At 41.6% G+C, this 72,089-nt stretch overlaps 5 long non-coding RNA genes across 22 annotated transcripts; all 5 read left to right on the forward strand.

Annotated features, from left to right (window-relative positions):
* Positions 1–8,628: 8,628 nt before the first annotated feature.
* LOC123144830 (uncharacterized) lies at positions 8,629–12,907 on the forward strand. 2 transcript variants are annotated; one of them, XR_006471963.1, is made up of 2 exons: positions 8,629–10,818; positions 10,933–12,907. It is a non-coding gene; the product is annotated as an uncharacterized lncRNA (long non-coding RNA). The 2 variants fall into 2 exon arrangements; XR_006471964.1 differs by having other exon boundaries at positions 11,312–12,907.
* An 11,228-nt stretch (positions 12,908–24,135) lies between these two features.
* LOC123144831 (uncharacterized) lies at positions 24,136–27,093 on the forward strand. Of its 3 annotated transcripts, none has more exons than XR_006471965.1 (3): positions 24,136–24,848; positions 25,014–25,577; positions 26,655–27,093. It is a non-coding gene; the product is annotated as an uncharacterized lncRNA (long non-coding RNA). The 3 variants fall into 3 exon arrangements; XR_006471966.1 differs by having other exon boundaries at positions 24,137–24,848; positions 25,396–25,577; XR_006471968.1 differs by lacking the exon at positions 24,136–24,848 and having other exon boundaries at positions 24,855–25,577.
* A 6,104-nt stretch (positions 27,094–33,197) lies between these two features.
* Positions 33,198–34,696, forward strand: LOC123141528 (uncharacterized). Its single transcript, XR_006470343.1, has 2 exons — positions 33,198–33,643; positions 34,409–34,696. It is a non-coding gene; the product is annotated as an uncharacterized lncRNA (long non-coding RNA).
* A 665-nt stretch (positions 34,697–35,361) lies between these two features.
* LOC123141529 (uncharacterized) lies at positions 35,362–40,905 on the forward strand. 2 transcript variants are annotated; one of them, XR_006470345.1, is made up of 3 exons: positions 35,362–38,028; positions 38,339–38,451; positions 39,267–40,905. It is a non-coding gene; the product is annotated as an uncharacterized lncRNA (long non-coding RNA). The 2 variants fall into 2 exon arrangements; XR_006470344.1 differs by having other exon boundaries at positions 35,364–37,513; positions 37,870–38,028; positions 38,339–40,905.
* Positions 40,906–50,722: 9,817 nt separating this feature from the next.
* LOC123144832 (uncharacterized) lies at positions 50,723–58,751 on the forward strand. Of its 14 annotated transcripts, none has more exons than XR_006471974.1 (5): positions 50,723–52,418; positions 52,632–54,169; positions 54,263–54,288; positions 54,396–54,493; positions 57,000–58,751. It is a non-coding gene; the product is annotated as an uncharacterized lncRNA (long non-coding RNA). The 14 variants fall into 14 exon arrangements; XR_006471983.1 differs by having other exon boundaries at positions 52,632–53,049; positions 53,191–53,262; positions 53,617–54,493; XR_006471981.1 differs by having other exon boundaries at positions 52,632–52,862; positions 52,957–53,049; positions 53,191–54,493.
* Positions 58,752–72,089: the final 13,338 nt, after the last annotated feature.

Raw genomic sequence — 72,089 nt, forward strand, 5'->3', positions numbered from 1 at the left:
CATGAAACAAACAATGAGCTGAGAAAGAGAAAGGAAGCACAGGAAAACGAGAGAAAGGAAGCATGGTCGGTACTGCACGCCGGATTTGTAGCCGGACACGGCAAGGACGAGACGTTGGGCTGCTCGGACACAGCGGCGAAGACAACATGTTGATGCAATCCTGCACGCCGGGCAGCAAGCTTGTGCTCTTATGCATAATTAGTTTTTTCTAGAGAATGTGCTATTGTGGATTGTGCTTCTTTTACTTAAATTTTGTAGTTAAAACAAGTACATGTCTAACCATTTGCCCATAACAAAGCAGCCCTAGCGATGAAGTCAGACAACTGTGGTTGTGCGAGCATCAACGCCAAAACTTTATTACCCCTGAAAAAGGATTCTTTGCAAGAAAAACATCTGTTCGAAAAATGATCTTTTTCAAAGAAATGTTCAAATTTCATAAAAATGTTGACTATTCTTAAAAAAGTATTCCAATTTTTCTGTTAACATTACCTTCTATTTTTAAAAAGAAAATTTTAACATTTAACATTATCATTGACGTTTATTACAATTGGATATAAAATGGTGCATAATGGCACAGGAAACAGGTTCTATTTTTTTCGCCCGGTGCAACGCACGGACATGTGTACTAGTCTTTCCCTAATAATAAAGCACGGATTGACTTTGTCGGGTTCACCGTCACAATACGCTTTCTTCTCATGTCGTAATACGCTTTTACAATTCGTGTAGACAAAATCAAAATCCAAGGTGGTACTATTCCCCGAGAGCTCTAACAGTCGAGCTTTGGATGAAACCTCGTGTACGTAATCGGGCCGGCCCATAACCAGGAAACAAGAACGTAAAAATAGCACGAAAAACAAAACCGCACATGATGGGTTCGATCTCGCGACCTCACGCTAGGTAGCAGGGACGCCAACCACATGAGCTAGCTGTTGATTATGCTCAAATTGCAGCGCCCCAGTTAAAGTAGTTTAGCGACAGGTCTATTTATTTTTCTTAAATATTTTCAACAATTCTTGGAAACAAGTGTGGATTTTTCCTTAAAATATTTAAATATGAATATGTTTTTAAAATCGTCAATAAATATCGAAAATTCGAACAAAATTTCGAAACCTGAACAAATTTTGCAATTCCAAACGTTTATTTATTTTTGATATACGTTGTATTTTTAGAAGAATATACATTGAACATTTTTTTACATAAATTTAATATTTTTACATACAAATTGAACATTTTTCTCCCATTGCAACACATGGGTCTGGTTCACCGTCACAATACGCTTCTTCCCGTGAATTTACGCTTTCAGTTTAAATTTAAAACATATACACGAGGTGGTACTAAAGATTGATTTATTATTAGGGAAAGATTGATTGCGTTAAAGATTGTTGGACCGTCGGTCGCTTTCCAAATTGGGTTGGGCCTTCCTTCTCCTATAAAAAACTTGATGCGTTAACCACCAGACCGAGTCTCCTTCTTCTATCATCGATCAATCTGCTACTTCCTCTCTACTTTGCTTCTTCCTTTCTGCATGAGACGTCCCCGATAGCACATCGATGCAGTTCCGCAGCAGATCAGGTTTCCTTCCTCATCTTTGATCTAACCTATTCTCCTTCCTCTTCCATCCAATCTTTCCACTTTTTGATCTAATCCTTCTTGCACCCGAAACCATCTCTAACACAAACTACTTCGTGCACCCATGAGGTGTCCGGACTCCGGCAGGGTCACCTTTCTCCTAATAATGAGTAATAAAAACTGGTATACCCATGGGGTTCAATCTCCTCACGTAGAGAAGATTTTATTTGTTCATAGTTTTTGTATGGGGTTCGTCCTCCTTCGGTCCTGCAGCGCCGCGTCGTCGTGCAAGCCGGCTTGTCATCAGCCTTGCAGCAGCACAGCTCACGGCAGCGCCGCCAGCTTCCTCCACGGTCCGCGGCTTGCAGCAGCTCGCAACACTGGGGAGCGACGACAACCCTCTCCTCTATTGGCCCGCTCGCAGGCGCCGCCGCCTTCTGTTTGTTTTCTCCAGTGTGGATCAAACGCAAGCAACGAGAGCCTCGGGGCAGCGAGTAGCAGCCAGAGAGGGCGTTGGTGAAGTCAGACGGCGAGTAAGCAGCCAACGCCAAAAAGGGCCGCGCTATACCTGCGCGTCGATTGCTCGGATCAGATTCAGAGGGGAGACCTGCAGGTTGCCGATGTGTGCTCAGATCGGGTATCCATAGTTCCATATGAATCAGGAAGAGGTAGCGGTTAGGAATTTGGACAGGTCTAACAATTCAGTTTTGATGGGATCAGATCGGCGGGTGGCGGCCAAGGCACCATCGTTTTTCCACCTCTGCTGCAGCGGTGTTGTTTTGATCTGTTGGCTCGCTCTCTATCCCTGGAGGCTGTTGCTAGCTTCGTACTACTGCTCCACAAAAGAGGGAGGCAGCCAGGCAAAGCGAAGAAGCTTTCTCTGAAAAAGATCATGCCGCATGCCAACAGGTGATGACAATTAATCCCTCCCTGATATGTCCAATTACACAGTCAACAAGGCGTACTGCTAATCCAATAAATCCAGTGTGATCCATGGTGACCGAAGACCAAAAGCTTCCCTTTGCAGTCTTTCAAGCAAAGAATTCCGTGAAAGTCTAGGACATATATATACCTGTGCAGTTTCTTCCATGTTGATCCGTCAGTTGTTCGGCAGCATATGCGTTGATGGATTCCAATTCTACATGCCAGATCGATTGTTCCAATTCTACGTGCGTGCACACATTGGCTGCTCTAGGCTTGATCGCTCAATTGGGATTTCCAGAAAAATAAATTAGGATTATGTACATCAGACCACATATGCTTCACCTTGCATCACCAGGGCAGCGCTACCGTTGCACTAACTACAGTCATCAGCAACGTCCATGATGCTATCCAGTGCACAAGGAGAGGAACTATGCATGTTAGAATTCTGGTTTCTATTAACCGTAGCCAAGAAACTGGATGGATGTGCCTGCATCCATATACGAGCAAATGGGGGGTCGGCAAAAAACAAAAGGGGCATATTGATCACCTGATTAACAACATTGCCAATCCTGTGCTCGAGTTTTATGGATTTCTATGCGTACATGACCATGACCAACGGGATTCAGCAGAAATACAGAAGGTGCACAGTATTAACTAATTCCAGTGTAGATTGTTGCGATTGCTCGGAACAAAAGACATAGTTTTTTTTAATCCTTAGCTGGTTGAATTTCATAAAATATCATGCACATAAAACTATACGTCACTTACCTGACCTTACAGTATAGTGTGTATTTTTCTTAAACTAGCTGCTTTTTGTAGGTCTAAATTAAATATAGAATGAGGTTGAGACAAGGATTGTTCACGGTTGGATATTGATCCAAATTAAGGCATAGAAAGATGACATATAAAGATGTAGGAAAATGACTGATGACCTTTTCTCTTTTTGTATGTATAGGTGATACCAAGTAATTGACTGAATTCATGTTGGAAGTCAACTTCTGTTAGGTAACTACATCTCAATCTTTTTGGAGCAATGAGTGTGCACAAATTGATGTAATACAATTTCATCTAGGTGGATATATTGTAGTTTTATCTACAGTTATAAGAATTTACTTACCTCTGTGGTTTTGATAAAAGATCAAGATGTGTGTATTATATGCATGGTCGACCTAGCTGGAAATTTTTCACAAATGGGTATTATATGGTTGACTTAGCTAGATTTTTTTTAACAAAATTTCTATGAAATTCATACAGGTATTGTGATTGAGTTTGCCAGTAGAATAATGTCAATCTTTATTACCCCGTTGCAACGCACGGGCATATATATATAGACAAAATCGTAATATAAACAAGGTGGTACTAATAATTACGTAAAAATCGTTCAGCGTACGTAAAAATTCCTGCGCTTGGCGTTACACTAGCTTCATGGGCCTTCAGAAGCCCAGTTGGCTCTCTGCGGTGCTATGCAACTGGACCGAGAGAACGCGAGACTACACAATATACGGAGTAGAATACATGGCTTACCATCACACCAACAACGTGTTGTGTTCGAAGTCATAGCGTCAGTATTATACTATATATATACAACTAGGAAACCACCAGTATTCACCTAAAAAAGGAAACCACCGCTATTTTCTAAAGAAAAGAAAATCGCTACTATAAAACAAATTTGATCCCTCGATCTAACCCGTTGTCGTCGAGGCGTGGTCGCCGAGGATCCTGGCGAGGTAGGCTCACGAGAGGTGCCGCTGAGGTCGAGCGACGGAGTAGAGGAAGATTTGTCCGCCCGCGGTCCCACGGCTCGAGCACGTATGCGGTATGCGTGGCTCTCGGCTGCAGGAACAACGAGGTGGTCGTCGTGCCGAGCCATGATGGGTGCTATTGGAGTATTGGTCATATCTCAGGGACGTCTGTGCCTACTCTCTCTTCTGATCCATGGAGGCGAGATCCGGCAGCAGCGTGATGCCATGTGCTTGTACTACCTCCTTCACCGGCAACAGGGGTGCAGCAGCAGCTCGATCCTTGATCCTTGCGACCCCGGTGAGGAGGGGCTGGGGCAGCTGCGGCTTGCGCGCTCTCTCTCCCCCTCAACCGCTGGCCCTGCCTCCACTTTGAAGCCCGTGAGTGGCTTCTAATATGCCCTTTGATTGATCAATACAAACTGCAAACAGAGAGATGACCCAGTGACTAATCCAGTCAGATGTTGATCAGATCGGAAGATAGATACAGGGGAAGAAAACGAGCTTGGCGGCTACAACCTGCTGCAGATGCTCTGGTTCGATGGAACTAAAAAGCTAGCGTTGCATCTTACCATGTTGTTTTCTCCATACAGTGATAAAGCTTTTAAACAATCCTTGCGTGCATACCTGATCTTTTAGCGTAATATTTATTATATGGTTCATCTCTAAGAAGGCCTGTTCTGACTTTTTGATGTCTATATCCACTATAGAGCACTAACTAAAATCACCGGAGAAAGGATTAGTGGCAGCTAAATTTGCAGCGAAATTCTAGCCTAAATCGGCACGATCTCTCGCGATCTCCCGCAATCTGTCAAATTGTGGGACGATTTCCTAGCAGCAAATGAGACGCGATCGCGGCCAAATCGCCCGTGATTTGATAACATAGTATAAAGTAGTTCGGCTTGACATTCAATATTGAGTGGTCATACATATGATTAACATCATACCATCTGGTTTTGTAAGTATTATATCTCAGGGATGCTTACAATTGTCACCATCTAGCACTACTTTTCCATGGCTGTAATCATTAGTATTATAATTCTTTTGTTTTACAGAATTATCTGTTCAATTTCTTCCCGTCACAGAGTAAGGAGGGCCATCTTTTCCAATCAGCAACTGAGCTTCTGCCCTTAACCTGTAAACATGGAAGATAAATCACTTTCGTGTCGCGAGGAATAAAGTTAATAGTCTCCAAAGGCAAATGATGCTGACATCGGATTTGAGCGATGAACCATTTGGCAGAGGTATGTCTACTCCTATGAAAAGCAGATATCACTCCATTAGTTTCCTGGCGATGATTAGATTTGTTTTGTTCCCTTCTATAGATTGGGGTCATTAATCAAGTTCACTGTGTTGTATAAGCATGGACATTAGGTAGTAAATTTAGCCAGAGTTCATTATTAGGTTTGCAAAAAGAGTATAGATGGTCATGTTCAATATTTAGTTGTACCTTTTCAAATGACTGACATGAGGTTTAGCAAAAGTAACTTTACGATCCAGATATGGACCTTTCTATAGCGGTTGTCGTGGCTTGTTATGACAGTGGAAACATATTTAGATTTCCTAGATTTATTCATTCGTCAGTTGGACGTTTTAGACTCATCCGTTCTGGTGGATCATGTTTCTATGTAGGCTTACATGTCATTCTTGACTTATCATGACACCTGACATTTGCCCTATAGCAAAGTACGGATCTTAAGGAGAATATGTGACTACACGGGTGGAGTGCTTTCTTAAAATAGAGACTTGTGTGTGTATGAGATGGGGCAGTAGGGAGTTATTAGGGGTGTTGTATTTTTTCCCTCTCCCGTTGCAACGCACGGGCATGTTTGCTAGTATATATAAAGCACGGATTAACTTTGTCGGGTTCACCGTCACAATACGCTTTCTTCCTGTGAATTTACGCTTTCAGTTTTTCACCTATATTATTTTCGCTATCCGAGGTGGTACTATTTATAAGCCTTTTCGTATGTGTAGTTAACAGTTATTTTGTTGGGCGTCGTTTTTTTAGATCTGGCCCACCGGTCCTGTGTGTGCGTGTGTTTGAATATAAAATAAAAAAACAGATAAAACAATTGGCCAACGAGGGGATTCGATCCTTGGTCTGCTGGGTGTGTGCAAACGCATCATACCGAACAGGCTAGACTCGTGAGTGTGTTAACGTTGGCGTCTGGTGGCATCTGGCCTTTCAAGAATAGAAGACCACGCGTACTCGGGCCGAAACAATGGGCCCGGGCGTGCTAGGCCGGCCGACTGCTGCGGCCGACGGTACAGACATTGGGGAGCAGGCTACTGCTTCGGAAATTAAGCAAAGAATATGGCATGAATAAGAATTGTCCTTAACGAAACAAATGAAGGGGAGAGCAATAGCTATTATGCATAATTAGGCCAGCAAGAAAGGAAATAGACATTAATTGCTAATTACATGAGAAATAAAGAAGGAAGAAGAAAGAAAAGAGAGAGAGGAAGGAAATAGACGGTAATTATGTAGAGTCGGCAAGAAAGGAAATAGATATTTTTGCATGAGAAATAAAAAAGGATGGAGAAAGGAAATAGACTGTAATTATTGTGAGCGCCATATTAATCGCATGAGTAATTAATAGGCCGGCAATTTGAATTCCTCACATGCATGATATAAGGAAACAAAGATAAATAAAATAGACACTAATTGCATGATAAATAAAGAAGAAAAGAGAAAGGAAGTAAATAGATGGCAATTACAGATTTTTTTTTGAAGGAGGTGCGGATATCAATGGCAGGCGTGTAGTGCCCCATTCATATCTTATGAATAAAACGATGTGGCGTCTTTTTCGTGCTTGATACTCACTAAATTCATGCCATTTTTTCTTTCGTTGCAATGGAGTGTGACATGTTTTCCTTACACTTATAATCCTTACTAAATTTGCGCCAAATTTATAACACATTGAACGTTATATTTGTGCATACAGTCCCCGCTAAATTTATGTCAATTGTTTCAACTGTTGTAACCCACAGGAAGAGGCTATATTTTGTGTGTGGTGGGACTCTTAAAATCAAACGGGACCTCACAGAGGAATAAATTGGTGGCTGTAAACGGGAAAACACACATGAGGAATAAATAAATAAGAAAGAGGAAACTCGACGCGACGGGCTGCCTTTTCTACCTTTGTTTGCAATGTGAGCCAAATCATCACAAAAAAAAGTGAGCTGGTGGTATACGAAAGCTAGCTAACAAAGGAGGAGTATGGCATTTGGATGGACGAGCTCCATGTAGCTTTTTAGAAAAATAAATAATCAAAAATCCTATTTTGAAGTTTCAAAACATTCTGGAAAAAATCATACATCATGGATGTGCTTTACATGTGTATAAAGTTTGACGATGACATACATTATGTTCAGAAAAACACAAAAAGACAAATTCATGCATTTTCCATACTAAACAGTATATATATTGTTCATCGTTTTCAAAATCATGATTTTATCTTTTTTGTAGTTCTCACCGTAATGCATGCCATCTTCAAAGTTTACACATATGGAGTAGACATCCGTATGAACGTGTGTGATTTAAAAAAATGAAACTTTGGAATGGGGTTTTCAAAATTTTCAAAATAAGGAGTTCCACGACACAGCCTTCAGCACTGTTCCAACATGCTCTGGTCCTGGAACTCATCTGTCTGTACAACGTCAACGACAACATGATGGTTGCCTCCGGGCCATGGCAGGCATTCTTCCTGAAGTAGGAGGACATGCATGTCCTGATTCAATGGCGACGTGTAGATGTGCTGGCCTGTCACATGAGCAGCCCCATGGTGACTGTCTTCACGAGACTTTTCTTTCTACCAAGAGCACCGGCTGCCATATGGAGGGGCGGTGAACAGATGATGTTGGAGTACTACATGTGGTGAGTTCCAGCAGCACAAACATGGTAGCCATGTCTAGCTCCGTCTCGGTGCTTCCTCTACTCATTAATTTTGCTTTGTGCATGATATCTCCCATGTTCTTTGAATTATATATGTGCTTATTCATAATTCATAATGCTTCGATTATTTCTACTATGACGAGTATTTGATATGACTAATGCAGAAAGTTCTTCTCAAACCTTAACTAATTATTTATAAAGTCAGCGTGATTAAAAAAACAAAAGATCAAGAAACCACACACATATTGGACAGAATTTGTAAGCTAGATTTTATAAAGTTATATTGTTTATTTTGCTTTTTATGCACTTAGCAAATTTCATGAACGCAATTAGCGGATCCGAATGCATGTCCAATATAAAGGGTTTTTCACCAGGATCACGTTAAGTTTTTAACCAGTTGCAATGCACGGGCATTTGTGCTAGTATATGTATATATACGGATTGACTTTGTCGGGTTCACCGTCACAATGCGCTTTCTTCTCATGTCATAATACGTTTTTACGATTTGTATGGACAAAATTGTAATATAAACGAGGTAGTACTAATAGTTCGTCCGTTCGTCCTCGTTTTAAGTGGTCAACAGAGAAAAACGTTTCGTTCTTGGGCTGGGCTTGACGTTTTCATAAGCAGCCCGGACTCACCCGTCGTTGGAATTTCTGCCCCGCACGAGAACGCGAGGGTTTCCTCCGCCGCCGCCGCTGCCGCGGCTCTATATCCCTCCACTCCACGGCGCCCGTCCTCGCTCCGCAGTCGCCAAATTCGGATGAGATCGGCAGAATCCACTCTCGGGCGATGTTTCTCTCTCTGTAAGTCGCTGCCGCGACCCATGGAAACTCCGACGAACGGAGTACATGCCGGCGGGCCGGCGGATCAGCGCCGGCCGCCTCCACCTTCACCTCCTCCTCCATGACCTACGCAGCCGGACGCCCGAGGTGATCGCGTGCTATGAGTGCGTGTTGGTGTGTGCTTAGCCTGCTGCTGCGTGCGTACCGGCTCGCGTGCGTGTGCCTGTGTGCTGATGGAAAGTATGGCTTGCTAGCCAGAACATCTTCGTGACACTGATTGTTTTGTGTGTTCTAAATTCTTGCAAAGTGAACTGACTATTTGTTATCTCTTCTCTCTAGATCAGAGAAGATGTTATTGTTTTTTCAGAAAAAGGAAATTAGTATTTGAACGCCATCCTACAACATGAGTACTAGATTTTGTATGAACAGATCATAAATAACCTGGAAGTAGCACGCTCCCTTGCTGTTGTAATTCTCAGCGTGTACTTTTGCTACTGTACTATTGCTTGACAATCTGGTCTGGATTTATGATAGGTAGTAACTATGTGATTTGTATTTATATGTTGTTAGTTTGATCCAACTGGAACTTCTTACTGTTCAAGAATGATGCTTCGTGATGTAAAGATGTTCTGTTTAAGTGGGAGCCGTGAAGGGCCTAATCTGTGCAATCTTAAGTTTCAGAAATATGGTAGTAGTCCATATAGAGTACAAGAGCTGACCAATGTGGTGGTGTGGAGCAGACTGACAATGGAAATACCCAGGCTCATGCTTTTATTCTCTGTCCAGTAGATGAAATTATCACATGATGGTTGATGCAGAGGAGTGGAAGGTGTATGGAGTTTCAATTAGATTGGGTGGCCACCGGCGTCCATGAGACTCCAGAGCAACATGGCAGACTGTTAGCACATCTGCTCACATCATTGACATTCGTCATGAGTCACCCATAGGCCCACTCAGTAACTCCATATCCTTAAATTCCAAGCCTCAGATGATTTGCATTAATATATTATCTCTAATACCTTGGCCCAAACATTGATGGTACATGCAAAATTTATAAAGCTAGATTTGTTGTGAGTGCATAGCATATTGAAATAAATTTGGATGAACTAACTTGAGTTCTTCCATCAAGTTTTATTATATCAAATCTTCAATAAAAATTTACAACAAAAACGACATGTAAATATTGACAAGCCTGATGTTGTGTGCCCGCAACACTTCTGCCGCTGATTATGATGATGAATTCTTCGCTTAAATGGAAGTTTTTCAGTGTGAACTTTTGATGAACTATCTTCATGATGATGATGCTAGATGTTATATGATTTGTTATGTTAATGAAAATCTTTTATACCTAGCTGACTACCCATTATGTTATACTCCCTCCATTCCTTTATATAAGGTGTATTTGTTTTTTCAAAAGTCAAACGAGTGCATGTTTGACCAAGCTTTTAGAAAAATATATACATATTCACAATATGAAATTTATATAATTTGATCCATCATGAAAAGTAGTTTCATGTTTTATCTATTAGGTATAGCAGATGTTATTATTTTATTCTATAATCTTGGTCAAACATTTAAATGGCTGACTTCCACGGAAATCAATACACCTTATATTCTGGAACGGACTATGATTTATTTATTTTCTCCAGTTGCAATGCACGGGCTATTACCAATAATTTTCATTATCAAATGCAGTGTTAATGAAAGGGTGTTCCTTTATCATGGTTAAAGGTTGCATGTCTTCTGATAAGTGCCTTGATATCTTTTCGGTCTCTACTTGAATGTTGCGTAATTAATTTTTTAGTGCCCAACAATCTTTGCACTGATTCTTGCAAGGGATCCTTGAGGAAGCTAAGTAAATGACTATTCTCAGTGGAGACGACACCATAGATGTTGTTTTGAAGTAAGCTCCTGCTCACCATTCTTTTGTAGTTCCTTCAGAAGAAATGATTCCATTCTTTTACTTGAGACTGCAAGAGTTGTTTTTACCCATTCATCTTAGTTTAATACAAAGTAGATGCCAGGACAAAAATATATACTTGAAACCCAATGAGGTCAATGATGTGCGAGATTCTTTGTTCAAAGGATGGCTCAAAGACCAATTACGTCAAACTAAGAAGGTTTAACCAAAATGATGCAAGTTTGAATTGCCTCTCGCTTAAACTTTCTTAATTATGCATTCATCATTTTTGAGATGTTAAGCTCTGATGATCACACTACTTGATTATCCTATTCCAGGATCCGTTGAGGAAGCCATTAAGAAATTAAGGGAGAACAATATAAAGGCCTTTGTGTTCGATCTACAGATTAACAGATTTTTACCTATAGAATTCGTGGTAGATTTTCACCTAATGTTGTTGAAAAATCTAAATCTTTACATGGTTGTTTTGATGCAGTGGTCGGCTTTTTCCTGAAGGGATTGAGATTACCAAGATTCGGATCAGATCCCTGCTTTGTCAGCGCAGGAGAACTGCTCAAGCACGTAGGCACGGCGTGCCTGACGCGGATTACACCCGAACTGCCCTCCTTTGACATAAAAGGTACCCGATTCCCTCGACAAAAATCCTGACTAAATCGCAAGTTTCCTTGCTTGAAAATTGATGCATCTGAGGTTTTCAATCTCGCCGACTTCGCTGGAGTGGCGTGCGCCCATGCTCAAGTAGAGGTACGAATTTGCAATATTAATTGTTTTTAGGTGCTTCTACATGAATCCACCATTAGTACCAACTTAGCCACCACACTTTCCCTACTGTAGCAGCCTTCAAAGCACCACTGTATGTGGGCTCTCTCAATGTCATTTCATTGGCTGAGTTGATCTCACAGGCTAACATCAATTTAGATTGCACATTTATCAGTTGGATTATATCATAGACTGAAGTTCAGACCATTATAATGTATGTTGCTTCTTTGAAAGTTAGACTTCATAAAGAAGCAATTTCATCCGACCACAGTAGCTCTGAAAAAATGCATAACGGATTTGTGGGTTCACCTTCATGGATGGTGCTTTTCTTGTGATAGTGTCATAACTGATAAATAAATAAATCTACATTGCTTCACATGCTAGATGATTTTGGTGGCCTACTGTGTGACGTATACTTGACTGGTGAGGGCTTAAAATGGGGCCTTGGTTTCAAAACTCTGTTTGTGCACAATCTATATCCTCTATTGTGAAGGAACTGGATGGAGCAAGGTCCACATGCCTTAAATTTCTTAAAGATCTCCTGCACTTGCTTAATTTACCCAGTGGAGTAAACAAAAGCTGGGTCCAGTACTACTGCATGCCTAATGCAGAACTTCTTTTATGCACAACCCCAGTGCGGGAGTGTGAATTGGTGATCCCACTACATTGGTTAACTGAGTGCAATGGTAATACCGTCTGAATTGCCTCACCCTCTTTATACTGTCTGATTTCACTTAGTCATTGTTGCATTTACCATAAGATTAACTTCTTATACTGATATGCTATTTTTTCTTCCTTAAGAAATATTGTAACGGTCATATCTTTTCTTATGTTCCATTGTTATTGATCTGTTTTTCATAATTTTAATTCTTATTTTTCAATTATTATCTCTATGTATGCCAAAAGCTGGATTCGTGACAAGTTTATTTGGGAGAATAGTTATGCCCAAATTTAATAAAGTTTTGCTGAACATACAGTATCACATAAATCCTTCTATCATCTTATTTCCAAATGTTCAATTTTATGAGAGGAATTAGCACGGCGGCCAAGTTAAGGCGTATTTCCATGCCGGTGGGCCGAGCTCGACGGCAATCCGGCACAGGCGGTGTCCACCAACAGCTCCTCTTCCAAGGACAAAGTGGGCCACGCACAACAGACCTGCATGCAGATTTTCGTTTTCATGTCATTTATTTGCTTATAATTTATACTTGGTCTTAATACTAGCTTTTTGTTTGTAATAGTTCATGGGGTGAAATTTCTTCATGACGTTGGTTCGTTTGCATAGCCAAATTATTATGATTATATTTTATTACTCTCTGTCGTCGGATAGAAATATATTACTTTAATGTCTTTGTCCTCATTTTGCTCTCTTGAACCAGAGTTTCTTCACATCATGTACCTCTTTGGTGAAGCTTTCCCTTCTTTTACTCTTACATAAGCTATGGAACTGAGCTACCTACGCATAGAAACCAAACGTTACGGCTAGGAATATTGCTGAAGAGTCATGTATATGGAGTGTTGTAGGTGCCATGGGATAGATACGTATAGTTGGTTCTCATTTTGTTTCAATCAAGTGGCATCACATAGTGTATGTCCTTGCATGCTATATAATGTTTAGTCACAACAAGTGGGGTAATGTTTTGTTCATATCTAATGTAGAAATGTAGAATCGTGCTATTTGAGAGGTATAAATAGATTGTTTTATACTCCCTCTGTTTAGAATTACTTGTCGCAGAAATGAATGTATCTAGACGTATTTTAGTTCTAGATACATCCATTTTCGAGACAAGTAATTCCGAATGGAGGGAGTAGGTGTTAAGTACATATTTAATTATTTCCTATATGTTGCAATGCAGCCCATCTGATATGATGTTTTTTAAGTTGTACGTTTTTTTTCTCCCGTTGCAACGCACGGGCATATTTACTAGGTTAAAGATAAAGTTGTTCACCCGGTTAGTTGACTAGGATCCACGTTGCATGTTTCGAACTAGCACCACAAAGAATTATATTGTTAATTAAACCATCATTTTGGTCATCAGCAAACTTATTCTTTAATTGGCATTTGTGCCACAATGAATCACATTAATTTTTTCTCCCGTTGCAACGCACGGGCCCTTTTGCTAGTCTTTCCCTAATAATAAAGCACGGATTGACTTTGTCGGGTTCACCGTCATAATACGCTTCTTCCTGTGAATTTACGCTTTCAGTTTAAATTTAAAACATATACGTGAGGTGGTACTAATTCGAGGAACCACACAGTTCTTTCGTCGGGTTCACCTTCGCGGACTCTTTATTGCGGACTTTTTATGGTTCGCCTGCGCCTGTAATGGGCTGCCTGTTAGTTGGGCATCTGCCACCGAAGAGGTATGTTGCCAGGTCCGACTCCATCTCCAGTGCAGTTGCTCAAAAAAAAAAAGACTCCATCTCCAATACTCCATCGCTATTATTCCTATTCCTATAAAAAATAGATCTCCATCGCTATTTGCTGATCTCCTTCCTTGCTACTCCATATCACGATCACGCTGCGCTGTCGGGACAGTCCCGATCTCCTTCCTATTTGATCAAGTCCTTCCTCTTTTGACCCAGAAACATCGTCTTTCGTCCAATCCTTCCTGCGCCCATCGCCTTCTCCCACACAAAGTATCGTGGAGCACGCACACGACCATGACGAGATCGGCAGGGACTCCTTTGGCCTTCCATAGGTCGATGCATAGGCACATAAAAAGGCTTCTCGACTCCCTGGATCGAAGCACCAACTCAATTCAGCGATGTGGGGTGCGCCCCGCGTCATCGTCTTTGGTGGTGTTCTACCGTGGCAGGCATGAAACCCTAAAGCTGCCAAAAGCTTTGCCGAAGACGGCAGCAACATCGGCACCGTTTTAATCGAAGTTGAAGCAATGGCGGCGCCGGGAACAAGCTGCACGGCTGCGGCGGCAGCAGCCACATCAGCGACATGAACAATCTGACGGGAGCAGGCTACCTTCATGTGGGGTGCGGGCGTGCGGCCCTGCGTCGTCGTCGTTGGTCGTGTTCTAACTGTGGCGGGCGCCGTATCATTCTTCTTGCCGCCAGTGTTGCGACGAGTCTCCTCGGTGCATGTGTTGCAGGCCGCCGTCGTGGACTTGAATAACTAGAGCTTTTGCGGAAGGAGTGGGACGTTGGCCGCTCGAGGCGGCCGTGATCAGGGTTGGCTGCTCGAGGCCGTGATCGGGGAAGACAACGAGGAGGAGGTTGCGGAGGATAGGGCGGAGGGGAAGACACCGAGAGGCCGTGATCTGTCGCAGAGATTGTGTGGCACGTCGGGTAGGCACCGTTCCTGGTGCAGCTGGAGGTTGTAACTTTGTGGCGGCGTGACCACGCGAGCCCGCGTCTAACTCTCTTCCACGTCTAATAGTGGTTGTCGTCAATACCATACTTGAGGAATAACGAGAGAAAAGGCGATCAGGTCGGTTGCAATGTCGGGCTACGATTAACTTTACGTTGGCGATTATGGTAGTGACTTGCTCGATTACTAACATGGTGTCCAAGTTCCTCCGAAGATTCCGTTACCTAGGAGGCTAGGACGGCCAAAGCGCTAGACAGATGCGGCCCAAATCATGAGCCTTAATAAACTCCTAATGCTTCTTCTAGGGCATGCAGGCAGTGTTGTATGTACTTCTGATTTATCTGGATGATGTCCTCCTACATACAACTAGAGATCAGATATGTTATTTCCTAGCATGGCCTGAAGGACGCTGCTTGCAGCAGTGGTGCCAAAAATTGCTGCCCATGTGTACTCATGAGTCTTCCTGGTACGTACTTAGTCTCACCATGTTTTGTTTGATATATGTTGGTAATTTACTCAGTTGATTTCGAAATAGTAGAGAGCGTACAGATTAGGATCATTGTCAGGCCACCTCAAGGTTGCCGGCACCAGCTACCAGTGTCCAAAAAAACTCTAGGTATCCTTGTGTGCCACTTATTAGTGTAAACAATTAATGTTTTCCAACTGGTTTTTTAAGTATTTGTGTTCTAAATTATTATTCTTACTCATGATAGGCTGACATGAAGTTCCACTTTCAGGACATGCATGCGGTCGGGTGTGCCTTAATGCATAGTTAAAACAAGAGATATATATAACATTCCCTTTCTTTTTAGAGTATTGATAGACCCTTCTTTACATTAAGTTGTCATTTGGTTTCACAAGTTTTTTTTTACACTAATTCAGTTTCATTGTTTATGTTTTCCAGAAACATGTTGCCCTGCTCCTCCCATCCATAAGTATCACTCAAGGGTATCATGTTCGTTTTTCTAATTATCGAATTAATATTGTCTAGACTCTCTCAAAACTATATTTTTCTGTCCCAGGGTTGTTATCCGTTGGTATTTGTTCCAATGATTTTTTTTACTTGAGAGCCTGTTGTAATTGTCAGTCTTGGTAGACGCTGATCAATACTGCAAGTGATTACAGTTTCTTAATCGTATTTTTCAATTTTCATGATTATTTACTTTCTTGGTATGCTTATGATTTCCTTCATGCATGCATCAAGATTATCATGGTTCCAAGTAGGAGTTGATTGAAAGGTTTCTAATACACAATATTCACTAGCAAGTTCATCGATGGAATGCCCACCTAAGCTATATAGCAGGGGGTTGAGTAATTCATGCCATATTTGCAATCCAACTCTCCCTCTCTCGACCTTAACCCGATCTGAATCACAAGTTCTCGTGCACAACATTGCTCCACCCAAAGCATCTAATATCGTCGTTTCGTCGACTTCGCCAGAACTTTGTCTGTCTATGCTCCACCCAATGTATGATGTTTATGTGCCTTCAAGTGTAGAATGACATAACCCATTCATTCATTACGTTGGCTCGGTTTATTTCTTTCTTTCTTAACTAGCGGAGTCACCCACGCATTTGTGCGGCTAGAATTTTACTCATTTGTAATTCTGGATTAGTTTCACGACATTTTCTACACACACACACACACATATATATAATTACTTTTTTCTTGCGATGCTCTTTTAAATTTGAAAAAAAATCTACTCAGTTATTTACATGAATCTGTTTTTATTTTTGCTCAAGGTCTTAAGCATATAAATACATTAAGTTGCTTGGCTTGGTGGTCGAGGCTATGTAGTGCGTTTTAATTATAAAAATGAGTTTTATGTTTTTGATAATGTCACTACAGGTTAAATCGTCATCTGACATCGGTGTTTACAACTTTAGTGCTAATTTTGGTTTACATCTTGAGACGGTTTATCCAGTATTTGTGAAAACATGATTATATAGTCCGTCTAGATTTAATATACTTTTACATATAACCTTTTATGGAAAAACCATCTTCTGGTTCAAAAAAGAAGTCCATATAAATTTGTGACTTTATCACACATGATGTAGTTTTCCCATATTTACTCTTCTCACTCGATATGCATGATGGAGAGAAATGTATTTGTTGAGATAAGATGACTTAGAGCATATGGCATGTAACGCAAAATTATGAGGTTTATACTAATCTCTTGATTTTCTTCTTCTATATTGTTCAGTCTTACCTTAATCTTCTCTTCCCTTGTCAACCATATTATAGTTGCTTTTTCTCGGTAATTGCAATAGCGATGTCAAATATGTTGATCTTTGGTTATTAGTTTCTTGTGTCACTTGCTCATCTAAGGCAATGTAACTATCGGTGTATGTTAAAAGAAAAGGTTAAAACATCTTCCCTAACACTCTTGTCATATGTTGACCTTCTGAATGATCTTCCCATTATCTTAAATGAAAATTAATTTCCTCAATTATTCTAAATTTTAAGTCACTTCTTCAGTTCATCCAAAACTTATTTATTTATTCACTTCATATTGAATTTCTGTGATTTTTTGCTAAATATGTGAATAAATTTATATTGCATTTTTTACTCACATAATAGGATGTTTTCTTATAACTCACCTAATACATGTGTTTTCTTAGTCTATGGCTTTAAGTTTTTGTTTGCTGGACGTCGTCACCTGTGTATTGTACCGGACATTGCTAAGTTGAAGGAAAATTTGATGTGTTATATAGCTATTTTGTTTTACAGGGGGTGGTTATATCCTTACAGGTGTCCGTCTGTTTATTGGTTGGCCTTTGCCAATAAAAAAAATGTACAGCTGCTAGGCTTTGCACGTATACATGCATGTTTACCATCCCAGTTCGCACCCGTAGGATTTTTGCTTCCTGACACTCCCCATACACGTGATACATGTCCTAGAGAATGACTCCGAGTAGTTATTTTCCTGTCAGATGAGGCTTGTACGTTGGACCTCCGCGTGTATTGTAGCGTGTATTTTTTAAATCTTTTAATATGGGCCATTACAATTAAGATCATTGGAGTATAAGTATTATTTTTACATATGTGTTTTCATATATGACTGATTATGGCGAGAAGAAGTTTATATGCATAAAATAATAGTCTTGCTACATGACTGTTTGTATTTGTTTTAATTTTTATATCTCTATATTCTAGCTACCATCTTTTGATTTGTTTGCTTGACTTAGCCTTTTATTTTTATTATTTATCTTTTGTATTCTACCACCGTTTGGTTTGTTTATTTGAGACGGGCACTATACTTCTCTTTCATGGGACTGTTTGCTTCATAGGATTTTTTACTATATTTTGAAAAAATATATTTTAATGACATTTTTCTAAAAATTCACTTCTGCTACATTTCAAATGTAATTTTCTGCCTGACTCAAATCTCTTAGAAATAGTATTTTACTTTTGTTTTCGTGCATTAAAAATTAGGTATAAATTTCATCACTTGGAATATGAGTTGATAGTACGCACGGAAATTTCTGTTTTTCTATTTCAAAAATTTGTAACTACTTTTTCTGACATTATAATTTTATTAATCTTGCGAGTCAAAAAGATCATTATTATTTTGCATTACGTGTGTGTTCTGTACAAAGTAAATACTAATTAATATGTCAGTGAAACAGACTTTATAATGTGCTACACACGGCTGTGTTTCTCATCATGTACTATCAATTAATTAACTATTGAGGCCCAGTCACATCGGTTTAAAAAAACACAAAAAGTTAGGAGAAGTCGGTGCTAATACCTGAGCCTCCCAGCTGGACTCCACTACCTTGTGCTGTTGCCCCGGGACAATGTTGTATCGCTCCGGACTCCCTTTTTTAAATCTTTCCGGACTCTAGCTTGGGTTAGCCGATGACAATGGTACTTATATTTTCCTTCCAAATGGATACAACGATGCATCAACTTTTGAATCTTGGCAGTCAATTTCTATGGTTAGCGGTGACTTATTTGTCTTCCGGCGTAAAGACGTGGCAGTCTAATATGTTTTTACACACATGTTTATATGTTACGTAAAAATTTATAAATCTCAACCGTTATTTTCCTGATCTAACGATGCAAATAATATTAGCGTATGTGGATAAGCGTGATGGCTTGTTTGTCTCTTGTTTTAATTATATAATAATAGATTGCACTATCACTCTTTATGCATTCATTTTCATGTGTCTGTCTGTGCGGGATTGGGAGGGGGGGGGGGGCATGCAAATTCCGACGGTGTGCAAGGAGGGCCCGTCACCAGCGAGGAGGAGCACCAAGACAAATGAGATTACAAGTCAATGCTGGGTGGGGTTGATCACATTCATCGTGACCATGGATGATGTGGTGAAGAGAAGTGGCAAAAAGGATGAGTTTCTTGAGGCGTGCGAGGATCTGTTTCTCCCGTTGCAACGCACGGGCATATGTGCTAGGACCAATTAAAGAGGTGCATGCACTAAGAACCAAAGATAAAGCAATAGGGCTGCCAAGTTCATGTTTAAAAGTGAGGCACGCTTCAATTAATTCTTCTGACATCGAATTAAACCTTCCTCACTCCAGTCGGTGCAGATGATCTGATTTTTATTAAGAGAAACGAAAATTATCTAGATTTATCTAGATTATGGCGTGCACCTCCTTGTCATCGCCATACGGCACCGTTCGGATGTTGTTTTGATGGATAGACTAATTTTTCCCATTGCAGCGCACGGGCATATGTGCTATGTGCTAGTAAGAATAATCTCTCCCTAATAATAATAATAATAATAATAATAATAATAATAATAAAAAAGCACGGATCGACTTTGTCGGGTTCACCGTCACAATACGCTTCTTCCCGTGATTTTGCGCTTTCAGTTTAAATTTAAAACATATAACGAGGTGGTACTAAAACGGTTTCGTTCGCTTCGCTGACAATTGTTTCGAAGCGTAGTCGATGTTGGGCTGGAGCCAGGCGAGTCTGCTCGGTCAGATGGGCCAACTCTAGCCCATAGCTCGTCCGCCCCACACAAGCCATTCGGGCACGAGTAAAAAAGACGTTTCGCTAGGTCCCCTTTGCGCCGCCATGCGCGTGAGATGCTCGTCACCTGTTTCCGCGCGCCCCACCGGAGAGCACCTGCCGGCCGCCGACGACGAGGGCCACGCCGGTGATCTCCTCTCAGCCCATCTGCCTCCTCTTTCCTCTCCATTATTTTCTTCTCTCTCCGCCTCTTGTTCATTCGTGACCGCCCGAGCTCGCCCCGATCCATGGCCTCTCTTCCGCCCAGATCCAGTCCGTCACCGGTCGTCCGTGGCGCGAGCGCCGGGCCTCCTCCTCAGTCTCCTCGTTCTGCGCTGCCCCTATTGCACTGCGCACACGCGCTCCGGAGCCATGGCCACCTTTTGTCGAGCCGCGGGATCGACGCCCGACCGGCGCCGCGACCGCCCTCTTGCGCAGCTCCCGGCCGCCGTCCCCTGTGCCTCATCCCGTGTCTCCCCACCTCGCCTGTGCAGCACCGTGGCTGCACATCTCCAGCGCCATCTGCTACAGCCCTGCGGTCAACCGCCTGGACGCCATGGGCAGCGGCCATGGACCAGTTCGACAAGACCATGGTGCTTGCGGGCGGAATGCCCCTCGCCGCCGGCACTATGACAATACCCTCTGAAGATGTGGGAGTCCATGGACACTCTCGTGTGGCACCTCTGCACTGCCTTTGAGGAGCACGATGACTACCTGGAGGCCAAGCCGTTCGGTGTGACCGTCATGCCCGTACTTTCCTGCCTCCTCCCTGTCCTCCCCTCTTACTCTCAAACTCGAGCACCAACTCGACGGCAAGCACCAAGCAGCAGCTCAGCCAAAGCCCGGTACTCTTTCTGAATTTCCTTTGTACCTGCAACACATATCCGTTATGTCTGATGCTGAATTTTGGACACAGAAATACATTGAACGGACAACAAGTGCTGAACCGGTTCACGGACTAGCCTGATTGATTCAATCCCCATGTGCTTGTATCAATGCCTGCAAGGGAGCAAGCGTACTGGAGGGATGGTTGGACGGAGAGTAATTTGCTACAAAGCTTTATTATTTATGGTTATTTCCTGAATCCCTGATATAATATACAATGCATTATGTAGAAACCAAAATGATGTTCATAGAGATCCGTTCTTACCGCGTTTATGACATTCATTTCTGATTTGAGAAAATTGCTCAGAATTAGGTGAATATCATTTATGCTTGTGTCATCTCTTTCATTTTATGGTTTAGCACCAGTCGCCAGCTATGGTTACCGTGTGCGGCTTGAATCAAATGGCATGTGATTGAGCAAATGAACGAAATATAGGTGAAACATTTATGTTTTAGAAGAGATGGGTGCTACGTACTTCCATTCAAGTGTTCCCTTTAATTTTTCATAGTTTACATTGAGACACAGGAATTGCTTAAAGCATGGATTTGACTGCAGTGTTGCTGGCCGGCATCTCCACCATTCATCTTGTCATTGACAGAAACCCCATTTTGTCACTGATAGAACCCCAGGCTCTTCCACCTACAGCAAACAAATAAAAGGACTTGATTTATGGTCTTGTAAATTGGTTGTATCCACGAGTCAGGGTTGATATATGTCCTTGCATGAGCAAGTTGCCGTATCTACATGGAAGGTTACTACAGCACTACACTTATCTTGCAGACATTTTTCTTTTACTGAAAATAGTAGGTGAGTGTTAATCTTTTGCAGGTTCTGTATTTGACACTATTTTGTATGTTTAAAGGATAAACTTTTATGGCTCTTTTCACTTCAGCAAGTGAACAACTTGGATCACTTATGATATTCGTTGTGCTATACTTGTAACTGAAACATGTAGTGCAGCGCATGTTACACTATCTGCTTGTCCAGAAACTGGAACAGCCAGCCGATGTTCGGTAGTGGAGTATCCTTATATTTATGTTGATAGTTGTCGAGGATTTGTTGGGTGTCACCTAAAGGACACTTCCTATGGCCCCGTTGCAACGCAAGTGCTCTTTTGCTCTGGTTGATGGAGAAGTTGCAGTAGGCTGAAGACATCCATCAAGGCCGAGGACCAGGAGATGAAACGGTGAGTGACAGAAGGTGTCGGTGCATGATGTGGCAGCTGTGCAGTCGACCAACGAGTGTTGGTTCTCATACCTTCAGGTTACTTAGAGAAACTACACATATCTGCACAATGTACTAATCGTGCAGTGTGCTTTGATGTAGAGTGGTGTTTTCCATGTTGTTGGCATAGGAGTACTGATCAATGTGAGCTTCAGTTACAATGGCAACATATGCTCGAATGCCCATGTATCATAATTTATGGTGTACCTGACATTCGGAGCCTATGTCCAATACTTTTAGCCGTGTATTCTGATCTATGATCAAAATTTGTAATATGGGCAGATGGAGCTAATGATATATTCACTCACAAGGTAAGTAGTTGATAGAATCATGTACCTATGGGAAGATCAGGTTTTCCTTTCTAAATGATCATTTATATGTTACTAGCGTACATATCAATATTTTTATGGTTGATTAGCATATCGGCTGAGGACATGACTTTGCTGTCATCAAGGCCATGGACGGTATTGTGGTCTCCCATTTGCGAGCAATTTGACAAATTGCCCCACATTTCCTGGGACATTGCTCTAACACCACATCTTTCTTTTTATTTGATTCAGTAATACACTTTGATGATAACTGGATAGAATACCACAAACTGAGTTTTTCTCACTTTTCACGTCAAGCCCACACATCATATTTTATCATATTTTGTTGGATGATTTTGCCCTAAGTTGTTTTTACCTAGCGACCTGGACTCCTGGTTCAATCGAAACAAAAACAAGCGAGACCTACGCAGACGAAGCAGAGGAACAGAGGCGCCATCTTGCCGTGCTTCCTTCCCAGAGCACCATACCACGGCGCGCCTCCTCCCCACGCTACCACCTCGCCTGCGTGTCATCCATTTATGTGGAGGATTAGATGCCGTCCGCTCCCTTGCCATGCTGGACAAGAAGGGCGCGGCCATCCGCTGTGCCATGATCGCTCCCTCGTCGATGCCACTTCCGTGTACATATTGAGATAGCTGCTGAGGGTGGGCCTCGCTTTCAGCTCGATGAGATTGTTTTTCAAGTTTTAAATATTTTCTTGCGCTAGCGCGATTCAATGACGTGTACGGTGGTGGTCAAGTTCATCATCTTGAGACTGATAAGTGAACAGAGTAGCCATCAATGGCAAGGATCAAAAGGAGGATAAGCAACAACTCACATGGGATATGTTAAAATAAAAAATGTGGATCTAAGGTTTATTGTTTAGGGGTGTGCATTGTTTTTTTCTCCTATTGCAAACAGGAGCTCCAAGTTTACAAACGTTTCCATGATACTTGAATCAAGCTTTTTCTATATCTTCATGTCATAGGAGCCGTAATTTTTAGATCATCTACACACCTCACACAAGAAACATGAACTTGCGAAAAGCTAGAAAACATGACAACTTTTGCATGTTTTGTGTGTGTTTTCTACCCGTCGCCAAAGCACAAGGAGTCTGACTCGGAGTACCCGATGTGTGCGACACAAACTCCACAGTTTTCTATCTTATATTAGCCAAGGATGGAGGATCTTGGCACAATGCTCATAATATCATTGGATATGAATAGCGCTACACTACACAGTCCCTAAACCTAGCCAACACTGGTTTATGAAAATTTGTGTTACCTTCGTAGTGAGGCAAAGACATTGTACTAAAATGAACTTCACTATTTTCAGTATAATGCGATATTTATAGGGCTTCACTAAGCAACCCCAACAAAGGCGTAAAGAGATACTCGCAATGGGGTGGATACTTCTGTGATTTAAATTGCATACACCTTCAATACACTTACGACATCCTTTCACGTTTATGTTTTTTGTGCAACACATCTTTTCATGGCAGCGTGGAGGATTTCAAAGAGTTTGTTGATGTCATCATGTCTGGCGGTGGGTTGTGGGAGGAGGGGGGTCTTGAGACATTGGGTTAAAAATTTGTTGTTTTTTCCTCCCGTTGCAACGCACGGGCATTTGTGCTATCTTTCCCTAATAATAAAGCACGGACTGACTTTGTCGGGTTCACCGTCACAATACGCTTCTTCCCGTGAATTTACGCTTTCAGTTCGAATTTAAAACATATACCCGAGGTGGTACTAATTCGGGTGCCCGTGATATTGAAAAAACGTTTCGTTTAAGAAAAAAACCTACATCTGTATGTATTCAACCCGCGATTCATCTGTTTCATCTTATCCAGACTCCCCGTCCTCGCGGCGCTTTACCTCGCGGCGCTCCGCTCCGCCCGCCCCGCCCACCTCCTGCTACGCCCCTCGCGCCGCCGGCCGCCTCCTGCCCCGCTCCGCCCCTCACCACGCGCCGCCGGCCTTCTCCTGCCTCCCAATCCCATCTCGCGGCTTTCTTCGCCGTTCACCGCTCCCCTCCACCTACTGGTCGCGACCTCGTGGGAGGCAGAGGATGGGAGGGTGCGGCGCTGGCGTCCGACTCCAGGAGCTCGAGAGGGCCGATCTGCGCATCGGCGACCTCGCGGGAGGCATGGCGTGGCGTGTTGCACTCGAGACGAGCGGGCTCGAGTAAGGGGATTGGAGGGTGGCGCCGACGGGATCGTGGACGGGGATGGAGTGGGCGGGTGCCGGCAAGATCGAGGCCGGGGATGGAGAGGGCGGTCAGCGAGCTGGCGGCTGAGGATGGAAGAGGCGGCACTAATTTGCTGCTACCCGCACCGCACCACGTCCCTAGCTTCCTCCTCTCTGATCGAACCGAGTCCGTTTTACAAAGGGATCCGGCGACTAGAGGGGAGCTGCCACCGGTGACGCTGCCGGAGAAGCTGGCGAGGTTCCTCCAGAAGTGCGCCGAAGGAGTTCCAGAACGAGCCCCGGTATAGCGGCGACCGGTGGTACCTTCGCGGCTGGGTTCTAGATGGTGAGCTGCCTGTTGCTACTACCATATTATAGTACTGGCTGACTACGTGAGGGTTTCAGTTTATCTATAAATGGCACAAGCTGTTCATTCAGCCGGTACTATAATTTGCTGCTTCTACCAAATCACAAGATCAGTTTATCCATGCTCATGGAATTTCGTGTGTAGGGCTACGATTACAAACTCCGTTGATTATTCACGCTCTGGTCGATGCTCTGTCGGCAGCCCACTAACCAGGCAACTCTATCGTTGAGGACCGTGTGTACCGCAGGAGGATCCCTGATGCTTTGTTGCTCCTGTGACCTTCAATTTGTTGTGTGGCTGTCTACAAACGTACAGTAGCTTCATTCAAATTCTTTTTAGAAATTGCTAGACGAATTTTTTTGTAGAGCTGAGAGAAAAGATGCATAGACAATAGAATTATGTTCAGGTTTGCAATAATTCGTTCTATTTGCTTGCAAACAAATTGCACAAGCCGTTCATTTGTTGGATTAGCAAGTTATAAAAACTGATGGAAGATGCTTTGTGTATTCTTTTGTGTGTCTATCAGAACAGGCATGGTGGGAGGGCGATGCTCTGTTGACTGCTTTTCTTATAATATTACAGAGGGAGGATCGAAGTGGAGATTGGTACTTTCCCTTTCAGCGGCCAAAGAAAAGCAACACTTTTTCATGTGATTTCAGATGAAACGACCAGAGTGTGTAAAATCTGGATCGCTACAAACAGGTCAAGGTTAGTTATGTTTTTCCTTTTGATATTCTCTAGATAATGCTATCAAGCAAGATCAACTTAGGACAATATAATCTACTATTTACTTTCTTTGTGTTTCAGTACGTTCAAACTATTTACATGTGTGCAAATGGGCATATTTTGATTATGCGACTTGGTGTCTTACTTGTTCTGCCTAACTGTTGGATCCTAGCTCTTATGTTATCTACCTATAGCCAGTGCATGCCAAAAAATAAAAATAAAACCTATGGCCAGTGATATGTTTATGGCTGGATGTCTACTGCTTCTGTCAATGCCATAGTAGATTCAATCGAAACTGATATATCTGAACAACAATTGTTTCATTTCGATCATATAACATTATTTTTGCTGAAAAATCACAATGTTTTCTTCAAGTTTGTGGGTGTTTTCCCTGATCTGTTTGCAACTTGGCATGAGAGTCCGTTTATGCATGTAGTTATTTTGGTCCAGAAATCGACCATGGATGATGCTTCTTATTTTGAAGAGACTAAGTTCTTCCGAGCCTCCGATAAAATAAATAAAGAGGACTTTAATGAGATGATGCTTCTTATTTAATGTTGTTAGATCTCCTAAAATAATTTGAAGGCGTGGGGCTTGCTGGTCAAGTAGGTTGCGCCGCTCCATCAGGATGTCCTCCCCCACTGTAGTGTTAACTGATTAATCATGCACATCCATTAAAGCAAAGATTCAGAAAAATGTTTAGTTCACTAATTAATCAGTCAGTAAAGGACCAATTGTTTAATCCTACTATTTAGACACTCCATCCATCCAATCCAGTGAGTTTAAATTGATTAATCATGCACATTCTTAAATTATGAAGAGTAAAAAAAGATTTTGGTGTTGGAGGAGCAGCCAGCAAGTGTAGTTTGCAAACCAAATGCAGTTTCTATAGTGAACACTGATTTGCGACCTCAGCTCAGCCATATTGAACGGATTGATTGCTCTGTGAAATAGGAGTTAGCCCATAATAGAAATGCCACTCCAATATTGGAGGAAGTGTTGATTGAGCTGAGAAATTTACTTGACGATGAAAGGAACAATTTGCTTCAAAATTTGCAGAATAACTTCTCCAAGCTCTCAGAAGAGAAGCAATAATGTGACTCCCAGGTGCCTCTCTGAGAGAAAAGCTGGAGATGCTTTGCCAGTGGCAAAACAAAGGGAAGTAATTGCTACGGACGCCAGCCAGGTGTTCATGCTATTGGATTAATGTTTTCTGCTCTTAATAATGCTTCCGTTTTTCTTCTTTTAGAACCCTTCTTTTGTACTCTTACAAATAGCAGATGAAAGGAGAAGGATGAAGAAGTCAAGCTATTGGAGAGATCAATTGAGGAGCTCAAAAGAACTTTAGTGTTCTCAAAAGTAGCTTTATTTAGTTTGAGTGAATTTTGTGGCCTAAGTGTTGTAGCTATTCATTTTGCCACGCATTCTGAATGTTAGTACACACCCATGTTGGTACAGAACTCCTATTGTTATGCCTGTTATGACAACAACTTTCCCAGATTTTTGTGCATAAACATACATATGTGGACTAAATTCTTTTGTTACTTGCTCAGCCAATACATATGTATGCTTTTTTTTGCGGGTGAATACATATGTATGCTAATATAGTTATTGGTGTTATGATATTGGTTGAGTCAATTATACCATTTACAATATTCAAATAGGCTTTGAGTTTGGTATATGCAAAATGTTTACAAACTATTAACGTCTAAGTGATAACTAATAAAAAAATATGCATCGTGCATTCATCCATCTATGGTAACTATGCAAGCATGCATGACTAACATTTGTTTTTCAAATTTTCAATCATTTTTCTCAAGAATTGTCCTTATCTCGGATGAGATATATTGATGCATTCCTATATTTTCATATACTTCTAATCCCTGAAAACACAAGACAAATCCTAAAAGAAGTTACTTTTTGTAATTAAAATTGCTAGCAATGACCTTTTTGTTTTACGCTATTAAATATCTTATGATCTGAACATCATGCACCTGCCTGGAAACACATATTAGCATTGGCCAGTGAATTTTCACTAAGAAAAGAGAGCCTGATTTTTGGGGATATTTTTCTCCCGTTGCAACGCACGGGCCCTTTTGCTAGTATATATATATATATATATATATATATATATATATATATATATATATATATATATATATATATATATATATATATATATGAGAATGGATTTGCTATCAACAACAACTAGTGTGTGTGCTATCGGAACCGTTGATTCACATCGAGATCCGAACTTTGGTTGGATAAGGTGCCCAATTGTTGAATTATGGGAGTTCACATTTACCAAAGAGGAAAGCATGTGGGGAACTTTACGGTATTGCGGATGAAAATGGCAAGCTAGGTTCTGAAATGGCAGGCTTATTCATGGGATGGGGGTAGCTGCTTTCTAGCATCGGTCCTTGAGCATGATCTTTTTAGGAAAGCCTAATGGGTAGGTTTTGTTGCATTGCTAACTCTCAAAGGTTCCATTCATCTCAGGGTTTTCTAGTAGGTGTAACTTTCATTTTTCTGCATCACCTGCCGTTGGTTCGGAACCTTTTGCATCACCGACGGGAAAGTACTGCATTTGTTCTGGATGTCCCGGTTGCCCGGTTGGCATCATGTTTTTTATTGCATACCCAGTTAGGAACTTCAATGAATCCTTCATTCTTTTCAGTCTTGCAAGCGGTGCTAGTCAGTGTCTATTATGCATCGGAAAGGGCCATGTATGATGGAAAGTAACCAGTTCAAAATCCATCCAGCTCGCTCTAGAATTGCATACAACGATGGACATGTTAACATCAAAATTTAAAAATATATATGAAACGACCCACAACAGCACTAGCCAGAACACCAACAATGCACATGAGCTAAAGAGGAAGTTGGGTAGCAAGGTGAAGAACTCGCAGCAAATCAAAAAAAATGTAACAGCAATCTCACCTTCGAGCAACCATAAATTAACTTCAACGCATGTGGTTACCCCAATCTGCAGGTAGTTCTCCAGACAAATCTGGCCTTGTGGAAGAGGACGGGGAAAACGAAATAAAAACTACTATTCCCACAAATCCACTTCAGTTTGGCAACATGGCGCAGGAGGGTTGTTGCGTGTGTGCCTGGGAGGCGAAGGTTGCATGGTGGGAGACAAATGAGTGATTCCTCAACCATGAATTACATATTAGCAGCTGCATAATTGTCGCACGGCCCGTGATGGATGAGCTCCACCGGTGACGCCCACGACCTCCGGAGAAGGGGTGGGAGAGGGTCGAGTGGAGGTCCTCGCTGGGGAAGGGTTGGGGCGGTGGGATCTAGATCAAGATGGAGACGAGGGAGAGAGAGGGACGGGTGATGGAGAAGGACTGAACGAGGAAGAGAGAAACGGGATGGAAATAGCCCAGCCCACAACCTTAGCATAGCACCGCGGAAAATACAAACCATTAAAAAAATGCACGAACCCTACATGCGCATGGAACCGATCGAACATTGAGAACCTTTTGTGGGCTGGGACTCTTTGCTCGGCCCCAACACTGACATAGTGCAGGCACACCAGGCTATGGGCTGGGCCTCATGCCTATGCACGTGAGGAAGTGGTCCAGATTCAGCTAAAAGAGGAAATAAACTTCACACAGCCAAAATGATGAAAATGTTTAGAGGGAAAGAAAGTGGACCAGATCCCAACATGAGCATGTGGCTCAGATTGCCACCTCTAGAGAGAAACACAATAGCTTTGCTTTTCCCTATATATATATATATATATATATATATATATATATATATACCCTCGATCTTGGTTTCTGTTTCAGGTACATGCAAAGAATCGAAAAACGAAACGTACCTGGTCGCGCCAGGCTCAAATAGCAGTTTTTGGAAACTGGCACCCTCCATTGGAAAGAAAAAAAGATAAAACAGGTGTGATAATAAGGGACTCCAGATCAAAATCCCAATCAGATCGGATGTCTTGCGTTTCCATATATATACGAGACCAACAGGAGGATTCCTGAAGAACAGTTTGCACGTACGTGTTCAATGTGGCTTTGATGGACCCTGCAATGTTGGCCGGGCCAAGCATGAAGTCGCGGCAATCAGCCATAGCCTGACAAACCTCGCTGCCCGCCTCGCCGCCGAAAACCCTCGCACTAATCGCCAATCAGCGGATCGAGTTCACGGTGAATCTGAAGGAGAGGGAGGACGAGGGGCACTAGATGATCAAGCTCGAGCTTCATGCAACTGCCTAACGAGCGAATAGGACGAGCGAGGCGCCGGTGCCGACGATGGATGCCCTCGAGGCCTCGACAAAAAGCGCTGGAATCCGTTGTCTTCGTGTTGGGAGAACGAAACTGAGGTGGTTCTGGAAGGCGTGCGTGGTGGCATCAAGGCCATCGTCTTCCTGCTCTTTGTCGGGCGACACATAGCCTGTCGGCCTACTTCCCTTCACGGCTGTATCGGCCACATCGACGATAGGTTGATCTGTCTACGTCGAGTCTGAGCATCAAAGCAGAGCAAGAGAGGAGCCCCGCGGCACGCGTGCTTCCACCATCGACCGTGGTTCCAGAACCAACACTAGCCTCTGGCCAAGTGACCCGGCCTGCCCATCATGTCGATTGCCAAATCTTCCTCATGAACAAAAAGAAGGCGGCGATGTTGGCTGAAATTTTGGATCGGCCATGGCTCCTGAAGAACAGAACGGCGCATCGAGCTCTGCAAGTATGGTCCATCTTAATATCGGTACTTTAGGTGCAGCACTTCACAATGTTTTGTCGTGAAAGCTCAGTCCTGGAAAATTAAATCTTTTCATGTACATTCCTTCAGGCGGTGGATGGGGCACGCACCTCCTCGGACCAATACTTCCCCAGGTAATCCCGTGCGACGAGCACGTCTATACCCTCCAAGCAGCTACTGCCGCACCCTCTCCGGTGGAGGCGGCAAAGTCGTGGGCGTGTTCTATAGCTCAGGGCCGCACCATGGGCAACTCGATCGTCGCTCTCACGGCCACCGCCGCAGACTTTGTGGTAGGCCTGCTTATCCTCGCCGAGCATTGTAGGTCGAGATGACACACATAATGGTATGAAAAATGTGTAGGCATAATTTAACAAGTTTGCTGAAACATGTACCACTTTCTTCAGTAAAAGAATTATATGTCCTGAATAAGCTCTAATATGTCACCATGATTGTTCTCATTTGTTAAAGAACGGGGAAAAGTTTTTTCAAATAATTTACTTATTTTCAGATTTTCCTCCTCGTGCATTTCTACCAGCTGAGTGATCCTTTTCCATATGATTGTGCATAGTATGTAATTTTCCATATGATTGTGCATAGTATGTAATTTTTTTTCAGAAATATTCTTCCGAGGGATTTTATTGTGTCACGAGTAAATACAATCTCAGGTTCCCATGTACTGCCAAACTATCATTCACAAGAATTTATTATATTGTTATCAGCTATGATTTATGCTATTTTTTAACATTTCGTTAAATGTAAGACTGTATCATTATTTGTTGGTTAAATTTTCATACTATATATTTGCATATGTGCACCGTTACTTAGTTAACATGATATATGTATAGGAGAATTAGGTGGGACTACATTATTAATAATCATTATAGGTCCTAGCTCGATTTATAGGTCTTAGCTCGATTTAAAGGTTGTAATTTTGTTACTCTGATGCAAATGCACATGCCTTTTTGCTCGCTGGAAGAGCAGGAAAAGGTGAAACTTGAGACGGATCTGACACATGCGTTGATTCATATTTTACCAATGACGCTTAGTGTTTCTCTTGTCTGAGTACAAGGAGAGATCCCATTCTGCCAGCTTCAGTTGCTAATTCATCACTGTTTTGTAAATATTATTTGCAAAGCTACATTCTCTAAGAGGTAGCAACGCATGGTTGGAATCTTCCATGTTGTGGAGTTTTAAAAATCACAATGGCAATGGTTTCAATAAAAACGAGTTGAACTTCCAGTGTGTTTGATTTGCCAAAGGCCAACAAATGCTACCAATCTAGCGCCACTTCAATAAGAAACGCTAAAGTTTGTATGCCCGGTAAGCACTATTTTATTTTTTTCCCTGGTAAGCACTTTTTTGTGGTTGATTTAAGGGTCCAAAAATCAGAATTATTTAAGAATCATGAAATTTCTGTTATTGTGAATGAATTTCCTATGAATGAGTTATTGGTTTGCCATTTTAGTGTATGAACATGACTAGGATAGCGATATTTTGTCAACTCCATTATTTATAGCCATTTAATGTGTTTTTGTGTAATAATATATTAGTTGCAAGCATGTGTGATGTGAAACAGGCATGATGGGACATGTGCAGAGCGAGTGAGAGTATGAGGCACGGTGTATGAAACATGTGCGGAGAGGGACCCACGGAGGGCGGCCATCATCTCCCGCTCGAGAGATTAGTTTAAACATCCCCTTTCCCTGGCAGGGTTCAGCGACAAATATGTCGTGAGGTGGTCAAGCTCATCCCCTTGCCATTGACAATGTCTAGACGTGATGTGACTAGATGGACAACTCAGCCACGATCGGCGAAGGCCAGAAGGAGGATAGGCGGTGACACGTGTAGGACGCTTTGTTCAAATAGAGGTCATGGAATGAGAGCGGGGGATGTGTCCTAGAGTCATGCCTATTAGACTAGGGCCTACACAATTTAGTTTTTCTCCCGTTGCAACGCACGGGCATTTTTACTATATATATATATATATATATATATTTATTTATATATATTTAATAAATAAAGCACGGATCGACTTTGTCGGGTTTACCGTCACAATATGCTTTCTTTCTGTAAATTTACGCTTTCACCAATTTAAAATATATAAGCGAGGTGGTACTAATTCGGGGAACCACGTCGTGTGCATCAAACGATCCAAACAATACCCGCCCGTGCGCTTCGGCCCAGTAAATCAGGCCCACATGCCCGTTTGCAGCCCAACAAATAATGACGCAACCACCAGAGCTAGCTGTGTTTGTTGTAGAAAAGCACGGGCTCTCCCTCTCTTCCTGATCTCAGCCGCCACGAGGCGACCGACCCCGGCGACGCTCGATCCGGTGCTGCACCGGCCGCCGGTCGACGCCGGCGAGGATTTGTGCCCTCTCCCGACCCACGTCTCTCTCTCGCGAAATAGGATTGGGTGCCGCCGCCGTTTTCCTGGTTGAAGGCGGCCAGAGCGCCGCACGGGAGACCTTTGTCGAGCGAAGCCCTGGATCACGCACGGCGTTCCCGCGGAGGGACAGGGCGGCAGATTCGAGGATGGGCGCGGCAGGCGGAGCTCTGTCCTCCTTTGTCCTCTCCCATCGAGCGCTGGATCGAAGAAGCATCAGCTTACCCCACCTCCATCCCGTCTCCTCTCCTACATCGGCCACACCACGCCGCGCTCGTGGAGCGGAGTCGCAAAAGCACGACGCCGACTGCGGCGGAGTGAGGAGAGCTCGTCCGGTCGTCTTGTCCCTCCAAGGCAGGATCAGGCCCAACCTCCACGCCACCAACTCCACCCCATATCTCTTGCCTTCCAGGTTAGTTTCAGGTCCGCTTAAAAGTTTCAGGTTAGCTCATCTAAAAAGCAGTTTCAGGTTAGTCCGCATAATTTAGTTACAAGTGTTATTTGGTTGACTGTCGTTGTTACTTATCCGATCTGAATCTAAAGGTTCCATGTTTCTGACAAAACAATGGCTGATTTGCTAGCTGTAGAGCGCAAGCTAAATGATACAGGCTCTGCTGTGAAAACCAACAGGTCTCTTCTTTTACAAGCTTTTGCTACAGTTGAATTACTCAATATGTGTGTGTGTTTTATATCATCTGGTGATCAAGTTTTAATGTATCTTGATGAATGTAGACCTTTGTAACATATTTGCACCTTTGGAGTAACACATGATGTCCTTTATCAGTATGGCTGATCCTTCGCCCTTATTTCCTCTACTTGTTGATATGTGTCTGCTGGAACAAGCTGGTTCAATGGTGCCTTCAGCAAAGTCGCCGAGGCTGGTCATGTTGCCGGCTCAAGAACAACAGAAAAGTTCCAGATAGTTGTGTCAAATATATCAGCCAAAGTAAGTCAATAATAAATTTTACTTGGTAAACTAATGACCAGAAAGATAATCAGTGCCATTAAAGACATGTAGAAACACTAAAGAGCTGCATTCTGCACTTACTGTGTAGTCCAAACTGCGATGAAGCAGAACTTTATTTGCCTTATGGTCAATAGGCATGCCCAGTAAACATACCTTTGAAACATCCTCTTGCTGCTGCCAGTGCACACATGATTCTCAAGTTTGGGAGCTAACCGATCATAGTTCTAGCGTTAGGTGCTACTCTCTTCCCCTGAACATTAGCAAGCCAACATCATATTCTTGCCTGCAGATAGTAGAGCCAGTCCTGATCCCTGATTAGAATTCAATCATTTAGATAAACTCCCAATTAAGAGACAAACACCCAGCAAGGGATATAGAGTCGAGTGCTGGAACAATTGGTCCATTCAGTCATAGTTTTTTTTTCTATTCACTCTAGGACGTATATGTTTTGAGATATTTGCAGAATATATGATGTTGTGATAACAATAGTGCTGTTGCTCGCTGCTTTTTTTAGCTTTTGGCAACATAAGTGGCATTTCGAAAGGTAATTTCTTTTTTGCATAGCTCCACGAGTAAATGTGCTTTTGAAAAGTCTTTCTTTAGTGAATCTACATGCACATTTTCTCATTCTTTGCGGTATATTATTTCAAATAGTGTGGTTTATTTGCAAGCTTACTGTGTCACAACATTGTTTGCTGCTTCTCATTGTCCAATTCATCTTTTTTTTTCCTCTTGCTGTAATAGGGACCTGCTGTCGTTGCTTGAGCTTGTTGAGTTTGTTTTGGGAGCTCCTCTTCCTGGGGAAAATCTGTTGGAAACCTTGAGCAAGCATCTAATGTTGGCTGTGTCATCAAGCTTTGGCTTGTAACTGTGTATTTCTCTCCTTCTCATCTTCTTCTTTGAGGAGGTTTATTTTCAGGGAGTCTTGACAGATTTGGTAGATGATCTAAATTTTCTTTAGAATTTTAGAACCACTATCCTTTTTAGTGTCGGTGTTCAATTGATTATAGATGATAGTGACATTTTGGACCATGGTCCTGGTTCGGTGTGGTTTCATGATTGTCATACAGTACACTAAATTTTCTGAGTATTGCACAAGCCTGAGTAAATATGGGTCGAGGTAATCTAACCTTATACTACATATTCAATTAATACACGTTCTTATTGAAAAAGATATACCAAATACCATTTTGTAATGGATAGCACACTTTTAAATAATGGACATAACAATTAACGCTTTCCTTGTAGTGAAGAACAACTGTGTTTGCACATACAATTTTCACTTAATTTGAGGACATGTCCAATTTTTCTCCCGTTGCAACGCACGGGCATATGTGCTAGTCTTTCCCTAATAATATAATAATAATATAATAATAATAATAATAATAATATAATATATATATAATATATATAATAATAATATAATATTAATAATAATAATAATATAATAATTATTAATTAATAATAATAAAGCATGGATTGACTTTGTCGGGTTCACCGTTACAATACGCTTCTTCCCGTGAATTTACGCTTTCAGTTTTTTTCATCTATATTATTTTCTACTTCTGGGGTGATACTATTTTACCAGCGTGACTCGAATCGAACCATGGCTGCAGAGAACCAGCGATTGATCCATAGCGTTCAATTGGGACACATCCAATCCGATTTCCTCCATGCTTACGTTACACTTTCCAATCCGGTTTCCTCCCACGTACGTTGTATAAAATAAAGGCAAAGTGCACCTCTAGACTATTCTCCAGATCAAGCTCTACCAGGAGTCACGAGTCATCGATGCGTGTGGGTACATCCTCCTCCATGTTCCGATCAGGCCTCCCCGCCCCCGTCCTCCTCCATGCTTCGATCCGGCCTCGCCTCCCCGTCCCCGTCCTCCTTCATGCTCCGATCCGGCCTCCCCATCCCCGTCTTCCTCAATACTCCGATCCGACCTCCTCGGTCTCCTCCACACAAAGATCAGAAAGAGGTTAGCCCAGCGGAACGCCGTGTCACACAACGATGCTTGCCAAGGGCAAGGGAGATCGGGAGTCTCAGGGATCAAAAAAGGAAGACCAGGCTCCTGGTGGCGCAAGCATCCACGGTGGTGGCGACGCGATTCCTTGGCTACACGGCAGCAGCGACTTGCGCAGTTCACGTGGCGGTTGTCGCCTCCATGGAGCTTCTCGACCTCAGTCGTCACGTCACCCGCACAACAAAACCACAAGCACCAGCGACGCCGCCGGAAGAGGGGATTGGGCGGCGGCTGATTTGGGCCTCCCAGCCGGGGCTAGCAGGGAGGAGTGGCATCGATGATATTTCTCCTGTGTCGTAGCCAACGGGGGCGTCAGCGCACCCAACAGGCGGAACTATCGAGTATGGAGGCCTTGCTGGTGGACCGGCTGTGTTTCTGCACAAGTCAACAAGTTCCCGCCCTAAGGTGCCAAACTAGAGGGTTGGGGTGGACGGACATCGAGATCCGTGTGATCTTCTTCAGCTTTTCTCGAATAATAGTATGATGAAACCACTGCGAGATATCTGCTGCATAAGAGTGCATATTTCCTCCATGATTGCTGCTAGGATTGATGCCGTACTGGAGAAACATGGCAGTAGCAGCAGCCCATCATCCATCTCTGTCGATGTGGTTGACACTTTGACAGTCACAACATGGTACCCCGTCCTTCTCGATGTACAGATTTATCTCTGTTGCTATTTATGGCTGAAACTGAGGACCACGTATTAGATGCATGCAATGTATTTCTGTACCCATGGTATGTACGTACATGCACTGAGATTATCTAAAAGATAGTAACAGTGTGCCTCACATCTCTCTTTGTTAGTGTCTTCGCTTAATAATGCTTGATTGCTTTTAACAGCCGATGCACCTGCAGTAGTCTGCAGAGACACTCCATGCAGGTATTAAGCATCATTGGAAGTTTACAACAGCCTAATATATTAATCAGCCCACGTACAGACATGGCAATGTGTTGGATACAACCTCTAATCACTTTCATACTCATGGTACGTACAAACTTCTCCAATTAGTTGACCCTGTTTAGTTTTCTTCTTCCCCACCCCATGACTCTTCATTGAATTTTACTGAAAAGAAGTTCTTAATTAGAACACAACATATAATAATGAGATATGGTATTAGTTCAAGAAAATATCCTGTGATTGTAGTATCTTTCATGTGAGACATTAAGGGACAAGGAAGCTGCAGTTTTTCTTCAGTACAATTGTTAGGCAGATGTTTGTTCAAACGCTATATGAGAATGGGCTTCTTTTCGCATGCCTTGATTGGTATTTCGAGCTCCTTGTGTAATTACACGAGCTATGGAAAATTGACTGTATGCTGCTCCTTTTGGACTGTTGTAACATGATCTTTACATTCATATATAGCAAAGCTTTGGGGGTATTAAAATTAGTTGGATTAGTAGCTCTATGGCAGTTAGTTCCATCCATGTTAAAATAAGACTTTTGGTATATTAAATGCAGTTTCTATCATCCATCTAATACAGGTTGCGTCCAAGTTTGTTTTTGTATGTTAATTTTAGCATTTAAAATTCCAAACTATGCATATCATTAGTTCGCACATCAAGTTGAGCAATTCTGTGACTTTTAAGTACATATAATTAAGATTATGCAAGCCATGATTCATATTCGTATTAGAGAAAGGGGAAAATATAGAACACGTGAAAGCCATGAACAGGTATGCTGATCTCTTATAATTGTCTAAGATTGATTGTCATTCTCTACTAATAAAATTCTACCGTGTATGCCCTCATAGATTATTTCCGATGATGCGACAACAAACAATATGGGACTGCCGAATACTTGCCGGCCTGAGAAGTTGCCCAGGTATGTAGCTAATCAAAGGATTATTTGATGTTTTAGCCACCAACACGCGCACGTACACAACCAGCTACCCAAACAGGCAGGTGGATTGATTCCGGCTGGCTGCAAACAAGCAAGCAACGCACGCACACAATGTCGATCAAGATCTTGCGGAAACACATGCACGTGACGCCTGTCTCTGGCCTGAATTTTTATTACTACGTTGATCTAAGATCTACAAGGGGACTGGGATTACAAGGGTATATATAACAGCTAGGAATGCAACGATGGCATGCTGATTTCATGGTTATCTAACAGTTTAGACATTATTTATAAATACCATTGCAGTTGTCATATCGTTATCTTTATTATTAGTGCAGGCTGGAAAGATAGATGGTCGGTAATATGGTTCTTCAACATTGGCTACATAAGAAGAACTAATTGGTGCATCATATATGCCATGCATTTGGGTGATGACTGCTACAAAGCCCCTATGTTATCTTTGAGTACTAACAGAATATTTTATGTTACTTTTTAAGGTCAGTTCCTTGAATTCTCATTGTTCATCTTCTTTTTATTACTTCATCATTTTAACCTAAATACAACTTTACGTGCCAATTAAGTGGTGTATACACAATCGCACTTCATCATTTCACGTCTCTAATTTTTTCATGCTTTATACTCTTGTTTCTTAGTTTTTTTTTTCAGGCCGTAAACTGCACCCTTATTGTTTTCATGCTTTTTCTTTTATAGAAAATCACACTTCGAAAATATATATTGTCAATTTTAGGAAATGTTGCATCAAGCAGGAGTTTACTCAGTTCAATAATATATTTTCTTTTTTAATAGATATACGAGGAGACATGCAAGAGAAAATGTGTGCAAATGGTTCAATAAAATAGATATTCATAATGCATTGTGATCAGGTGAACGCCGTGGCCATTGCGAGTGCTGGAAGAAGGGTAAGTAGGCACACGGGAAGAACATATACCTCAAAATAAGGACGTGCAGTTTTTTTTTCCATTGCAACGCACGGATATGTTTGCTATGTGGTATAAAAAAGGTTGATGAAATCATCATATGGAAATGCTTGACCGTTTCCGTAAATCACACAGTACGGTCTTATCACTTTGTTTTTTTGCATTATTACCTTCTCCTGGGGTACTATATATTCAGCAATCCCACCTACCAGGTAAATGAGTGCTTTTGTTTACTTTACGTGGTTGCCTGATTAATTTAGTCGTGGTTTCTGTTAGCTATATTTTCCCACTACCGAAACAACAACTTATCTTTCAACCTACAATATACGCTACTCCTCGATTGCCTAGCTCTCCTCTTAAGAAACCCCTCTGTTCTTCTATATGATCATCCAAAAAATTGGGGTTATAATTTGGTGGAAAGATACGCATGGTGTTGATGTTCATTTCTAGAGGAAAAATAATCTCAGATTTCTAACTGAACTAAAATAATCCATCTAGGTAGAACAACTAGAGTTTATGTCCCCGTTGCTGATGTTCATTTCTAGAGGAAAAATAATCTCAGATTTCTAACTGAACTAAAATAATCCATCTAGGTAGAACAACTAGAGTTTATGTCCCTAATCTCTCCCTCTCTCCCTAATATAATAATAAAGCACGGATTGACTTTGTCGGGTTCACCGTCACAATACGCTTCTTCCCGTAAGTTTACGCTTTCAGTTTTTTTTCTTCAACATGTCTATACTTATTTTCTATATCCAAGGTGATACTAATATTTTATTTCCCTAATAATAAAGCAGCTATTGCTTCGGCCCGAACAATCGACACAAAAATCGTTCGACCGCATATGTCCGCACGTCCAGCCTGATCTGGCCCACCCAGCCCGTTGCTTCCAGCCCACCGCCTATCTGTTCGTCCATAGCATGAGTTCATGTCTGACTCCATCGAAGAACGAAGCTTGTATTACAACTCGGAAACTGATCGAAACGCTATAAATAAGTTAACCGCCCCGATTTCCTCCCTCACGTCGCACCATAATAATAAAATCGAATCAAAAGAAATCTGGGCGAAACCTCCACGGCGCCGGTCCATCCTCGACGCACCTGACCCAAGTCTCGCCGCCTGCGAGCTTCAGGAGGCCCACGCGGACTGACTGCTACTGCTGGGCGTCGTCTGCCACGGCGCCGACGAGGGATGCATCCTCGAGGTGATCAACCCGAGGCTTGCCACCGCCGAGTTCCAGAAAGGCAACACTCCTGCTGCCAAGCCTAGCGATCGTGTTCCACGACGCCGAGGGGTGATGCATCAGCAAGGCCGTCAACCCGAGGCTCGCCGCCGCCAAGTTCCAGAAGGGCAACCCTTCTGCAGCAGCGGCCATCTGAACCCAGGTTAGTGGCCGAGGGCGAAGACCATCGTGCATATCCGGATGTGCCTGCATTCATGTGGATGGCGCAGCCAGGGAACGGCAGTACGGACACACTGGCCAAGTATTGCATCCTGATGTACTTACTTACAATGTTGCATTATTTGCCCATCTGAAGTAGGGTGACCAGAAGAGTGCAAAGTATGATACTAAGCTATGCACCGGCGAGCAATTCAAAGAAGCTAATGTTAGTTTGGATGAGATGATGCAAAAGGGATTGTTCAACGTACATAACTTTGACGGAGGGGCTCATGAAGACACAGAAAAGGCATACACACTCCATGGTGGACTGCAGGAGGAAAGGGAGGGGAGCTACAGGCATATAGCTTCCATGTTAAACTTAAAACAGTGGAGGCAAGGCATAGAGATGTGCTTTGTATTGTAGAGGCACACGTTCATGTGGCCGACCCTGCTAGGGAATAACAGACACACCATGCTCGATGAATTCGACGCGGATGAGATTGACCTGCTAGAGCTGTACTGCTCTGTCTGGCCAATAGCAAAGGTACCGTTTACCTTCTCTCCTTAGGTTCAATCATTCCAGGCTTCTATCCCTTCTCAACATTTTTTGCTGTAGGACAATATGTTTGTGGAATTATTATTGCCACGGGTTCAGTCCTAAGGCATGGATTATCTATCTGAATATATGACTTCAATCAGGAATCAATTGCTAATAAAGTAAATAGGGAAATATTGTCAGTTCAAATAACTACTGACTATGCGCATTGCACCGACAATCGGTGTCTTTTTTGCGAGGGGATTATTATTGCCACGGCTTCCATTCCAAGACAAAGTAGAACCAACAATACATGTTGACCAGTTGATCAATTGGTGCTGTTACCTGACCTTTCTTTATAATTGCATCAGTTTACCATTGATTTCCGTCCATCTTATTAAAACTGCTATATATTTGTTGTTCAGTTGAGATTTTATGCAGATTTCTTTATAAGGTATGCTTTGTAAGAGTTTCTTATTTTGTATAGGTTGTGGATCATAAATTAATTAATCTATTAATTTCCACCTTCGTTTAGTGAAATACATTAATTAATAATTTACTCATACAAGAAAAATAATTTTTAATGTGGTCTTCATGCCTCGATGTTCCCATGTGTCTATTTTTTAACATGACGAAGGGGCACGAAAAAGGAGAAACGGCAAAACACATATGTGTCATTAGGAGTGCGAGAATTTGTTTCCCCCGTTGCAACGCACGGACATCTTTGCTAGTAATAATAAAGCACGGATTGAGTTTCTCGGGTTCACTGTAACAATACGCTTCTTCCTATGATTTTACGCTTTTAGTTTTTTTTTCACCTATATGTGAGGTGGTACTATTCTTGGTTTGGTTTGGCTTGGTTCCGTCCGTCTCGTCCCGTGTGTTTCTTCATACCTCGAACTAGCCTCTGGGCCTGTTCTCTCAAAATAAAATACGCCGAGCCCACGTCTCCAAAATCAATCGACAAGCGTGCGCTGACACCGATCGGAGGTGACTGCAGCCCTGCAGCAGGCAGCCGGCGCCCGTCACGGCGGCCAGGAAGCGGAGGGCTGCGATGGTTGCCTAAGCCGGCGGCCAGCGGACGTCGGTTGGTGGCAGCAGTGAGCAGCCGCCGGTCGAGTCAAAGATCTAGAAGGGTAGTAGCCTGGATTGCTTGTCGGTGCCGTGCTCCACGACCTAGGGTTGTCGAACCAAATCGAGTGTCGGGGTCGACTACAGGGTCGACATGGATCGATAGCCAGGACGCGATCCCAGACGCAGATGGGTGACCCCGGTGGCGAGAGAGAGGCAAAGTGGAGAAGAGATGTCGGGAAATAATACGGAGTAGATGAATACAAGGAGCAGAGGAATTTGCCATGGAAAGAGAGCGGGGGAGCTCTGCACGCTTCAGTTTCAGTTAGGCCCCCCCTGGGTACGCTAAGACAGCGGCGGCGGTGTGTAACAGGGGAAACGAAGGAAGCAGCGATGTGGGAGGAGAACTGCACGCCCTGGGTACGCTATTTTGTATCTTGCTTTCTTGCACATACGCTTCACCTTGCATCATCAGGGCAGCACTTCCGTTGCTCTAACTACCGTCATCGGCAATGTCCGTGAGGCTGTCCAGTTTACAAGGATGCGCACTATGCATGTCAAGATTCAGGTTTTAATTGACTGTAAGTAAGAAACTCATGGATTTGCATGCATACACAAACAAGCAAATAGGGGGTCGGCAAAAAGCAGAAGGTGCATATTGATCACCTGATTAACAACATTGTTAATTCAATGCTCGAGTTTTATTGTTGGCAAGAAACTGGATGGATTTGCGTACATGAGCAAATAGGATTCGGCAGAAATATAGAAGGTGCACGGTATTAACTAATTCGAGTGTAGATTTTTCATTATTGCTCAGAACAAAAGACATAGTTTTTTTGTTAATCCGTAGCTGCTTGAATTTCATATAAAATATCATTCACATAAAATTACACGTCACGTACCTAACCTTGCATTAGAAGTCTGTATTTCTTAAACTAGCTGCATTATATAGTTCAAAATTAAATATGAAATGAGGTTGCGACAAGGAAGGTTCATGGTTGGATGTTGATCCAAATTAAGCCTTAGAAAGATGACATATATAGATGTAGGAAAATGACTGATGGCCTTTTTTCTATATGTATAGGCGATACCATGAAATTGATTGAATTCATGTTAAAAGTCAACTTCTGTGAGGTAACTATCTTAATCAGTTTGGAGCACCGCGTGTGCACAAATTGATGTAATACAATTTCAATCAGGCAGATATATTGTAGTTTTATATACAGTTATAGGAGTATGTTTACCTCCGTGCTTTTGATTCAAGATTAAGATGTGCGTATTATATGCATTCTAGACTTAGCTTGAAAATTTAACAAATTTTCTACGAAATTCATACAGGTATTGTGACTAAGTTTGCCGACAGAATAATTTGTATCTTTATTATCCCGTTGCAACGCACGGGCATATGTAGCAAACAGTTCAAAATTAGAAACTTCTTTAGATTTAAGGAATAATCCATCTTACCCCTCCAATAAAGAAGGAATAATCCATTTTAATATGTTCCTTTTTATATGCAGGCTACAACAGAGCTCCTAGCCGAAGCTCATCCAGGAGCGACACCACTAGCTGCTCGAACAAATCAAACGAGGGTGCACCGGCCTCCAGCACGAAGCCTGCGATTTGAGGCAGTCCTTTGCACTCCACCTCATGCCCGTGCATTGTTGGTACGCGTATTTGAGCTCGAGTGTATGCGCACCTCTGCAACCCCATAACTAGAGACCGAAATCAAGGGATTTGATTGGTGAGTGATGGAAAAAAGGAGAGGAATAGCAGCAGGAATAGAAGGATTTCGGTTCCAGTAGCAAAAGTCAATCCTTAATCATCGTAGAGAGCAAGCTGGACAAGGAGGCAGGAAGCATAGAAGTTGGGGAAGAGAGATCCATGTGTTGGCGAGTGCTAGCTGGGTGTGTGACTCCTGTTTGAGAGAGAGGGAGGACCTTTGCTGGGCACTCAAAGGATGTGCTCGGATATGGTGGTCCAACTGCAAGGTAATGCTAACACATCTTGTTACTCTTTCTTCAATTTTGATAGGTTTACGACAGTTCCATTCAAGCACAAATATGTTTATGACATTAATTCAAAGTTGTAAAATACATATGTTTATAATAGTTTAATTATTCTTACATGATTTTCACATATATGTGTTGCTTTAGCCAAAAAAATGTGCAGTGAACTTGTTACATAGGACACCCTAGGTATCGCCACTGGCATCGACTAGACGACGCCCATCACTGACACACTCTTGTCTTGGTAGCATTGGCCCAGCTCATTGACACACTTTAATGGAAATATAAAGCCATGGCTTGATGTTGCTTTCAACAAGTATAATGCTCTGTGAACTAAGCATGTAGAGACTGAAATGGAATTTGTGACACTATGTAATTTTATATCTGAAGTGATTGAAGAAATGCTCCACGAATAAGGTATCCACTCATATATGTTCAACATCATGTACTTAAGCCAATGCTATTTTTAGGCTTGCTGACTTGCTTTATTCATGATCGATGAGCTTTATTACTTAGCATGTAACCTTCCCAGTTTATTTACTAATCCTCCATCTTTTTTTAGTTATGTGTACATCCTTCCATTCAAGTATGGAAACAGGCAATTCCAGCCATCAACAGTTGCCGCACCTGCCAACATTAAAGAAATTATGTAGGCCTTATGTAGTTGTTTTAGCTTTCTCTTGACATACTTTATATATGTTCATGATAAGTTGGGATGGAGGATTATCAGTGTAATATGCACTTGCCTTTGTTAAAGCAATCGGATATAGACCTGTCTGTGAGATCTTTAGAGATCATTTAAGAACATGTATGTTTAAGCCTATGAACAGAGACAAAGCCAAATATGTGCTGCAAAATGTTCCAGTTTGCAGCCAAATATATATGCAAGAACTGTTACCTACGCTTGCCCCAAACCTATTATGATAGTATGCTAGCTACTTGTACTGTGTAGATTCATGGAAGAGCTTTGTGCTGAAAATTAGGAGAAAGAGAAACATAAGCGACAGTTCAGCAAGTTTTGTAATATGAGTTGTAAACGAGAAAAGACCCGTCTCGAGAATTATGACAGAGCCTAAAGGAAGGAAAATATGAGTAGTGAAAATTTGACATTGACTAAATTCTCCATGGCCAGAAAAATTCAATTAAATCAACCCGTAGCAACGCACGGGCATATTTACTATTTACTAGTAATAATAAAGCACGAATTGACTCTGTGGGTTCACCATCACAATACGCTTCTTCCCTTGAATTTACGCTTTCAGTTTTTTCTTCAACACGTCTATATTTATTTTCTATATCCAAGGTGGTACTAATCTTTCCCTAATTTTTATACCTACTAATAAAGCACGCATTGCTCCCGTCGGGTTCACCGTCAATTTCCTAGATTATAATTTTTGAGACTTTTTTATTTATATCTGATGTGGTACTAATAAACTGCCCGTACGTTCGTTATTTTTTCCATGGGCCACCTGCACTTCAGGTCCGCTGGACTGCCACCCATTGAATAGGATCTGGGCGTCCTAACTATGGGCTGTAGTGATGGCCGAGAAAAATAATATCGAAAAAAAAGGACCGTCTCACGGGTCGAACTCCCAACGGGAGGTCTTGTAAGAGAAGACCCAACCGACCGCTCTACCCATGGATGTGATTAAAAGACCACCTCACCTCTTTAGATCACGTTCCACCAATTTATATCTGTGTATTATTCGAAATCAATGAGCCACCTCAATGAGTGGGTCCCGGAATATAAGCAGGAAGAAAAGAGAAGGAATTAAAAGGGGTAAAGACGGCTCTTATAAACTAAGCAAGAAAGGAAAGAAATTACTCCACTCATAAGGAAAGAGAAGGAATTAAAATGAGTAAATTCGGCTCTTATATAAGCAGAAAGGAAAGAAATTATTCCACTCACAAGGAAAGAGAATAATTTAAAGGGAGTAAATTCGGCTCTTATAAAGCAAGAAATGAAAGAAATATAGATTTCGATTGCAGTACGAGTAGTAGGAAGGAAAGAGAAAGAATCTCTACTGCTAATGGACGACTTGGTTGAATAGTCCCCCCACTTTCGTCTGGGTTTTTTTCGACTGGTTTTTTTCGTTCGATTTATTTTCGTCCCACCACTTTCAACCGTTTTATTTCGCTGGTTTTTTTTTCGTCTCCCATCCCACCTGCCTTTTCGCTTCACCACCCACATAAAACCATCAGATTAGTTACCATATAAAAAATAAATCGCAGTCAATCAAGCATTGATGGGATATTTCCTTGTATTGATGTGATTTTTCCTTTCTTATCATCAACCATCTCTACTACCTAAAAAATGCGTAGCTTTCCTTTTCCTGCCAACCGACCGCGTCCTGCCTCCCTTCATCCGCCCTTGTCGCTCCGCCTCCCGCACGAAAAAAAACCCTCGTTTGACCTCCCCAAACCCCGCACGATGGAAAAACCCAGCCGCCTGCTTCCCCTCCTCTCGACCGCTCCATAGATCCAGATCACGGCCCCATTCCCATCCTCCTCTCACGTCACGGCGGCCGATGGACTGCCGCCACCACCCTCCCACTCGCTCGCCGCCGCCGTCCTCCCGCTCGCTCGCCGCTGCCGTCGCCACCAATCCCGGCCATGGCGCCGTTGCTGCCATGTCGCCTCCTCCTTTCCCCGTCCACGCCTGCCCATGGCAACGGCGCCCCGCTCATGTATCGCGCGGTTAGGTTTGGTGAGGCGCGACCACGATCCAGTAGGGATCTCACCGCGTACCCGTCCTCTAGGATGGGTGTTGCCTCCGTGGCGAATGGGACCGAAGGGAAGGACTACTTCGTCGTCAAGGTCGGCGAGGCAGCGGCCGATGGGGAGCCCGGTTGTGAACACGGGAGTTCGTCCCCATGGAGGAGGCGGACGTGGAGGTCGGATGTGAAGCAACCCCACTCGCCGGTGGAGGAGGCTTGCCGTCCATGTGCTCCTTTCCTCTCCCTGTCTCCCCATTCCTTGCCTCCATTACAACAGCGAGCATGAATGTGAGCAGGGGCTGATTTTCATCAATTCATTTCTCATATTTTTAGTTGCTTTTTTGAGATTATACAAGATGCTCCCGATCTGTTTTGTCAAATTACTTGGATCGTTTTATGGAACTGGCAGCCATCGTATTTTCATCTCAAGTTATTTCTTAATCCTTGTCCCACTAGGCCACTACATGTTTGGTAATGACGTGATGTTGAGGCGGCTAGGAGAAGCTCAGCGGGCAGATCAAGGGCTATCGAGATGGATCTTGGAGCCAAGTAGCAGTTCTTCTGTTAAATTTTGGTTATTATTTTTTCTATTGTTACGATTGTGGGATGGTTGATTTTTACTCGGTGTAACGTTTGCATTTGTTTCCCCAGCTTGTTGGCGTAGATGGGTGGCACTGCGGCAACTAATCAAGAGCGGGGGCAGTGCTCAGACGTGGCTCGGGGTTGACCTCGTGCAGCTTGCACTCCGAAGTAAAGAAAAGGATGTGTGTGTGTGTGTGTGTGTTCAGGACTTCAGGTACTGCAGGCATGCAACCGATTCAGTTCTGCAGGCGTGTAACTTCTTGTTGCGCAATTTTACTTTATTTTTTAGTTTTGTCACGGTATTCTTATTATTAGCAAGGAATTTGAACCCATCTGCACACTAATTTTGGTGGACTGTTGCTGCTGTTTTGTAACAGTCTAGCTCGATATGAAGAACAAGAGATTTTCTTGTCTGGTAGATACATATAGAGGGATGAATAGTTGAATACAACCAACCTTGAAGAGAATCGATGACCTGATGTGAATGAAGCTGATAAAAATATCAGGCAAGCCAGGCGTACTTTGGAGTTTTTGTTATGCTTGTGGCTAACATTGTGTATGCCGGTGACAAATTCATTGGGGTATGTGGTCTACTTCAGCACTGAAATTGCACTGCTATTTGAGTGAGATTAAGATCTATTTTGTTTTGCCCTTTTTGTGTGTAACTCCAGCATTTTCTATTGCAGTAGCTTATTATTATTTTTCTTACTTTGCTTATCTGTAGTTCTTGATAGTAAATAAAATTCCACATATCCATTGTAGATAGGGATGTAAGGAGACCAAGATAGTGGGTGGAAGAAAAGATGAAATAGAACATAATGATGAAAAATGAGTGATTAAATGGTTAATAAAAATAAAAAAAGTTGTCTGATATGCATGACGATCCTAGATACTATAGGTATGTGTATTTGAGTTTTGTCACGGGCATTCTTATTGTTAGCAAGGAATTTGAACCCATCTGCACACTAATTTTCGCGGGCTGTTGCTGCTGTTTTGTATACAGTCTAGCTCGATATGAAGAACAAGAGATTTTCTTGTCTGGTAGATACATATAAAGGGATGAATAGTTGAATACAACCAACGTTGAAGAGAATCGATGACCTGATGTGAATGAAGCTGATAAAAATATCAGGCAAGCCAGGCGTACTTTGGAGTTTTTGTCATGCTTGTGGCTAACATTGTGTATACCGGTGACAAATTCACTGCGGTATGTGGTCTACTTCAGCATTGAAAAATAACTGCTATTTGAGTGAGATTAAGATACACAGTAAACGGAGGCGGAGGGCCTTGGCGTTCTTCCGATAGATCCGGCGGGCGTCTATCTCCGTCGTCATCAGGGAGCTGGCCGTAGATATCGGGAGGACTATGCAACCGCCTCCTACGCCGGTGGCCTCTCCCTTGCACGTTGCCTCTCGCGGCGGGCTGCTGCTGCCTCTTCTTCGGACATCCGCGTGAATGTCGCCGGCGGCGTGAGAATGAGCACCCACTGATAACCTTTAGGAGCTATGGAAAGGAGGGTTAGGAGGGCGGCGGTCCAGTGGCGCGGAACTGGCCAAGCGCGCGAAGCTCTGTGCGGTGCCGAACGGGCCCGCGCTGGCATCCGCCCTAAAGTGGCGGGTAACAGGTGATGGAGTTGAGCCCGAGCTGCCGCCCATGTCGCTCTCCGTCTCAAGAATGAAGGCATCCCAGTCGTCCTCTTTGTCAGATCTGTCGCCTCCAATACCGCTGATGCTCGACATTAGGAAGGACAGGTGGGATGGACGTGGAGTGGAGGGGAATCAATGGAGTGTGGATCGAAAGTGAAGTGGAGATAGGCTTTGTTCCGGGTGGAGATTTTAGTGGGACGGAGCGGAGTCGGTGTGGGCCAACGTGGGCTGGGCTGATGTGGTGTACACGTCTGGGTGCGCCCGGGCCTCCCTATATTTTTCCCAGATTTGGGTTGGATATGATGGATGCGGGACTGCCCAGGCATATAGGGTTGTTATGAGGCATCGGTCAGCATCGTTTTTTACCCGTTAGTGACCGAGCCATGCAACCAGGCATATAAGGGCGGTTTGGGGTGCTCGGGATGTATGTGCTCTCAGGTGGGGTGTAGTGGAGGTGGTTGGATCAACAGATGAAGAAAGAAGGCAAACATTTGGAGGAAGAACAACGGCAAGCGAGTTTTAATAAAGTTAACATTTCTGATATTGTGCGAGAATTTCTTAAGCGCATCAAATAGATCTTAATTTGTAACCTATTTTTAATTGGATCATCATTCTATATAGTATGCATTGTCAAATTGCCTTTTCGTTATCAATTTACATTGCAAGGGAAGTGGTTTAAACTCTTATCCGATTGTGATCGTGCTATCTTTTCTCTACATGTGAAATTGTACAAAATAATTGTTTACATAACTCCCGTAAAATATTTGAAAAGCCCGTGGCAACGCACGGGCATTCTACTAGTAAATATATATGAGCACTAAGGAAATGAATTAAAAGAACGATGTTGTTGCTGGATGTGCATGGGCCGAGGAGGGAGAAATTAAAATAAATGACATCAGCTGCGAGCGTGTGCACTTCATAATTTTAATAACCATTCATATTTTTCTCACATACAAAAAGGTTGGCTGGCAATGACCATTCATGTTTTTCTGTTGTTTTGAATCTGTCGGGTACATATAAATTATGCTTGGTTATGTTTATATTACGTCCAATATTATGTGTACTCATCTGATCTAAGGTTATTTTTAATAACTTGAATTTTTTTCACCAACAAATCGACGAACCGGCGGTCCAACCGGGTACAACTGCAACGGTTCGGTTGCCCGTTTGGCTCTAAAAAATATAGTTTGATGGCCATGGTAGAAGAACACGACATAAAGTGCTTTGTATCCCGAGAACGACGAGGAGAAACGAGCAAGCGGCGGCAGCACTTGGGACTTCAAGCAATAGGGAGACTAGACGGGAAAGGGAAGTGAGATGAGTTCGTGTGTGCATGTATTTTAGGGAATAAGCGTGTGTATTGTATTTTTTTTTGTGTGCATGAAGTGCTTTGTTTGGGCCAAGCCCAAATAATGAAAATAAAACGTTATCTTCTAAAGTATTCAACATCCTATAAATCCCTTTGCATTTATTATCTTTTGCAAATTCTAAAAAACTTTTGGATTAGTTATTAAACTTTTAAATTGTATACAACCATTTCACCGTCTGTATGTCCTACTCAGAACACATCCACCACTTCTCTTTCACCCGGTGATAGTGATAAGTGAAAGGAGGCGCCATAGAAGGACATGACTATGACTTCCTCAACTTTATACTACATGGTCCAAACACCAACATTCTTTTTTTAGAGCGGACACAAAGCGTGTGGTTTTTTTAAGAGAAAGACTATTTCTAATTGTTTTTTATTTCAAAAAATATGAACATTTTAAAATGTGTTCACCATTTTTATATTCAACATTTGTGAAAAATGTACCATTTTTTTAACTGTTTGCATTTAAAAAGATTCTAGAAAATAATACATCAAAATTGTTTTTAAAAATCTTGTGTTAAAAAATGTGAATCTTTAAAAAATCCCATTTTTATAAAAATGATCAAAAAATCGAAAATTTTACATTTTTAAAGTTAAATATTCATGTTCTCTTGAAAGGTAAAAAGACGATTGACAAACTATTCCATGCACAACTACTCTTTCATCACATGAAGGATGTTAAGGTGGCTTCTTCAAATCCACACTTCATACTACGAAAAGAGATAATTAGAAATAAATATAAGTAATGTTGTGAATGGCACGTAGAAAGCAGATTTTGCTATTTTTTGGCCCGTTGCAACGCACGGACATTTATACTAGTCTCCCTAATAATAAAGCACGGATTGACTTTGTCGGGTTCACCGTCACAATACGCTTTCTTCTCGTGTCAGAATACGCTTTTACAATTTATATGGACAAAATCCTAATATAAACGAGATGGTACTAATATAAATATAAACACGATTCAACGAGCCCTGTCTCACGCACGATAACTCCAGACGCCCTCCGCCACCACGCCCCCATCCCTCCAACTCCGCTGCGCACGGGAGCAGGGGGAACCTGCGACGGCGGTGGCATGATCTCCGGCAAGCGGCGGGTTCGAGCGGTGGGGCCGGGATCTGGTGGCGGCGGCGAGCTCCTGTAGATCGGCGGCCTATCCTCTCCTCTGCGTACGCACAAGGCACAATAGCACGGGGTCCTCTCCCTACACGGCACGGCACCGCCGCCACGCGCGGCCAGTCTTCCTCTCCAGCTACCCTTGAGCAGCGCCGTCGTTGCCCTGTTCTTCTTCGCCTCCTCACCCGCCCCAACTCCTCACCCCCAGCCCTCTCCACCTCGAGGCGGACGTCTCTGATTTGGATAGGAGTCGATGGCGTGTTCACGATGGAATACTGCTCCAACACGTAGCTATGGGTCCAACCCGAATATCAGATCAATCTCCCTGCCATAAGAAGAAACCCTAGAGTGGAAGCACAAGTAAATCGCATCGCAAGTTTGTAAGACGAGATTGTTGTGCGGGAACTGTCCAATCTCGCCTCCACCTACTTCGCCGGAAGACCATCTGCAATCCGACGTTGCTCTACACATCGCCGGAACTCCGAGTGCCGGTTCTCCATGAGGTATTGCATACTGAAGACACAAGGAGAATTGGAATCATGCTATTTGTTTTTCTAGAAACCTACAGTTAATGAAGCAAACATAAACTGAACCTTAGTGTGCTACTTCCTGATCTTCAGCTAATTTTTCATTGATTGATTCATTGTTGTGTTTAGTTAGTCTATCCACAAGCTAGAGGGACTAGGTTAATTAAGAACAATGTCTAAGGTAATGATTCACTATGTACAGGTTGCCACCATGTCATATTTGGTTGGCTTAGAGTGACAAGTATTTCAAGGGTAATCAAGTTGATAAGCACCAGCTTAAATTCAACCAAAAATTTTATGGCGTGATCTCAAATCTGTGAGCACACGAACCACGGAACTTCACCCAGCCATTCTGGATTTTTTAATTGAGAGACAACTAATTTCTCATTGTTTGATTCATCATGCTTACTCGCTCTGTCCTAGAGAGACTAACATTGTTCTGATTCACTTCAGTTAAATTTTCCAGTAGCTTTAGCTCTGTACATTGGCATGAAAAGGTGTTTGCCGTTTAGACGAATTAACTGTTGGATACTCCATGAAAGAGGTAGGCCCATCGCATGATTAGGAAGAATAAGGTGTATGCTATACTTGAACAGATTCCGTTAAGGAGACCATTTAGCATGGTCTGCTGGTTATAGCCTTCTGTCTTGAACTGTAGGCAGAAGTGAATTTGCTGCTTTGTGCACTCAGGAAGCTGATTTCGTGTCGTGAACTCTACAGTTGCATATATTTAGTCCCTCTACACAAGCAGGCACAAACGTCCTTTTGATTTATTTATTTTTGAATTAGGCCGCATAAGTAGGCAGCAGTTACAATCAATGGTGATGCAGATTGAAGTACAGGCAAGATTGCACCTTTAGTAACATCAGTATCAACTATCAAGTATGTTTAATCTCATTTATCCGTAAGCTTAATATGTTGTATACTTGTATGGTGATGCAGAGTTGAAGTACACTGCAATCTGCACTGGGATGTCCGTAAGCTTAATCTCATTTATCCGTAAGCTTAATATCTTACAAATATTGCATATTTTATTTCAAATAAATGCTGGATTTTTTTTCACAAAATTTGCCGCACACACGGCCTAACACGGCAAGATTGCACCTTTAGTAATCAGTACCATATAAGTATCAAGTGCAGTTTCTTTCAAAAAGAAGTATCAAGTGTAGTTAATCTCACTTCGATGCTTAATATATTGTAATGGTGATGCAGATTGAAGGAGGTCGTCCTTGTGATCACTGGAAACATGTTTGTGATTGAGGCACACAGCAAAATGGCTCACACTCACCACCATTACTCGAAGGACCATCTCCATATACGAGTTGCTTTACCTGAAAGCATATTTCTGAAGATATATATTTTTTCGTATTTGTTTTATATTTTTGGACAACTGGTTGTTTATATTGGTGGAGATCCAGTGCTTTACAGAGCCCGCATATAAAGGTAATGTGTATTGCTATTTTTCTTACTTAGTAGCATTAGAATCTCCCCATCTCTTTATACGGAGGTGATGACGAAGGAGGAAGAGTTGTGTCAGGCCCAGCTCAAGCTAGATGAAGAAGAGGAGGCCAGAAAGAGAGAATCAGCAAGGCAGAAGCCTTTTGATCTCAAGGCACGATTCTGCGGGTTGGTGAGCTACTAACAAAGACACACCTCTATTCTGAATTTCTACTTGAAAAAGATGGACCATCAGTTACGGAATATGTTCGCTGTTGACATTGGTGGTGGTGTCTTTTGGTTCAACATGAAGTTGTTTAAGTGAAAAATGCAGTGGAACATGTGGAACAAAGGACGTGGTATGGAAAGGAAAGCAAAGCAAAGCCTAAACAGTACAATGATGCAGGTTCAGATTTCATATGTTATCTTCCCTGCCTCAGGAATATGAAATGGTTGTCTTCTAGATTATGAACGTGTCTTTATTTGTCATGTATTGTCGACGCACTGTGTAGTCTGTACTAATTCTACTGAGACTGCTTGATCTCTTATCATTCACACTTCAGAATTTTCTAATTATCTTATTATTAGTAGTATCATCCTTCCAACGTACTGATTCACAAATCTTAGCTAATTAGGAAGGAACTACATGTTTATCCATTCTTTTTCAGATATGGTGCTCTTGTAGGCGAAGTAGATGCATAATTCTTTTGGAAGGAAGGGCAGGCACACTAGATAATGATGTATTATGTTTCTGGCCCAGAACAGGCAGCCCCCATCATCCACAACCTTGATTCCACAATATACCCCGCTGATATGATCTAGAGGAGCGAGGAGCTGGGCAAGGAGTCACTGCCGGTTCACATGACCAAGAAGGGGTACGCGATTTTGGGAAGAGATGCAGGAAGACTGGAAGAAGATTGACTTCAGTCGCTTCGGCATCGCCGGCAGCGCCGACGGGATCCTGCTTTATTCCGAAGAACTGATTTTATATGATTCTGAACCTAGCCGTCCAACATCATATCTGTCCAGCTATACAAGCTTGTATGCAGCCAAGTTAGTTGCTTTATTATGGACTCAACGAGGAAGAGCACTACCACTTTTTCAGAATTTGATTTTGTGAACCTTCATGTTGCACTATCACATATTGCACATGAGTTGATTCAGGTTTCCAGAGTTCAGACCACAACAATCAATCGGTCTGAAGGTGCTCCTGTTTTATATCAGATCGTGAGGAATGGGGACCCTTTTTGGATATTTGACTACTATATTTGCATGCCGGAGTTCGCCGCCGTCTGCCGTGCTGTGATTTTTGGGTATGATGCTAGATTACGTGGTTGCATAGTTCCTTCTTTTTCTTCTTCAAATTCAATATTCTTGGGTCATGGTGTGCTCATGCTGATTTGCAGCCCGGATGATAGTCCGTGGGAGGGAGGTTAGTTGATCTAGCTGTATTTAGTAGCTATTTCAATAATGTTATAGAATCTTTGCTAAACACCTTTGGTGTTGATTGTTCTTGAACTAAAGAAATTTACAATGTAGAATTGGCATAATTCACTTCCTGGATGAAAAAAGAAGTTGCGTGTCCTTTAGTCAGCAAATCAAGTTGAGCGATGCAGCACGTTGGGGAAAAGTCGCAGGTATGTCCTGCACTGCACGCATGTGAGGCGAATGGTTTTTCTTGATGCCATTGTCGTCCAGTACATGGTGTTTATCAGTACTACTCCCTCCGTAAACTAATATAAGAGCGTTTAGAATACTAAAATAGTTATCTAAACGCTCTTATATTAGTTTACAGAGGGAGTACTATTTTGTTCTTGTCTTAATTGAGTCTAATGCAAAACGATAAGCGGATGGTAAACACCTCTCTCTATATTGAAATATGTGTTGATTGATTTATACATGGTTTTTGATTTTATCATATGAATAGCTTTAAGAATTTGGCAACAAGTCCAGTGGAATCTCATTTCTTTAAGGACACCAGCGTCTAAATGCACCGTTGGTTTATTGAGTTTGTAGAGCCTATTTCTTTCAGGCGCTGCTTGAATTAGCCGGGAAAAAGTGTAGTTGGTATGTTATTTCGAATGCAATTTCAAGTAGTAGTACACAATGAATAACTTCACCAACCAAGTAATCCTGAGATAGTTTAAAACATTTGAAGCGGTCTTTCTTCTCATGGTAGGACATTAAAAGTCTATTATATTGTTTCAGGAACTGTTTCAAGGAAAAGATAAATACTTTGATGTCCAAAAGGCTTTATCAGCGAACATTAGCGTGACTTTAATGGGACAATATCCATGGTTTTGCTAATATTGATGACTTCTTTTCGGAAAATACATGTACTCTTCGTATAGGCAATTTTAAAATATTACACATCATATATCAATCTAATGTAAGATATCGAAATGTATAACAACTAGATTATGCTAAAAGTGTGACCACCATAACTGGCGGGGCAAAAAAAAGTGACAACATATAAGATTTTTTTCTCCCGTTGCAACGCACGGGCCCTTTTGCTAGTAATAATAATAATAAAGTACGGATTGACTTTGTCGGGTTCACCGTCACAATACGCTTCTTCTTATGATTTTACGCTTTCAGTTTTTAATTTAAAACATATATGCGAGATGGTACTAAAACCGTTTCGTTCGCCGTCCCTACAAAACATTTCGCTCGTACGACGCTCGGTTGGGCTTAGTCTAACGAGATAGGCAAGTGGGCTTTTTTATTGGAAGATTTATTATATGGGTTGCTACGTGACTTGGCTCGTCCGAATCAGGTGTACGCGAGGACGAGGTAAACAACCAAACCAACCCTCTGCCTCCTCCCCTACTCTCGCTGTCGCCCGCAGAACCCCACCTAAGCCCTCGCTCGCTCGCCGGAATCTAGGGCGGCCGCGGCGGCCGGGAGCAGACGCGCGCGGGAGGAGTAGTTCGGGTCCGCGCCGCAACCCTTTGCCTCGGCCACCACCGCCGTCCGCGCCGCCGCCCTTTGTCGTCGCCACCACCGCCGTCCTCGCCGCATCCACCACCATCGTCCAAACTTCTCTCGGCCGTTGCCGGGGATCCGGCCGCGCAACAAATCCATCGCAAAGGATCTCAAGGCCTGCCGCCCTGCCCGGCGCACCCATCCAGAGGCACATGTTCTCCACAGATCCATTGGATCCCTTGCCGCCTCTCATCCTCCTTTTTCATCGTGGCTTGCCCTGGATGCTAGATTCTGCAATTCCTCACCTGCAGTATGGAAGTGCATCTTCACCTGGGGCGCTAGCTGCTGATGGCCACAGATAACAGCGACGTGTACAAGGTGAGAGTATTTTGTTCACTAGACAGCAATCTACTTTGATTCTTTACCATCAAGCATCTCTTCATAATCAATTCTGCTCAATTTTGACAATCACACGACAACCCCTAGCAAGCCTTTTGTGGAAACATCGAGTACTGTTTAAGATATGTTGTCCACGGGAAACTAATTAATGTATTTGGTCGATGTACAAGGCTACGTAGTGGTTGCAGTCTTGTATTTGCAAGTGAACAATTTAGTGTTCATTGCCAACAAAAAGAAGTGAATAATATCAAGCCATAATTTTGTGTTGCTTCCCAGGCCTGGGTAGATGATGTATTGTACTCCCTCCATTCCTAAATATAAGTCTTTTTAGAAATTTTGAATGGACTACCACGTACGGATGTATATAGACATTTTAGAGCATAGATTCATTCCTTTTGCTCCGTATGTAGTCACTTGTTGAAATCTCTAGAAAGACCTATATTTAGGAACGGAGGGGGTACTTCTGCATGGAAATCTACAAATTGATTATCTGCATACTATTTGATTGTACTTCTCCAAGATCTCAGCATATACCATCTTGGTAACTTCTGAAACTTCCTGGTGGGACATAAGTTCAGGAGTATAATTTATCATTGTACAAGTGCGTACTGAACCTTAATAACAATGGGATTCTGTTATTTCTTTTTCAATTTACTTGCACTCGTAAAAATCTGGTGTATAGAGCAACACTGTTCGGTCTGCGCGGTCATATTATTCTGAATTTCAAGGAACAAAAATGATGTATATTTGGAGACGTAGGGGTTGAGGAACCTAATGTTCTTGAAAATTTTAAATATTGAAATGGTTGTTTTGATGCAGCGGAAGGCTTTTTCCTAAAGGGATTGAGATTACCAGGATTCAGATTGGATCCCTGCTGTGTCAGTGCGGAGAACTGCTCGAACACGTAGGCATGACATGACCGATGCTGATTACGCCCGAACTGCCCTCCTTTGACATAAAAGATTCTCGAGCCCCTCGACTGAAATCCCGACTAAACGCAAGTTTCCCTTCTTGAAATTACTGCGTCTGAAGCTTCCAATCTCGCCAACTTCGCTGGAGAATCGTGCGCCCGTGCTCGAGCAGAGGTACAATTTTCAGTACTGTTTTTAGGGGCTTCTACATGAATCCCATGCATGGCTTTGTGGCATGCAAGACTTTCTTGCTAGACAAGCAAGAAAACAGAGCCATCACGCTTGCCCTACCGTAGCAGCCTTCAAAGCACCACATAACGTGGGCTCTCTCAATGTCAGTTCATTAGCTGAGCTGATTTCACATGTTAACATCATGTAATCTTTTTTCTACATTGCACATTTATCAGTTGGATTACATCGTAGACTGCAGTTCAGATCATTATCATGTAGGTTGCTCCTTTGAAAGTTAGACTTCATAAAGAAGCAATTTGATCCGACCACAATACCTCTGAATAGATGCATCATGGATTTGTGGGTTCACCATCTTGGAAGGTGCAATTCTGGTGATGGTGTCATAATTGATAAATATGTACGTTGCTTCATATGTTGGATAGTTTTGGCGGCCTTCTGTGTGAGGTAGACTTGACTGATGAGGGCTTGAAAAGGGGCCTTGGTTGTCTGTCAACTGAAAACTCTGTTTGTGCACAACCTATATCCTCTATGAGAAGGAACTGGATGGAGCAAGTTCTACATGCCTCAAATTGCTTAAATATATGCTAAGCTCACTTGATTTACCCAGCGGAATAAACAAAAACTGGGTCCAGAACTACTGCATGCGTAATGCAACACTTCTTTTATGTACTACCTCAATGCGGGAGTGTTAATTGTTGATCCCACTAAGTCTGCATTTGTTAAAACATGGTGTTTTGGTAGGAGATGACTGTCAACTCAGTGCAATGGTTAGAGCAAAGTAAGGTATTGCCTCACCCTCTTTATACTGTCTGATTTCACTTACTCATTGGTGCATTTACTAAAAGATAAACTTCTGATACTAAAATGCTTTTTTTTTCTTGAGAAAAATTGTAATGGCCATATCTTTCCTTTATGTTCCATTGTTATTTATCTGTTTTTGATAATCTTAATTCTTACTTTCCATTGTTTATCTCTAGGTATGCAAAGAAGTTGGATTTGCGACAAGTTTATTTGGGAGATTGGTTATGCTCCAATTTAATATACATTTGCTGAACATACAGTATCACATGAATCCTTCTTCAGGTTATTTCCAAATGTCCAGTTTTATGAGAGGAAGATTAGCATGGCGGCCAAGTTGAAGGTGCACTTCCACGCCGGCGGCCCGATCTCGACGGCAATCCGACGCAGGCGGCGTCCACCAACAGCTCCTCCTCCAAGGACGAGGTGGGCCACGTGCAAGAGACCTACGTGCAGATTTGCTGTTTCATGTCATTTATTTTCTTATTTCCTGTTTGGTTTTAATTCCAGTTTTTTGTTTGTAATAGTTGTTCATGGGATGAAATTTCCAAATCACGTTGGTTTGTTTGCATACCCAAATTGTAATGATTATATTTTATTACTTTCCATCGTGGATAGAGATGTATTTGTCCTCATTTTGCTCTTGAACTATGGAATTTCTTGACAAGTACGTATATGGTGTTGCTTTCCCTTCTTTTACTCTTATATATATGGAGATTCGCGTGAAGAATTGGTGCTGTAGGTGCCATGGGCAGGGGTATAATTCCGCGAAATGCAATGTGGAGTTGTCTGTTGATCCCTCCTGGACTAGACCCATATAGTTAGTTTTCATTTGGCTTCGATCATATGGCATATGTCCTTGCATGCTATGTAACGGTTAGTCACAAGTGGGGTATTATTTTGTTTATAGGAGCATCATTTAATGTAGAATCATGCTATTTGAGTGGCGTCAATAAATTGTTTTATAGCTTTGTAAGAACATATTAATTATCTTTTATGTTGCAATGTAGCCCATTGGATATTTTCAAGGGTGTGTAATGTTTTCTTTCTCCCGTTGCAATGCACGGGCCCTTTTGCTAGTAAAAAAATATGGGGCCAGCCCAAGAGAATTGAGGGGTGTGCACCAGTTTGCAATAATAGTAAGAACCAACACCTTAAGCGCAATATAGGAAATGGTCATAATGCACAATAGAGGGCTATTCCAGGCTTAGTTATACACACAGTTATGATTTATACTGAAGCCATCGCCTACATTTTGTTGATCTGTAGACAGTATTGTTTGTCTTGTGTACACAGGATAACAGTGTTGTTCTCTGTACGTTGGAATTGGGCCAGTTCATCTCCCTGTTCAATTGATCACGACATGTTGATATAGAAGGAAAATAAAAAGTGATTCAGTAATAAATAATTTTGGAATTTTTTATGGCACTAGCCCTATGCCCATACTTTTCATAAATTTGTGTATCTTCTCGTATTCGGTATGATCTAAAACAGAAGGGGCGTGGCAAAGGTTTACGCATTCCCAGTTTATGAGCTAGTCGAAGCCCCAACAGCACCGCCGTGACTTGCATGAACCGTGCGTCGAGCGCAAAGATTCTCTTCCCAGCCGCTATAACCAACCGGGACAATGTACTAGTTCCCGCTTACTTATTTTTTTTCTCCTTGTGCGTCAAAGGCAACAGTAAAAAAACCGTAGCTTTTTCCCTGTGGTTATTTTTTCGCTGCTTTTTCTTTGTTCTTTTTATCATTTTTTCTTTCCCTTTTTCTTTTCTTTTGTTAATTCAGAAACTGTTATCAAATTCATGAACTTTCAGAAATTTGCAAGCTTTGTTCACATTCACAGACTTTCCTCAAATTCGTATACTTTTTTTTGATTAAATCTCCTTTCAAAATTCATGAACTTTTTCGGATATATGAACATTTCTTGCAAAGTCGTGAACCTTTGTCAAAAATATGCATATTTTTCCAAATCCGCGAACTTTTTTCAGATTCATTGTTTTCGAATCCTCAAACTTTTGTTCAAAATCCATGATATTTAGTCAAATTTGTGCACAGTTTAAAAGTCTATGATGTCTTTGAAAAATATGTGAACTTTTTTGGAATTCATTTACCTTATTTTAAATTTGCATACTTTTTCAAGTTGATGAAGATTTTTAAATTTTCAATTTATTAGAATTTGTAAACTATTTTCAAACTCGTGAAATTTAAGTACTTTTTTAAATGGGCGAACCTTTTCAAATTCATGAACTTTTTAAAATCTGTCATCTTTTTTTATTTGCCAACCATTTTGTTGAATCGGTAAACTATTTTTATAATTTGTGAATATTATTTATTTTGGAACATTTTCCAAATCAGTGGTTTTAAGTAAATTCGGGACATTTTCTAAAGTCACTATTTTTTAAAAATATATCAATATTTTTTTCATTAAAACATCGGTAAAAGTTTTTTCATCGAACAACACAACGTTAGATGACTGGAAAAAGAGATGAGGTGAACGAGGCGAGCGTGCCAGCCGCGCGCATGCGAGTGATGGGCGGCGGCCTGAGAGGGGAGCTGCGGGCACTAGTGCGCCGAACACGCCAAATAGGAGCTCTCAGCATTTTTGAGACAAGACCCCAGCAATTCCTTTTCGGTGCCCGTTTCTTTTTTTAAATCGTGAACTTTTCAAGTTCATGATTTTTTTAAATTCATAAACTTTGTTTTCAAATCTGTGTATTTTTTCCAAAATAGATGAACTTTTTAAAAAATTGATGATTTTTCAAATTCGATGATCTTTTTTTTCAAACTCATTGAACTTTTTTCAGTTTTGTGAACTTTCAAAGTCGATGAATTTTTTTACAACTCATGAACTTCTTAAAAATTTGATGTTCTTTTTTTAAAATCAATGACCTTTGTCAAATCCATGAACATTTTTTCAATTTTGAGAAATCCATCAACTTTTTAAAATACATGTACTCTTTTCAATCTGTGAAATAAAAATCATGGGCTTTCTGAAAAAATCATGAACTGTTTTCAAAATCATATATTTTTTAGAACCATATTTACTTTTCAAAGTCAACTGGTTACTGTTTTGAATGCTGGACAGTGAAGTGGTTGTACGACATTCATTTTCACGAGCGAAGAAAGGAGCGAGCTAGCGACCAACTAAGGAAGGGAGGAGCAATCGACCATTCTCGCAAAAAAGAGAGGAGCGATCGACTAGCTCGCTTGCTGGGCCGGCCACACGAGATGGCTGTGTGAGCGCTAGCTTTGCGAGCGAGCACCTGAAGCGTCAATTAGGAGCTCCCCAAGCCCCCTCCCTACAAGATACATTTGCGAGGCCTAGTACTACATGCCACTTATAACAGTGCTCTTGATCGGCCGGTCCATTTTAGGTAGGGTTTCATCTATTTTTTTCCTGGTTTAGCTTTTTGTTATTTCGACCACAAGTTTTACACCTGGTTTCTTGCTGAGGTTTATTTTCTAGGTGCTATTTTTAGCTGGGGGTATCATTGTTTATAGATTCCATTTATTCCTTTATTTTTATTTTCTTTCATTCCCTAATTTTTTTTATGTTTCCTTTCTCATTTTGATTATTTTTATACCCTTTTTTATGTATAAACTGGTTTTGGACAAATACATCAAGTTTTAAAAAATGTGCGAAAACTTTAAAATTTACGTGAAAATTTTATATGAAATCATTTTAAAATGCAATTCATAAAAACAGAACCGCATAAATATTTGTTAAAATTTTGTGAACAGTTATTTATTGGTAGGGATCCTAGAGACAGGCTGTTTGAAATTCAGCAAGAACTGTATTTACTCACTTTCAAAGTTGATGAGGAAGCTGTTGTGGATTCTGATAACCCTTCTGATCCCCCTGACCACAAGAATGATGAGGATGACAACAGCAAAAAACAGGGAGGAGAGGATGAGTTCAGTAATGATGACCTATTGGGAGAGGAGATGGAACATGATCTTGACAACAGCAGGAAGAACTCCAACTTCAGACCAAGACCTGCCTCTGCTCCTAGTGGGTCTAGAAACAGAACCCACAATATGGCTGCTATTTCTCCTCCTGATCTTTCTGAGATAGATGTGAATAACAACAACCCTTTGGAGAGGTCAGTTTTCTTGAAGACCCAAGATGCTCCCCGGACTAAAAGCTACCTGCAAGCTGTTAAGAAAACCTCAATGGAGAATTTTGGCACTATTCTTCTTCCTGAGTTTGAAGCTGCTATTAAGGATGGAGTGACCAGCAAGGACTGTATCCCTGGTTCTCTTGGAGGGTTAATTCCCTGCCCTACCCATGCAGCTAACCTTAAAGCTGGTGGTGACAAATGGGGCCCTGTTATATCCACTAGGATGAGTAACAAGATCAAGAGAGATGGGAAGCCAACCTTGGTCAAAGCTCAAGAGATTAAGCAGAAGAAGAACTTGGAGATTCCCAGAGGTAATAACCCCAAAATCTTCCACAATTCTTTTGCTTGTCTGGACAATGAAGCTCCAGTTTCTAAGGAACTCAATGCTGGCATTGTTATGGGAGATAATCCCTCTCAAGTTAGCAATAATGTTGATGGTATTAAGAAATTAGAGTTTGATAGATTAGACAAATTTAAACGGGAAAATCCTGATATGTTTCTTCCTGGAGACATTGATGTCACCAAGGAAGAGTTCTGTAATTTGCATAATTCTGCTGGTCCTCTTGACACTGAATCTGACCATCACTCTGATCCAAATATGGCGGAAGAGGCTGATGTTGCCTCCTTATGGATGGAGGTTAAAAGTCAGAGGTCTAAAAAGTGTCAAGCTAAAAATTCTACTAGGTTTAGATGATAGGTCTTTTTTGGAATGTGAGAGGTCTTAATGGCCCTCAAAAGATTTCCAAGGTACAAGAGATTATTAGATCACACTGCTCTGACTTTATTTGTTTATCTAAAACTAAGAAGACTGAGTTTAGTATTACTCAGCTAGAGGCCATAGACTCTAGAAATCGATTTATCTGGAATTGGTTGCCTGCTAATAACACTGCTGGAGGTTTATTAGTGGGAGTCAAGGAAGATAAATTTGAGATCTTAGCTTGTGATATTTTCACTTTCAGTATTTCCTGCTTGCTGAAGAACAAGTGTAATAACACTGTTTGGAGGCTAATCTAAGTTTATGGTTCTGCTTATGATAACTTTAAGCTTGATTTTATTAATGAACTCCATAACCTTCTAAATAACTGGACTGGACCTACTATTGCGGGTGGAGACTTTAATTTGGTTAGAGCTGCTGAGGATAAGAACACTGGCCTAGTTATCCAGCACTGGGCTGATCTTTTCAATGACTGGATTAATAAATTTGGCCTCATTGAGATTAAGAATGCTGGCAGAAAATTTACTTGGGCCAATAACCAAGACAATCTAGTCATGTCTGCTTTAGATAGAATTTTTGTTTCTGCTGACTGGGAAAGACTTTTTCCTGCTAGTCAGGTTAAAACTCTTCCTAGAATTTGGAGTGATCACACCCCCCTTATTTTTAATTCTGATGCTATAGCTATTCCCAAGAATAAAAATTTTAGATTTGAAAAATGGTGGCTAGAAGTTCCTGGATTTGATGAGGTTGTTCACAAGGCTTGGAATGCTAAATGTCAGTGCTCTTCTGCTATTGATATTTGGCAATTCAAGATCAGGAATACTAGGAAAGCCACCAAAGGGTGGAGCCTTAATTATGAGGCCTCCCAAAACAAGACTAAGCAAGCCTTAGTTGCTGAATATAATTGTCTAGACATTCTTGCAGAAACTCAACCTCTTTCCCCTAATTCTAAAGCTAGATTAAAAGTGATTGCAGGTGATTTAAATGAGATTTGGAAGAAAGAGGAAATCAAGGCCAGACAGAGAGCTAGGGAGAGAGACATAAAAGAGGGGGATCTGAACTCTGACTACTTTCAGGCCCTGGCCAATCAGAAGAGGAGGAAGAAGCATATTGCTGTTCTGGAAATTGCTGATGGCCCAGTTGAAGACACTGAAGGTATTATTGCCAATGCAGTAGATTATTATAAGAATCTTTTTGGCTTCTCTCCTGCTATTAATCTTAAGTTAGTTGATGATTTTTGGGACCAGGCTAGCATGGCTACTGCTGATCATATTGAGTACTTAGAAAAACCTTTTTCTGAAGAAGAGATTAAGAATGCAGTATTTGGCTCCTATGCTGAAGGTGCTCTTGGTCCTGATGGTTTTCCCTTTTTGTTTTATCAACATTTCTGGGATCTCATTAAAAGTGATTTGCTTGCACTTTTTAGAGATTGGGAGAATGGGGAGTTGGACTTATTTAGACTCAACTTCTCCAACCAAATGTTGTTTCTTTGGACAGGTTCAGACCCCTTGCTATGATTAATTGTAGTTTCAAGATTTTTGCTAAGTGTGCCACTAATAAGCTAGGCCCAATTTGCAATGACTTGATCTCACCTAATCAAACTGCTTTTATAAAAGGCAGATTTATTTTGGAGAGTATTGTAGCTGCCCATGAGGTGGTGCATGCTGTAGCTAGCAACCACCTCCAGGAGTTTTGTTTTAAGCTTGATTATGAGAAAGCTTATGATATGGTGAATAGAGATTTCCTATTAGACATGCTTAAGAGAAGAGGTTTTGGCCCTAAATGGATGTACAAATTAGGCTCTCTTCTTCATAATGGTTCTGTTGGGGTCAGGATTAATGACACTAGTAGTGAGTTGTTTATCACTGGCAAAGGTGTGAGGCAGGGTGACCCTGCCTCCCCTTTGCTTTTCAACCTTGCAGCTGATGTATTCACTAGAATACTAGCCAAAGCAGCTAATCAGGGCATGATTGCTGGAGTTTTTCCTCCTCCTAACCCAGCTGGGGTCATTAGCATGCAATATGCTGATGATACCCTTTTGTTTTTAGATAATAATTTAGAACATGCTAAAAATTTGAAGTGGCTCCTCTCTTGTTTTGAGCAACTTTCTGGTATGAGGATCAATTTTCATAAATGTGATCTGGTGCCTATTAACATTGATAGAGTTGAGGCTATTAGTTTTGCTCAGTCTTTAGGCTGTAAACTTGGTGCTTTTCCTATTAAGTATTTGGGTGCTCCTCTCCATTACTCTAAAATTAGAAGAGAGGACCTCCAGCCTTTAGTAGACACTATTATTAAAAGAGCTGCTAGCTGAAGAGGGAGGCTGTTATCTTTTGGTAAAAGGTTGATTCTGGTCCAAGCTTGCCTAGCCAGCATCCCTGCGTATCTAATGGGTTATATTAAATTCCCTAAGTGGGCTATTAAGCTCATTAATTCTCAACTAGCCCATTGCTTTTGGGATGATTATGAAGGGCATCACAAATACCACCTGGCTAGCTGGGGGTCCTTAACTATGAAGAAAGTGTATGGTGGGCTGGGGATTACTGACCTGTCTGATATGAATTTATGTCTGCTTGCTTCTTGGGTCAGCAGATATAATAGAGATGAGGGGAAGATCTGGAAAAGCATCATTGATGCTAAGTACAATACCCAGTCCCCAAACATTTTTACTTGTCCTTCTCTAGGTGCTTCACCTTTTTGGAAAGGTGTTCTTTGGGCTGCCCAAGCTACTAAGTTTGGTTACTCCTGGAAGGTTGGCAATGGTAAGAAAGTTAGGTTTTGGGAGGACCATTGGTTTGGCTCGGCCCCCCTAGCTACTCTTTACTGGGACTTATATAATATTGCCAATGAACATGATTGCACCTTAGATCAAGTGTGGGACGGCTATAACCTTAAAATTTCATTTAGGAGATGTTTCTCCAGTGAGCTTCTGTCTCTGTGGTTTGAGCTTTTAGAGATTGCTAGATCCATTACTTTTTCTGAGACTGATGACTCTCTTATCTGGAATCTTAACTCCAGCGGGGTTTACTCTGTTAAATCATTATATAATGTAGTTAATTTTAGGGGTGTGTTACCTAATAACACTCCTGTTGTGTGGAAAATTAAGATCCCTGCCAGGATCCATATCTTTCTTTGGTTGGTGATTAACAACAAGATTTTAACTAGGGACAACTTGGGTAAAAGGCAAAATGTCCCTGACATTTCTTGCCCCTTTTGTTCGTGTAGTGAATCTTGTCACCATCTATTTTTTGGCTGCGATGTTGCGACTGAATTCTGGAGAAACATTTCTAAAATTACTGGATATAGAGGAACAGCCAACATGTTTTCCTTTGCGGACTGCTGGTCTAGAGGGACCAAAATGAGTGCTACTAATATTGTGCATGCAGCCGGTCTCTGGGCCATCTGGAATACCATAAATGATTTGATTTTTAACCGTGCCAAATGGATCAATATACAGGGGCTGTGGCGCAAGACTGCCTTGTACGCTGCACGATGGGAACCGCTGTCTGCAGACCCTGTTAAAAAGCAAATCCAGGACATGGTGCGGGAGCTGGAGATCCTGATCAAAGCGCCGTTACCGCTAATGTGGCCGGATCCAGGCTGAGGAGTTTTGAGTTTTAGTTGAGCATGTGGCTCTGATGTTGGTAGCTAGACAGAGGATGTGGCTGGTTTAATTCCTAGTCTGTTTGTGCCGGTCTTCCTTGTAATAGCTGACAACTAGTCGCTCGATTTCTCCTGTTGTTTTTTATTTTGCTGTAGTCTGTAGGTGTTGTAGCTCTTCGAAATTGTACTGGTTTGATTTCTTTGCTTTGCAATGGAATCGGGGCTGGGCCCTTTTCTTCAAAAAAAATTATTGGTAGGGACATTTTTAAAAGAAAAAATGTGTTTTCACTTTTTAACATACGTGAAATATTTTTTTTTACCAAAATGTATGAACTCTTTTTAGAATTACCTAACATATAAATTATACGAAAAACATTGTCCAAAGTGCACTATTTTGTCTACGAAAATAAGTGAACATGATTTAAAAAACATTAACAAATTTTAACTTAGCACGACTTTTTTTAAGAAATTATCAAAATGTAGGAATACTTTGAAAACTTTTTTTAATCTCATTAAATTAAGTAAATAGTGAATACTTTATTAAAATTTCTAAATACTTTCTTAGAAAATAAAAGTTAAAAAATAGCAGGAAAAGAGAAACAAATTCGGCCTACCTCGTCATCCACTAACGGATTGCTCAGATCGATGATATCTTGCTTCACGCCTGAAGTATTAGCGCATATGGGCTGGTCCGTTAGTGCGGTCACTCGCTCGCTAGCTGAGATTCTAGCTCTGTCGATAAATGGGGAGCTCCTATACGGCGCTTTTATAGCGCCGAAAATATTCAGCTAATAAATGGGTTACATGGGATTCGAACTCTGTTCCGACAACTGAAGAGTTGACACAACAACCAATGCACCGAGAATACTTGGCTCATTACATTTTGCAAAACTGTGCTACTTAACAATCATTTTAATACAAAATACATTAACATATATTCTATACATATAAATCATTTGAAAAAATAAAAACGTGAAATTGGGAAAATCATAGAGTTGCTATAGAAAAGGTTTGTCTGTATGACAAAATAGTTCAAAATTTTAGAAAAATCATGGAATTTTAAAAAAAGTTCACCAAATTCTGGAAAAGTGTCATGAATTTGAAAAAAAAGTTCACAAATTTGGGAAAAAGTTCACCGTATTTCGAAAAAGCTCATTGAATTTAAAAAATGTTCATCTACTTTGAAAAAAGTCGATCAAATTTGAAAAAATATCTTCGTTCTGAAATAAAGTTCATTAAATTTGAAAAATATTTGTCTAATTTGAAAAAAGTTCACGAATTCAAAAGATTTGAAAAAATGTTCATGAAACCTAAAAAAGTTCATAAACTTGATAAAAGTTCACGAAATTGAAAAAAAACTGGCCAAAACAAAAAATGCAAACAAGCTGGAATCTAGCACAAAAAAGCGATCGTTATTTAAAGAAGAATAAAGGAAGGATTCTATCATGAAGTGAATGTTGTCCCGGATGGTTAGAGCGCTCGTACATTGCCTATAAGGTGTGGTGTTAGAAACACGGCACATATTTTTTGAAAGGTTCTGCAGAAAAAGCCAAGCGCGGATGCGAAAGGTTTTACAGAAAAACGTAAAAAAAAAGAGTATGATGGGCTGGCCCAACGCGGATGTGGTGTGTGCGCCCGTTTGCTGGAATCAAAGAAACGGGCGCTTAAGGGGGTACCCGATTACCCCGAAGAACTCGGTTTCGTCAAGTCCCTCTCCGAGATGTGTACCACTACTTCCACTACCACCATGAGAACATCTACTTCCTTCTACACCGCATCGAACTCGTTCCGCCCCGAAAATGCATGCTTCGAAGGTATAACCCCGAGACGACGCCCGTGAACGAATGCATGTGTCGCATGAGATGCTCATGTTTGCGCCGTGTCTGAATTGTCGCTTGCGCATTCCTCGTTTCCATGCCATCGACCCGTGGGCACCCGATAACCGGGATCATCCCACCAACCTTGCATGACACGCTCCCGCCACACTTCTTTTTGCACCGGTATCTCCATGAGCTACCAGAACCGGAACGTCGCCATGGCATAGTTTCCGTTCTCGTCACCGTGGCACCCTTTCCTTCCACCACCGTGACATGCTCCATAACATGCTCATGTCAACATTTTCTTAAAATTGCATAAAACTTGTTTATGTCATCCGCATCATGATAACAATATTTTAAATGTTTAAAATTGTTGTTTGCATTAACTTGCTAAATGCATGCGGGGATTTTCCGGAATTGTTGTTTGTTGTTTCCGGCCCCATTTAAATTGCTTAGATACTGTAGTTTAATTATGCTTCACCCCTTGCCATGTTTAATAACATTTAATATTGTTGGGTACATAACCGAGAGAGAACTAAATGAGTCATGTGGTGTTTCGTCAATATGCAACTCGTTGCATATTGAGCTCCACTTAATTTGTAGTGTTGTTTGTTGCACTTTGCCATGCCATGCTCATTAAATTGGACATGCATCATACTTGATTGTGCATCATGCCATGTTTATGTGATGGTTGTTTACTATGTTGTTTGCTTCTTTCCGGTTTGCTTCTCTCGTTAGCTTCGGTTTCGTTCCGGAGTTGTGAGGATTCGTTCGACTCCGCCCGTTTGTCTTCTTCTTGGACTCGTTCTTCTTCCTTGCGGGATTTCAGGCAAGATGACCATTACCCTCGATATCACTTCTATCTTTGCTTGCTAGTTGCTCGCTCTATCGCTATGTCGCGCTACCTACCACTTGTTTATCATGCCTCTCATATTGCCATGTCAAGCCTCTAACCCACCTTTCTAGCAAACCGTTGTTTGGCTATGTTACCGCTTTTGCTCAGCCCCTCTTATAGCGTTGTTAGTTGCAGGTGAAGTTGAAGATTGCTCCATGTTGGAACATGATGATTTTGGGATATCACAATATCTCTTATTTAATTAATGCATCTATATACTTGGTAAAGGGTGGAAGGCTCGGCCTTATGCCTGGTGTTTTGTTCCACTCTTGCCGCCCTAGTTTCCGTCATGCCGGTGTTATGTTCCTTGATTTTGCGTTCCTTACGCGGTTGGGGTTATGGGACCCCCTTGACAGTTCGCTTTGAATAAAACTCCTCCAGCAAGGCCCAACCTTGGTTTTACATTTGCCTCACCTAAGCCTTTTTCCCTTGGGTTTTCGGAGCCCGAGGGTCATCTTTATTTACCCCCCCGGGCCAGTGCTCCTCTGAGTGTTGGTCCGAACTAGAGTCCTTTGCAGCGCCACCTCGGGGAAACTTGAGGTCTGGTTTTAGTTGTATGGAGTGCTCATCCGGTGTGCCCTGAGAACGAGATATGTGCAGCTCCTATCGGGATTTGTCGGCACAGTCGGGGGGTCTTGCTGGTCTTGTTTTATCATTGTCGAAATGTCTTGTAACCGGGATTTCGAGTCTGATCGCGTTATTCCGGGAGAAGGAATATCCTTCGTTGATCGTGAGAGCTTGTGATGGGCTAAGTTGGGACACCCCTGCAGGGTATAAACTTTTAAAAGCCGTGCCCGCGGTTATGTGGTAGATGGGAATTTGTTAATGTCCGGTTGTAGAGAACTTGACACTTGACTTAATTAAAATGCATCAACCGCGTGTGTAACCGTGATGGTCTCTTTTCGGCGGAGTCCGGGAAGTGAACACGGTTTGGGTTATGTTTGAACGTAAGTAATTTCAGGATCATTTCTTGATCACTTCTAACTTCTCGACCGTTGCGTTGCTTCTCTTCTCGCTCTTATTTGCGTATGTTAGCCACCATAATTGCTTAGTGTTTGCTGCAACTCCACCTCATTACCCCATCCTACCCATAAGCTTAAGTCTTAATCTCGCGGGTTTTTGAGATTGCTGAGTCCTCGTGACTCACAGATGCTACCAAAATAATTGCAGGTGCCGATGATACCAGTGCAGGTGACGCAACGGAGCTCAAGTGGGAGTTCGACGAGGACCTTGGTCGTTACTATGTTTCTTTTCATGATGATCGGTAGTGGAGCCTAGTTGGGACGATCGGGAATCTAGCATTTGGGGTTATCTTCCTTTTTCATTTGGATTCGACCGTAGTCGGTCTATGTGTGTACTCTGAATGATGTATGATTTATTTAAGTATTGTGTGAAGTGGCGATTGTAAGCCAAATCTCTTTATCCCATTCTTGTTCATTACATGAGATTGTGTGAAGATGACCCTTCTTGCGATAAAAACACAATACGGTTATGCCTCTAAGTCATGCCTCGACACGTGAGAGATATAGCCGCATCATGGGTCTTACAAGTTGGTAAGCGCCGTTTAGAAATGGACGATACGTGCTGGTTTCGTCCTTTTTTCTCCTTTTGTAATTTTCTATTGTTTTTCTATCGACTTTTTCAACGGTTTTCATCAGTTTTCTGTTTTCCATTATCTTCGTCGTTTCTTTCACAGTTCACCCTTTTAATTTTTCTTCCATTATTTATTTTTCAAATTACTGATTTTTTTGCTTTTTATTTCTTTTTATATTTGTGTGCTCTTTTTTGGTTTTATTGGTTTTCTTTGTACGTTTTCGTATACATCAGGATCATTTTTTATAACACATTTAATATTTCTCAAATAGGTGATTAACCTTTTTCTTGAAAAAATATATATTTTGATGTCTACTTTTTTCATACACGTTGTACATTTTTTGCGTAATAGAAACATCTTTAAATACACGTTGAACATTTTGGAATACATGATTAAATTTTTTAAAACATATATTTTTACATATAGTTTATTCATATACATTGTACATTTTCGTGTACATCAGTATCATTTTATATATACACTTTTATTTTTTCCAATAACATGATTAAAAAAATTGAAAATATAATTTTTCCGATGTCTACTTTCACCATCCATATTGTACATTTTTGGTATACATCTGTAACGTTTTTAATGTACACGTTTAACATTTGTCTAAATACATGATTTATATTTTTTATGTCTTCTTTTTTTATACATATTGTAAAAAATGTATACATTGGAAATATTTTATATATACATAACTACGACTTTGTTAATGCATGGTTAACATTTTTTTGAACAGAGTTTACGATTTTTATTCTACTTTGATCCATAAACTTTTTACATTTTTTCAGTACTTCGAAAACATTTTTATACACACAACTAACATTTTGTAAATGCATATTTTAATTTTGTATATAAAGTGAACTTTATAATATATCTATTCAGAATATTTTGTTATATGAGTGAAATTAAAAAAACAAACAAATAAACGGATGCCAAAAATGGGGAAAAAGAGCTGAAGGCATGTGCCTCGCTGGGCTGGCCCAATTAGGGCTGCCTGAAGCGAGACATCCTACCGTCCTGCTTCAGGCGAGGTATAGGCTTGTATAAAAAAAAAGGTGAGGTATAGGCCGGTCCTATGTATACTTAAAACATGTCGCTTAATAGGCCAGCCCTTTATATACATAAAAAATGTGTATGTGAGATTCAAAACAATGTTATAAAATGTAAAAAATATTGTTTCATACTGTTTAAAAACATGTATGTCGTATAGAAAAAACATGTTTATGTTTCAGGCAAAATGTTTGTGGCATTTTTTAA

Source organism: Triticum aestivum, chromosome 6D, assembly GCF_018294505.1.
Source record: "Triticum aestivum cultivar Chinese Spring chromosome 6D, IWGSC CS RefSeq v2.1, whole genome shotgun sequence".
NCBI lineage: Eukaryota > Viridiplantae > Streptophyta > Magnoliopsida > Poales > Poaceae > Triticum > Triticum aestivum.